This window comes from Balaenoptera ricei, chromosome 9 (assembly GCF_028023285.1).
Source record: "Balaenoptera ricei isolate mBalRic1 chromosome 9, mBalRic1.hap2, whole genome shotgun sequence".
Classification (NCBI taxonomy): domain Eukaryota; kingdom Metazoa; phylum Chordata; class Mammalia; order Artiodactyla; family Balaenopteridae; genus Balaenoptera; species Balaenoptera ricei.
This window is the reverse complement of record NC_082647.1, coordinates 76418455-76479402: the sequence shown is the minus strand read 5'-3', so window position 1 is coordinate 76479402 and position 60948 is coordinate 76418455. Positions and strand designations below refer to the sequence as shown.

Below are 60948 nucleotides of genomic sequence, written 5' to 3'. Positions count from 1 at the left end.
GTGGGGCAGTAACCTGTGATCTTGACTTGCCTGTCCTGGCATGGAATCACTGCCTTTTGAGTGAGCTGGAACAAGGGTAACTGAGGTCCCAGTGTTCTTGGCCTGCCACATCTGGGGTAGAGTCTCTTTGCTATAGATGTGTGCTGAGTGGTGGAATGGAGGCCCCAGCCTCTTGGCTGCACTCTCCAGGAATTTTTCCTCTTGAACTTGGAGTTGGAGGAGATGAGAAATGCTAGAGGCCTGTTCTCCTGGTAAGATATGTTAACCTTTGATTGGGAACTTAGGAAAGAGGAGCCCCATATTCTTGGCCATATCCACTTAGAATGGAGCTTCCGTTAAGCTAATCTGGGAGGTGTAAGGGAGGGAGAGTGTCCTAACTCAAATTCCACGTACTTTCTCTGTTTTTTCTGAGTTTTAGTAGATTTTCTTAAACAAATATTTCTTCACTTGCTGTATGCACTTAGGGCAATTTCCAGAGACTTTAACTGGTTGTTTGTTTAAATACTTTTCACCAGCTATGCTTGTATACTGGGGAGTAGGTCCTCAGAACTCCTCATGCTACCATCCCAGAAGTAGAACCTTCACTTAAGTTTAGATGGCAAAATGCCAACAACATTGCCATCAACTTATAAGTGTTCTGTACTCTCCTATGAAGCCAGTCACTATACTTTTATGATAAAATCACCAGCCAGTCTTTAAATACATTTGCCTTTTCTTATGTCACTGTTTTTTTCTTTTGAAAAAAGGATGGATATCTTGCTTTGCTAAGTTGGGGCTGTTTAGTTAGAATACACTTCAAAGATATAATACTAGGACTAAAAACATTTCAAAAATGTTGAACTTCAATGTAGATATGAAAACAATAAATAATTTCTCTCTAGGGCCTATTTTAGGGGTAAATTATCTTGCTGCCAAAGACATTGCTAAAGTGTTCTTTTCAAACATCAAGACTGATTATCAAAGATTATCTGGTATAAAAACAAAACCAGTCAGAACTCTAGTACCAGGGCAATTGGTTGTGATTAAAAATTAACAAATGAGCCAAGGAGGAAAACAAAAACAAAAACAAAACAAACCAATCTACATACTGCTGCTCTCATTTACAAGGACCCTGTTTACCTGATACCTTCTGGGGTTAAGAGTCTCTAAGCAGCCACCAAACTGATGGCAACCACTAGGATCTAATTCCAGTAATGGTCCCCTGATGCTATCATAAAAAGCCAAAAGCTTACGAAATTCTTCCTCTCTGTTCCTGAAGCCCAAACCCATGTAAATGAGCACTTTGCATGGTTACTGCTTTAGCCTTTCTATGAAATTTTATCAGGTGTAGGCTTTGGTAAAACTAAAACCCAAGTACTCAAAATGTAGACATCTAAACAGGTAAGCGCTGAGTAGCTACTTTAACATAATAAAACATAAACACTAACGTGAAATAATGAGAGCAACATAATTTCTGTGGATTTTTGCAGATTTTTTCTGAGTGAACATACTTCAGAGAGAATAAGCATATTCCTGAAATATTTTGTTATAGTAACTCACTAGAAGTTAGCTAAAATTAGTTGACCAGGAAAGCAACAGGAAAATGTAATGATATACTTTATTTCCCAAAGTAATTTGATTGCTAAAACAAATCTGCTTATGAATTTAAAATATGAAAATTTATCCATTTTTGTAACATTTTACACTTCATATTTTAGAGCTCCTAATTCTGCAATTATATATGTGCTTCTTTGTTAAATAATTTTTATCATAGCAGTCCTACCCTCATTTTGCATACTAAAAGAAAACTAGCCTTTTCAGGGCAATGAAGATAATAGTAAATTTTTTAAAATTAATTAATTAATTAATTTTTGGCTGCGTTGGGTCTTCATTGCTATGTGAAGGCTTTCTCTAGTTGCAGAGAGCAGGGGCTACTCTTCGTTGAAGTGCACGGGCTTCTCATTGTGGTGGCTTCTCTTGTTGCAGAGCACAGGCTCTAGGCACGCAGGCTTCAGTAGTTGTAGCTCGTGAGCTCTAGAGTGCAGGCTCAGTAGTTGTGGCCCACGGGCTTAGTTGCTCCACAGCATGTGGGATCTTCCTGGACCAGGGCTCGAACCTGTGTCCCCTGCATTGGCCAGCGGATTCTTAACCACTACGCTACCAGGGAAGTCCCTCAATAGTAAATGTTAAATAGACTTTATTTGACATTTCTCACTTATGCTTATTAATGGCCTTACATATTTTTCACTGAATTGTACTTCATTTGTGCATATTTTCTAGTCTTTTTTTCCCCCTGTTTCAAATATTCATTTCCATATGTAGCTCATTCAGTCCATACACATATACTAAAGACCTGCTATGTACCAGGCACTCTGCTGTGTACTGGTAATGCAAAGATGAGAAAGACATGGTTATTTGTGCTTGGTGTCCTGGTAGATCTATGGGAGCACAATGAGCGTGGGGTGGGGGATGACTAATTTTGTGGGAAAGAGTGATGTGGTGAGGACTCAACAAAAGAGATGCCGTTTAATTATCCTAAATATAAGAACAGGATTTTGCCAGATAAGTAGGGAAGACGAGGGTAATGGGGAAGGGAATATTAGATAGGGGGAAGTGTTGGAGGAAAGGCTGGGAAGAATTAGTGACCTCAGTGTGTTCAGAGCGGTACAGGCACACAAAGTTAAGGAGTTCCCAGACCACTCACAGGTTCAGTGATTCATTAGAGAGACTTACAGAACTCACTAGAAGCTGTTCAACTCATGGTTATAGTTTATTACAGCAAAAGGATACGGATTAACTTCAGACAGTAGAAGAATTGCATGGGGCAGAGTCCAGGAGAATTCCACGTGTGGAATTTTCAGTTGTCCTCTCCCAGTGGAGTCCTGGATAGCACTGAATTCTCCCAGTGATGATGTGGGACAACACACGTGGAGTATTGCCAACCAGGGAAGCTCACTTTGGCCTTGGTATATGGTGATTTTACTAGGGCTCAGTCCTGTAGATATGTCTGACCACTTGCATGGCTGACTTCTAGTCTCTAGTCCCTCTGGAAGTCAACCTGATAATGCATTGCCTGAAGCTCCCACCAAAAATCACATTGTTAGACTATACAGTGTGGTCCAAGGCCCCCTGGTAAACAAAGACACTCCTATCAGGCAGGGCATTCCAACAGCTTAGAGATCACCTCCCAGGAGCTTAGGGCAAAAACCAGACCTCTCTTTAGGTAAGGTCAATTCTTTACTACCCAAGGCATGAAGATTCCATTCTGGCTGGAGTACAAAGTGATTTAGAGGCTGGAAAGGTGGCTAGTGGCAGAATAGAGAATCACTGATAGGGTGACAGATGAAGAAGGAATAAAAATCATTAACAGAAGACATAGATCAAAGACGTGCATGGAATTAACCAACATATTTAGGGAATGTGGTTTTTATCATTACTTCCCTCTACATACTGCCAGGAGGACCACAGTAGGCTGTGATAAAACCAAAATCATAAGAAAAAGAAGAGCCAAGTTTTGTCTGTGTGCTGGAGCATTGGAGTACGTATTTCACAACAGTACCTCACCAGAATATCTAATCAAGAAAAGCTACTTAAATTGAGCACACAATGGAAGTCACAGCAATAAGGAAACTGTGGTTGTCACGGCTCTTGTTATCTAATAAAGTAAAGAAAACCAAATCCTCCAAAAGAAATTTTTCAAATGGACCTTTCTGCTACCCCATTGTACACTAATAATACCTTATTCATTTCCCCATTTTTCATCATTTAGGCTATTTTAAATTATTAAAGTTTAAAATTTTTTAAGTTTTAAATTATTAAAAACAAAATTACAGACTCAGAAAATTTGGGAGTAAGAAAGATCTTAAAACTCCATTAAGTCCACTTTTTATCTTAATGGTAGCCCTCAAACTGCCTGCATGAGAATTTTCTGGGCAGATTTATCAGCCTCATCAACAGAGATTTTGGTTCAGTAGGTGAGGCATGTGGAGCACAGAAATCTGCATTTTAACAAGCATGTCCATCTGGATCTACCTCATGTCTTTCAGAATGTTTTACACACTCACAATTATTTCCTTATGATGATCTGTTTAGAGTAGCTCCAGGAAAACATTTGTTTCAGTGAAGTGTCTGACACCTAGAAAGCCCTCAATAAATGTTTTTCAAATAGTTTTGGACTTTCCTGTTCCAACGGATCTCCTAGATTCAAGGGTTGAGATGGAAGGGCTGAGGGATTCTGTACTGAAGATACCTGGAGGGACAAAGGTAATGTGCCAATCTCAGCCAGTCACTGACTAGATGTCACTAGGTGATGATACTTTTTTGTCATTTTTAACATGTGTTTCATAATAAAAGTTTATTTTTTAAAATCCAACTGTGTAGAACAAGGAACCCTACTTAATGCACTATGGTGACCTAAATGGGAAGGAAATCCAAAAAAGAGGGGACATATGTATATGCATAGCTGATTCATTTTGCTGTACAGAAGAAACTAACACAACATTGTAAAGCAACTATACTCTAATAAAAATTTGATTTGATTTTGATGATGCTATTGCTACGACTACTATTAATCATCATCATCATCAAAATCAAATAATAACAAAGGCACTGTATGATAGTCTTGTTCACTAACCTTTCCAAATATTGCTATTTATCAAGAGAGTGGGCTGGAGACTGTTAACTAGTATTTAATTTCATCTAATTTAGTGACCATGTTAATATTTTACTTAAGTCTTCTCAGGCAGAAACAAGGTATATGTCTTCATAAATGTATATTTCCGCCCTCTATTAGAGTTTAATTTCCCCATAAATAAATTTCTTCTATTAGGCAGTGAAATTATTAGTCATGTTAAAGAAATTCTCCATAACTAATTTTTATTAAATAACATGTAGAAATGAAACATATTTGATATCCTATGTGAAAAACCAGAATATTTAATGCCATGTAAAATATATATCTACATCTGGGAAAAGGTTAGAAAGAATTATATAAAATAAAGACATGAGATTATATTACATTTTTCCTTTTTGGCAAATTTTCTTTAAAGGTATTATTTAATTCTTTTGAGAAGAAATTAAAGATGGTGACTTATACAAAAGATTTTCTTTTAAGATGTGGATTATTCCCTTTTCCTGTTGAAAGCATGATGAATATGCCCTATTTTACTCTGTAGTCCAGCAATAAGCGCTATGGGATCCCAAAGACAAATTCTTTTAAAGTTTCAATTACTAAGTTTTCTCTAGGATTTTATAGTTTTTACATTTGTATCTTATTGGTCTTACTATATTATCAATATTTATTTTCTTGCTTTTGTTTTATCAGTTTTAATATTATATTTTTAGTATTTTTATAGCTGTCTCCTTCTAGGTCGTAATAAAATTTGTTAGAGTAGAAGAAAATTATATTCCCCTAGTTTTTCTTCCAAGATTTTAAAATAAAAAATTTCAAATATAACAGAAATGTTGATTTGCAGAATTAACAATTGTTAATATTTTGCCATGTTCACTTTATGTATATTATACATCTAAATTATAGTTCTCCTATTTTGAACTCTCTTTTATATTTGTTTTCTCTGTTCTTTTTTCATTAATTTGTTCTTCAACAAATATCTATTATGCATCAGTTAATTCTAGTAATATGTATTTTCTTTTCCCCATTCCATTATTTGTGCGAATAGCTTTTTCATTTAAAAATTTTGTTTTGCAGAATCAACTATTGGTGTTATGAATTTTATTTTTTCTTCTCCTTAGCATATGTTTACTCTTAATTTTGTTATTTCCCTTTCCTTACTTTCTCTTGGCTTGCTAGTTAGTTTTTTCTCAAACTAAAATGGGAACCCAGTTGATGTTGCTTTTTATTTCTTAGTGCTAGAAACCTCTGGAACAATAAAATTTTCTGCCTTTTTTTTTTTTTTGGCTCCTCTATGTATTTTGGTGTTTAAGATGCTCCTTGAAAGCATCAGATTTGTTGGATTTTTTTTTCAATCCAGATATTTATCTTTTTTAAAAGGAGGTTTAGCCAAATCATATTTCTTATTTTTTTTTTCTTTTAATACTAATGCCCTGGCCCCCAGGGACTCTGATTTGGCTGTTTTAGAGTTTGGCCTGAAGATCATGATTTTTTTTTTTTAAATAAATTTATTTATTTATTTATTTATTTATTTTTGGCTGTGTTGGGTCTTTGTTTCTGGGCGAGGGCTTTCTCTAGTTGCGGCGAGCGGGGGCCACTCTTCATCGCGGCGCCCAGGCCTCTCACTATCGCGGTCTCTCTTGTTGCGGAGCACAGCCTCCAGACGCGCAGGCTCAGTAGTTGTGGCTCACGGGCCTAGTTGCTCCATGGCATGTGGGATCCTCCCAGACCAGGGCTCGAACCCGTGTCCCCTGCATTGGCAGGCAGATTCTCAACCACTGCGCCACCAGGGAAGCCCCCATATTTCTTATTTTAATCAATTCCTCTGCATTCACATTATTCCATCCGTATATAAGCTTAAATATTGTTGCTATGTTGTCATACTTTTTCTTTTCCTTGAAAGAAAACTAAACAAATTTTCTTGTGCCTCTTTAGAACCTGTTCTTCCCTCCAGTTGCATTCTTAGGCAATCACTGATCTGCTTTCTGTCGCTAAATATTAGTTTTTCCGTTTTCTAGTATTATATAAATGGGATTATAAAGTAATACTTTTTTTTTTTGCCTGGCATCTTTCATTCAGCATAATTATTTTGAGGTTTATCCATGTTATGGTGTGAATCAATAGTTTGTCCTTTTTGTAGTTAAGATAGCTAAATAGTATTCCAGTGCATGGATATACCACAATGTGTTTATCCATTCACCTGTTGATAAACATTTGGGTTGTTTCCAGTTTCGGGATATTACAAATAAAGCTGATATGAACATCTGTGTACAAATTTTTATGTGGACATATGTTTTCATTTCTCTTGAGTATACGCCTAGGAGTGTGTCAGTCTGTTTGCATTGCTATAACAAAATACTACAGATTGGGTATTTATAAAAAACAGAAATTTATTTCCTTCCATACTGGAGGCTGGAAGTCTGAGGTCAGTGCACTTGCATGGTCAGGTGAGGACCCTCTTCAGGGTCTCAGACTTCCCTTTGTGTCCTCACATGATGGAAGGGGCTGGTCAGCTCTGTGGGCTCTCTTTTATAAGAACATTAATCTCATTCACGAGGGCTCCACCCTCATGACCTAAGAACCTCCCAAAGGCTCCCCCTTCTAACACCATCACAATGGGCATTAAAGTCTCAACATATGAATTGGGGAAGGAGAGGACACAAACATTCAGACCATAGCAGAGTGGTATTGCTGGGTTGTATGGTAACTCTATGTTTAATCTTTTGAGAAATCACCAAACTCTTTTCCATAGTGGCTGCACTATGTGCAGTGGTTTTATACACCCTCCAGTAGTCCATGAGGGTTGCAATTTCTTTACCTCCTTACCAACACTTGTTATTGTCTGTTTTTGTTCTTCCAGCCATTCTAGTATGTGTGAAATGGTATCTTATTATGGTTTTTATTTGCCTTTCCCTAATGACTAATGATATTGAGCATCTTTTTTATGTGCTTATTGACTACTTATATATCTTTGGTCATTGAAGTACAATTTGTCATTTTTTCCTTTTATAATTCACATTTTACTGTTCTTATCTAAGAAATTTTGTTTTACCCCAAGATTACAAAGATTGTCTCCTTTGTGTTCTTATAGAAGCTTTGTAGTTTTAGGTTTTACATTTAGTCTATGATACAGGTTGACTTAATTTTTGTGTATGATTTGAAGAAAGAGCTGGTGTTTAGTTTTCCCCATATAGATATAAATTGTTCCAGCACCATTTGTTGAAAAAAATTTTCTTTTCCCATTGAATTGCCTAGGGACTTAAAAAAAATTAGTTAACCATATATGTATGGATCTCTTTCCAGACTGTATTCTCTTCTATTGGTTTATATTTCTATCTTTTTGCCAATACCATTCTGTCTTGATTACTGTAGCTCAGGGCTTCTCAACCTCAGCACTATTGAAATATTGGCCTCAATAATTCTTTGTTGGATAGGTGAGAGCTATCCTGTGCATTGTAGTATGTTTAGTAGCATTCCTGGCCTTTATCCAGTGGTCTGCATCTACGGTAGACAGTATTTTCTATTAGTTCCCTCTGAATTTTTTTGTTTGTTTATTTTCTTTTGTCTGACTTTAGGTTGCTTAAACATTGCTTCAGAATTCATGTCATTTTTTTTTATTCCATTTTCTTTCAAACTTGTTTATGTCTTTTTGTTTAAAATATGCCTTTTGGGGAATTCCCTGGACGTCCAGTGGTTAGAACTCAGTGCTTTCGCTGCTGAGGGCCCAGGTTCAATCCCTGGCTGGGGAACTAAGATCCCATAAGCCACAAGGCACAGCCAAAAAAATAAATAAAATAAAATAAAATATGCCTTTTGTAGGCAGTATATATTTGGGTCTTGCCTTCTTATCCACTCTGATAATCTTTGCCTTTTAAAAAAAATATTTACTTATTTATTTGGCGGTGTTGGGTCTTGGCTGTGGCATGTGGGATCTTCGTTGTGGCGCACAGGCTCTCTAGTTGTGTCATGCAGGCTCCAGAGCATGGGCTCAGTAGTTGCAGTGTATGGTCTTAGTTGCCCTGCAGCATGTGGGATCTTAGTTCCCCAAACAGGGATTGAACCCGTGTCCCCTGCATTGGAAGGTGGATTCTTAACCACTAGACCACCAGGGAAGTCCCAATCTTTGCCTTTTAAATAATATGTTTAGATCATTAACCTGGTGTAATTATTAATATGGTTAGATGTAGGTCTACCACTTCATTTGTACCTCCTGCTTTTCGTTCTTCTGTTCCCACTTTTTTGCTTTAAAATTTTTTTCTTACTATTTCATTTTAATTTATTTGTTGGTATTTTAGCCACCTCTTTGTGTTATTATTATTTTTAGTGGTTACTCTAGGAATTACAAAATGCATTCCTAATCAGAGTTTGTCTTTTTAATTCAGTATATCAAAAGCTATCCTGGAACCACACCTAGCAGATGTTTATTACCATCTTGTTGGCCAAAACTGGGTCTCATCACTACCTTTATGGCAGTCATTGTCCACAGGTAGTGACTGACTTAGACAAATTGAGATTCATATTCTGGAAATACAGGAGAAATCCATCTATAGTGAAATAGAGGGGCTCTGCTTGCTACCTAAGTAAGTTGGTATTTGTTAGCAGGAAAGAAGGGGTTTGAATATGGGGTAAACAAGAATCAGTGTCTGTCACAGTAATTAATCTTATCTAATATACTTTGCCAAAATTTTAACCTCAGTACATTTTAACATAATTCTTTTTTTTGTTGTTTTGTTTTTTGTCATTCATAATTTATTTTACTAAGGAAAACTATCCCCTTCAAACAATTACATGACTCTAGCTTTTAGTGTTTGTTGCCCTATACCTCTTATTTCCATTTTATTATTTAGTTGGGCTAGGAGTGCCCTTTATAATAAATATTGCAGGTTTGTACAAAATGAGTCTATGGTAGGTAATAATTATATTCTACTAGTAAGTGAATAATTAATGAATGCATAGAAGTTACTATTTTCTGACTAAAAAAATGAAATTTGATAAAAGGAGAGTTCAATTTTATTCTAGCAGAAAAAAATTTCTCCCAATGAGATTATTTTGTCATTAAAGAGGCAATCATAACACAACATTGTAAGTCAACTATACTCCAATACAAATTTTTAAAAAGAGAGACAATCATTAATTAAAGTTAAAAACAAAGCAAAACAGACAAAAAAGCTTAATTTGTGCTATTGGGTTGTTTCCTTTTCCATTTTTAAAAGAAGGTAAGTGTCATAAAAAAATTGTTACTTATAATTTTGTTTTAAAAAGTCAAAGTAGCATTTGAGTATGTCTTAAATATGTTTTAGTAGAATATGGATATTCTTGGGAAATACGCTTAATTAGGGGAAAAATATTGGCATTTGCAAACTTTAATTACATTTAAAATGTTTGGCTTGTGAAAACCAGACCTGTGATTTTGAAAGCACATTTCCTACTTTTTTCTCTAATGGGAGCTAGTAGCTCTCCATTATGATGATTGGATTATAAATTCTCCAGGGCAGAGACTGTATTAGCAGCTTGTGTGTGCAGAGAGACAGGTTGTTTAGCCTCATGATGATTTGCAATCTAATAAATGTATACACAGCATTATCTTATTGAATTTTCTTAACTTTACAAGGAGGTAGTCAAAGTTCCCCCAGCTTATGGATAAGAAAGCTGAGGCTCAACAACAATGAGTGAAAGATCTAAATTCACATGACTTGTACTGTTAGAGTTGAGACTGAGAGCTGCCCCTCAACCTGATGCTCTTTCCTCTGCCCCAGCATCCCCAGGTCTCCCCTCCCTGGCTGCACCACCTCCCTGGAGTTGGCCGTATACAACTTGTGTGGAGACTCTCCTGCCACCTAAATATTTCCCAGGGGGCCAGTGTGGGCAGTTTGGGTAGGAAATCATTTACTGTGCAGGGCTGTCCCATTTAGCATTCCCGGACCTCACCCACTAAGTACGGGTACTGGCCCCCTGTCATTGTGACATCCAGAAAGCCCCATTACCAGATGCCCCTGGGAAGCAGTACTGTTCCAGTGCTGTCCACCAGCCTGCCTCTCTGCGGTCATAAACAGCAGGACTTACAAGCACAACGAATAAAAACAGTCTTGACAAAGCATTTTTGAACGTCTTTGACCAAACACATAAACACTTTCGTATGTAAGGCTGCTCTAGGACACAAGAAGAAATGTTTAGAGGGGATAAAGGAGTATGTGGAACCCCTGAGCAAGGGGAATGCCAAAGCTCAGAAAAGGAGCTACCGGTTGGGGTAGAAGAATCACTTCAAAATTATCATGATGATAACAATGACGATGGTAACACCGAGTTATCGCTCTGCACTAGGCGCTAGGTCAAGCCACCCGCATGTATTGTCCCATTTAATTCTCACCGCAGTGCCATGCAGCTGTTGCTACCATTATCCTCCTGGCGCAGATTAGTGAGCTACCATCATCCCTTGCCGCAGCCATTACTATAACTTCCTTTCTGGTCTTTCTGCTTCCATGGTTACCCCCATATAGTCCATTCTTCTCGAAATCAACCTGAGCCATTTTCATGACATGCAATCAGATCACATCACTCCTCTGCTAAAACTCTCCAGCTACTTCCTGGCACTGAATAAAATCTGAAGTCCCACAGTGGCCACAGGGCACACGTGCCCCGGCCCCACGTACCTCCCTGACCTCACACGGGCATCACTCCAGCCACCCTGGCTCCTTGCTTGCTGCCATCTGCAGTCACTGTTCTCTCCCCCAGATCGGACTCGCTCCCTTACTTCATTTAGTCTCTGATCCAACCTCACGCCCCAGACAGACCTTCCGGATGGCTCTATCTAAAATAACTTCCCTTCCTCCCTCTTCCCTTCACCATGCCTTACTTTTCTGCACAGCACTTAGTGCCACCTGACATTATCAAATGCCTCTTTATCCATCTGTTTATTATTTCTCCTTTGATAATAGTGGGAGCTTAGTGAGTTAGGGCTTTGTCTTCCTCACCCCTTAGGAAATGGCTTGGCACATACTGACTCAATATTTGTTGAATACATGTGGTGTCGAGAAGTTAAGTCATTTGCCTAATGTTCAGAGCTAACAAATGGTAGATTTGTACTTTGAACTCCCAGACTGTCAGAGTAGACTCCGCTTTGGAAAGGAAAAAAAAATACAGATGGCAGAGAACCTTAGGATGGGAGATGGGAATGAGACAGGCCTTTCTTCTCCTTTCTGCCAGGAAATGCTCAGTGGAATTTTTTTTTTTTTTTTTTAATCTATGCAATAACCAAAGAGAATTGTTCAAAAGGCAAAGCTAAGGTACAGACATGTTCAGAGATTTCAAGTCAGGAGTATGCAGGTAAACTGGCTCCAAAGCCCACTTCTCTTCCTGGGCTACTGAGTTATGCCAGATGGTTACATGCTTTCACCTTGCTACTTAATTTTCATATGAAAGGAATTCATACAGCCTTGAACTATGGGACCTTAAAATAGCTCTGTAGGGGTCACTTTGAACAAATTAATTCAGGGTTAGTTCGTTCATTTATAATGGCAGGGAACAAACAATAAATTGGTGTATTTTGTATTTAATGTCATTCCTTAAGATCTTGAGAAAATCACTGTGTCATCTATGGGTACTTCTTAATTAAGAAAGAAATTATCCATTCACACTAGAGACTGCAGAAGGAAATGAACTTCATCTTGCAATTCTAGAACAAACTTCCAAATAAGGGTTAAGTTTTCATGGAGTAGAGAAAAATAAAGGAGAGAGAGAAAATCATTTAGCACAATGTTTCTCAAATTTGGCTACTTTCATGAACATATTCTTGGGGGAGTGGCTGCAAGCTTTCTTTGATCACATTTAAAATTTTATGCTTGACTTTTGTTCATAATCTAGACAAATGAATACACACTTGTTCAGTACTCTCTGGACAACCATCTTCTATAAAGGAGTGCTGCCACAAGAACCATACCGCTGAACCAGAACCGCAGTCTGCCCGCTAATGCTTGCTTTGTTCCTTTGCTTTACAGGCATAATATTCAACTGAGAAATTTTCCTCTTCCAGCTCTTGGTATTGTATCCTTTCGTCCCTTTCTCCTTCTGTACCATAACTCCCAGGGAGCCTAGCTAGCTGTATGTTGAATCCTTAAAATCGTTTTAAAGTAATTATATAAAATTTTTTAATGGTTCATCTTTTTGGCTAGGGGGAAGCAAGGGAAGTCGACAGAATAGATCCTCAGGTGATGTGGACTCAGTTTCTTGCTGGAATTTGCAAAGCCGATTTAAGTACGATCTTAGTTGTCAGAAGATTGTTTATAAAATGTAGAAATTCAAGAAGACAGCCTTTGAGAATGCAAATTTTGAAGAACCTGGAATCTTTTTTCATTTCGAATATAGTATTAACCGCAGAGCTCGGCTAGCTGGATATCACAGTGTGTTCAACATAAGGAAATCACAATAATAAAAACAGCCTCTCTGTCTTGCCGGTGTTTGGTTCTATCTTTGCCCTACACCATATCCTGCGTGTTATTGTTTAGAGAAATAGCAGTGTGCAAAAGATCTCTGCAGGGTGGAAAATTAAATCATGATGATTAGCTAAGTAGTGATCAATGGATTTCAGCAGATGAAATATGACTATATGATAACTTACAATGTGGAAATGATGCTTTCAGAGCTTTTCAGGGTTGTTTGCCTCAATGTTGGGGGCAAAATAAGGCTTATGTGAGAACCAAAAAAATGATAAGAATGCCTGAAATTCACATAGTGATTAAGACAAAAAGGAAGGGAAAGCAGTTCACAGGGAGGGATAAGGATAGAAGAAAGGCCGTTAACTTGAGATGGCCCTCGTGCCTGTGGGATTCAGGGGTCTGGGCTCCCAGAGGAATGACCTGGTGAGTTTCAGCACTTGTTGGTGTTGACTTGCTGGTCCCCGTACCTCTGGAGACGTCTTGGCAAGCTAGCATTTACATGTAAATGCCTCTAATAGAACTACCCTTTCCAGAGCCTGCTACCGGAAAGGGTTGCACATGAACGAAAATGAGGAGGAAAGAATGTTAGACCTTCTGTTCAATTTCACATATTCATCTTTCCACCACACCTAGAAGGCTGTTAGTCACAATGGAAATGAATTATAATTCTAAAGAAATTACTTTATTAAATTCACACCCATGTACAATATACACGTGCATTTTAATCTCTTTATCTAAAATGAAATTGAGAACAAAGTTTTTGAGAATGCAAGTATTTTCACTTAAAAGGGAAGTTTCAAGATTCTAGTCCAAGCTTTTTCTGACATCAGATTAGTATATATGGAATGATTCGTCAGAAAAGGAGTGCATGGGCCACCTGGAAAAGAGGATGTCCCTCAGAGCAGCAGCCTGACGGGGACTGTGGGAGCCAGTGGGAGGGAGGAGGGCGCCTCCACAGGACGGTGGCAGAGGCGAGGCTGCCAGGTGCGCCTCCTTGTGCAGTGTGGCCCTGCACCGCTGCCTAGGCCCAAGTGGAGGGGGGGGAGAGTGTGTGCAAAGGAGGGGTCCCGGATGCAAAGCATTAAAATGATACGTGTGAGGAGAACTGGCATCCTTACAAATTGAATTTTATAATCCAAAAATAGTATAACTCTCCATGTATTAAAATCTTTTATATCCCTAAAAGAACAGAAAACAAAAACAAAAGAGGCCCCTTGCCCAGGCACTCCATCACAGTAACCTGCTTTATTTGGCTGGAGACACTCATCACCATGTGAAATCATCTTGTTTACTTGATTACCTATTCTTTCTCTCTCTTCAAAGATAATGTCAGCAACCTGAGAGCAGGAAGTGGGCTTTCTTGTTCAAGGCTGTATCCCCAGTGCCTGGAATGGTCCTAGATTAGGGTAAGCATTCAATAAAAGTTTGTTGAATGAAAAAAAAAAAAAAAAAAAAGAAAAAGAAACAAATAAAAGGAGTGTATGTACACATAAACAATCTACATGGGATATTTTTGAGAATTTCAGCCTAACACAAATATAGTAGTTTTAATGTCTGCTTTTTTAAAGTCCAAAGTGTTTTTGCCAAAGTGCCCATATAATCCAATTTTAATTTACTGATAATTTAACTTGTGTTCGGTTTATATATAACTTATAGCTTGTAGTCTGTTCTATCTCACTGAATTGGAGGCATATGGCAATTTCATTCCCTGATTTCAGCCCTCAAATGTTGAGAATGAAAAGAGATATAAAGAAACTCATAGAATAATGATATTAACAGGGTAATGTGGGGAGATTTGGGGTGCTTCAGAAAAAACTTACCACTTGAAAAACTCCAACCTCCTTTGACCTGATAGTACTTGAGATCTATAATTAAAAACAAAATTTTAAAAACATTGTTGCCTCCAGGGACCCTCTTAAGCAACGCCACTTCCTTGGGAGGTATAGGGCAGGCATCTGGTCCCGGGGCTCAGAGATGAGGTTGCATGTGTTTACCCCATCCTTTTCTTTGTGGTCTAGACCGTTAACAAGGACCCCGGCAAGGGGCACTGTGATAAGTGGTGAAACTGGGAAGGTTCTCCTGCTGTGGGGAGCCCTAGAATCAGGACCCTTGGCATCAGGGGCAGTGGGAAGGCACAGAGGGAAGTCACCACAAGGGAAAAGGGGGCTGCAAAAAAACCAACGGGACTACCTTACATTTTGTTCTTAGGACCACTAGTCCTGATTTCTGTAGGCTCTAAAATGTGATTTATGTAGAAAGGCTGGAGGAAGGCACTGGGAGATGGGGGAGGGGAAGACTTGCTTAGCCTTTCATGGATTTATGTTCAACACTCTATGAAAGAAAACTAGGGTTTTCCAATACCCACTTTACCATAACTGTTAGATGCAGGCAGGCAGGGAGTCTAAGCACTGGAGGCTAAGAATTGACCTCTTTAGTCAACTGGAGAGCCAGCTGGGGTTGGGATGTTCTGAGCTTGTATCTCTAACTCCATAGGCAAGGCTGATCCTGGGAGGGAAATAAGAAATCAGTTCTGGAGCCCCTCAACCTTGGAGCCCTGGGACTACATTTAGGGAGTGAGAATGTGGTTGGGGGTGTGAACTGGTCCAACAGAATGTGGTGGTATGGGGCAAAGGGGCAGAACTTAGCTTTCCTGAGGGCTCAGCAACAGGGGGTGTGGGCAGTCATGCTATGGACTCCCCAAGCCTTTGCCACCTACTGCAGTTCAGAGGGTAGAGGAAAGAAGGTAGGTGATGGTTTGTAAAGGAAAGAAGGTAGGTGATGGTTTGCTGGGGTCTTCCCCTCCCCCTCATCCCATACGGCAAACTTCACATTCAACCTCCCCACACACTCCAAATTTTATCACTGCTCATCCACAGCATAGTAGTTCCCTGTTTTCTGGTGAAAGAATATTTCTTTTTGGTGTCAGTAACGATAATTTTAAAATATATTCCAGATAAGATAATAAAGAGTAATAAATAAGAGCCATGAAAATGTTACTGTCAACCACCTCTCTCTCTTTTACTGATTAAAACATTAATGGTGGGGTTGAAGGGAACCTTGTTAAAAAGCCATGCTGACAAATAGTTCTTCAAGGTTTCGTCTGAAATCTCCAGTAGCAAAGTACCTAGGTAATGGACTGAAATCTCCAGTAACAAAGTACCTGGGTAATGGACTGGGAACAAGAAAACTACTCCAGTATGCAGACATCTTTTGGGTAGAGAACAGACAATGGCGAAGATTTTGGAAGTACAAAAGCTAACGGTCTTGATTTTTTTTTTTTTTTTAATTTGTTTATGGCTGTGTTGGGTCTTCGTTTCTGTGCGAGGGCTTTCTCTAGTTGTGGCAAGCGGGGGGCCACTCTTCATCGCGGTGCGCGGGCCTCTCACTATCGCGGCCTCTCTCGTTGCGGAGCACAGGCTCCAGACGCGCAGGCTCAGCAATTGTGGCTCACGGGCCCAGTTGCTCCGCGGCATGTGGGATCTTCCCAGACCAGGGCTCGAACCATTGTCCCCTGCATTGGCAGGCAGATTCTCAGCCACTGCGCCACCAGGGAAGCCAACGGTCTTGATTTATATTTTAGTGTCCTCACCACTGGACATAGTGGGTGTTCATTCAATTGAATGAACCTTTTTAGGGCACTGAAATCTCTCCCTTTTAGCTTTCATCCAAATCTGACCTCTAACATCCTAATTCCCTACTCAGTAAACAGCCCAGATGCAAATATTTTCAACTAAATTCCACCAAAAGAATTTCTGTATCTGTGGCTACTCAAAAATATCTCGACTCTCATGATTTTCAAATAAAGCCCACATACTATTGAATAGTTTGCGAACATTAAAAGAATGAGGTAAACCAGACTTTAGTTTGTAAGTGGGCTGAACTTTGTGGAAAGCATTCACCTCTTTGCAGGAAGAACTTCTTTAGAAATCATCAGCTTTTGCCCACTCCCACAACTTTCCTCATTCTGAGGAACAGCTTTTCTGTTTCAATACCCAAAACATGGATTATTGTAGCTGTATCAGAACTGTGTGATCCAGTCCTCTTGTTTAATAGATAAGGGAACTGAGTTCTCTAGGTCTACTTCTAGTCAGAAGTGGTAGAACCAAAGAACACATCGCCAAACTCTCAAGCCAGTGACATTTCCTCCCACAAGGTAACTGCTTCTGCAAAAGACAGAAGGGGGCAAGGGATGGAATCTCATCAGCCCTGTGAAAGCTATCCACTCCGTTACTGGGAACAGACACACATTGAAAAGAATGAATAAGGTAGAACTGTTTATGTATACAAATACGGCAACATTCCAGATACTCATGAATTAAAACAGCAGTTGCCAAATATCAACAGTACCAAGAGTCCATTTATGTGAATCAAAATGAATAGTGTACATTTTCGATGGACAAAGTCTGAAGGATGCATTCCACCCTGATAACAGTGCTTACCTCTGGGGAGGGATCTAGAATTGGGGATAGTGGTCAAGGGAGAGTTTGTCCTTATCTGTATTGTTTGTATTTTTATGAGGAGAATCTACTTATGCATTAATTATTTAAGAATTAGTTTAAAAGAGTAAAACTACCTTTTTATTGTGCTCTGTGTCACTCTGATGGCTTTGTTTCTATCACTATGGATAATGCATGGAGGAGCTCAGCTTGTTACTTTAATCTCAGGGCAATACCTAGATTAATCTCAAAGCTGTAGGGGCTGACAGTCTGGCACAGAGGGAAAGGAGTGAGAATGTGTTTGTGGGTTTAATTTTTATCTCCCCCCAAATTACTCGTTGCCTTTATAACTCAACAGGACCCTATGGGACCTCCTTGGGACAGCCGGACACCACGCCCATCCCACCCCCACCCCCGCCCCTGGCACATGTCCCCTGCCTGCCTCTTGTTTGTAGAAAAACTTTAGCCTCCTAGGCCTTCCCAGAGTTCCAAAGAATATATTTAATTAAAGAAGTGAGAAAGTGCAGAAGCAAAGGAAAACAGTCAAGCAAGACAAAATAATAATTTAACCATTAAACAAAGTCGAGGACATTTAGTTCCTCCTCAAAGGCTATAGATAATATTCTGAGCCAAATCCTTTGAGCTGTTTTGCAGATACTGAAACCCCCACCAGGTGGAAGAAATTAACTGCACGCTGCCCACAAGCACGAAGAGCCAAGACCGGTTGGAACCAGAAGGTTGATGATGTTGACTCCCCATTACCTCACCACCAACCAATCAGAAGAATGTCCATGAGCTGATCACGCACCCTGCAACCCTCTCCCTCTCCCTGTCTTTAAAAACCTTTCCCTGAAAGCCTTCTGGGGGAGTTCGGGCTTTTTGAGCACTTGCTACCTGGACTCCTTGCTTGGCACCCTGCGATAAACACTGCCCTTTCCTTCACCACAACCTGGTGTCAGTAGATTGGCTTTACTGCATGCACGGGCGAGCTGACCCAGGTTTTGGTTCAGTTACACCTTCTCCCTCATGTTGGTCACCATTTCACACTTTCACCTTAAGTCAAACCAAACTCCTTGAGTATAACAATGCTGCTGTTCCTGATAATGATAATAACTGAATATGCAATACTGCCAATCAGAATGACAATAGCTGTGCTTTTTTTTTTTTAAAGATTGATTGATTGATTGATTGATTGATTGATTGCTATGTTGGGTCTTCGTTTCTGTGCTAGGGCTTTCTCTAGCTGCAGCAAGTGGGGGCCACTCTTCATCGCGGCGCGCGGGCCTCTCACTATCACGGCCTCTCTTGTTGCGGAGCACAGGCTCCAGACGCGCAGGCTCAGCAGTTGTGGTTCACGGGCCCAGTTGCTCCACGGCATGTGGGATCCTCCCAGACCAGGGCTCGAACCCGTGTCCCCTGCATTAGCAGGCAGATTCTCAACCACTGCGCCACCAGGGAAGCCCCCTAGCTGTGCTTTTTTGAGCACTAACTTCACCCCAGACCCTCTCCTAAGACCCTTCGTGCGTTGTCATCCTTGTTTCATCTTCCTAACCACTTTGTGAGGTAAGTACTATTGTTATGCCTGTGTTAGAGCTGAGAAACGGAGGCTTGAAGAAATCAGTGACCCTAACTGCAGCCACATTTCTCGTGGGTGGGGCCTGGGTCTGAGCCCAGGCAGTGTGACTCCTGCAGATGTGCTTGCGCACACATGTCAGCATTTCCTGTGCTTGGAAGGACGCTGACTGCCAGAGTCTGTAGGAAGTGTGCTTCGGGTTGGAAAAATACGACTGGTCTAAACTGAATGTGTATGTTTTTGGAGAGACCTTCTGTCTAATCTGGTTCCCCATCGCTTCTTCCTTGAACCCCTTTGAGCCTTTAATTTAAGGCTTCAGTTGCCGCTGGGACACTAAATCAAGTGCATCGTTCTACAGGGAATGTGCGGTGAGGGGGAAAATATTCTCCTTTGGAGATTAAAAGCCCATCTCCCTACGATTCCCACTTTCCCATTCCTCTTACTTAAACTACCACCAACAAGAAGAAACATCTTTTAAAAGAGAGAAAGGCTGCTCCTCTGGGGGTGAGTAAATAATCCCTTTTCTCTTCCAATATTGACTTTGGATATGTCAGTTTTGTTAAAGGTTTGGAAAGCATAAAGTGGTAAATTTTGAAATGACTTTTGTAGTTTATGTAGAGAAAGATACTTTTTAGGAAGCTGGTCGTCTTATGCTAAATATGGAACAGTTTTCTCCCCAGCCTCCCCTTCTCCCCAAACTTTGGGAGTTATTTTATTATTTCTCTGTTGATGACCAAAGTATCTCATTTCATCATGGAAAGTTTGAGGTAGAGCACAGGGATCTTTGATACAAATACACAAACATATACTTATGTATATAGTATGTATGTTTATTTATGTGTATATATACATCTGTAATATAATGTGTGTGTGTGTATGCCACTTGATGAGGTACTGTAAAATTCTCCTTCCATTCCCAAGTACCATCAAGTTTCTTCCTAGAGCGCTAAATTGGCTTTTTTGATTCCTGCCAAATCTTGCTCAGGGAAACCACCTATGGTCTCAAAGTTGTGTTACTATTTCCATATATTTTGTGAATATTTTCCTTTTGAAAAGAACAACTCCTCCTGCTCCTTTTTCATCCATGTGACATCACACATGCATACATGAAAGATGAAGTTGTGACCTGTCCTTTTTATTCTTTGCCCTACAAGCTCAGGACCTGATGCTATTGCCATATTCTTACACTTGTAAATACAGCAAATGGGCTCATTTCTCGAGTGCCCTCTCTGTGCCTGGCCCTGTATCTGGGACCTCAGCGAGGGCGGTGAATATAACGGACGTGAACCCTGCCCTCATGGGGTTTATGTTACCCCTGCCGCCAGCAGGATCTCTTAGCTCTGCCGAGCTCCCCAGTTACCAGGGCAACAGCACTTTCGGATGGGTAAGGAGTTCTGACAAATGTGCGGTATCATACACAGTTCTGCAAACAAAGCCATTTATTTTAGGCTGAAGCATTTGCAGCAAAATTTGAATAATTTATCTGGAATGTGTCAGATTGAATGCTTTATGATATCTTTTTGGTTTTCTTTGGTAGAATATTTATACAGTAAAAGCTTTGTTATCCTAGATTTCTCAACTAACTCTCTGCCAGTCACTGCAAACAAGATGTATGGACTAAACAGGGAGATGGTCACAAGAATCTGAGCCTGTCTGAGAGAAGTATTATAGGTCATTACTGAAGTGAATCAGGAGGATCTGAAGGATTTTTTACTCAGTGCTCTAAGGTAGAGGTCCCCAACCTTTTTGGCACCAGGGACCGGTTTTGTGGAAGACAGGTTTTCCATGGATGGGCGTGGGGGAGTGGGGGATGGTTCAGGCGGTAACACGAGCGATGGGGAGCGATGGGAAGCGGCAGGTGAAGCTTCGCTCGCTGGCCCGCCGCTCACCTCCTGCTGTGCCGCCCGGTTTCTAAAAGGCCGCGAACCAGTACCGGTCCATGGCCCAGGGGTTGGGGAACCCTGCTCTAAGGTCTTGGGACAGAAATAACAAAAAAGAGGTTTTGCTGGGCCACAGCTGCTACTAAATGTTACCCATTCTGAACCAAAGAACTAGAAACATCCCTGATCCCACCCTCCTCAACCCAAGAAAAAGTACTGAGTCCTGAAATTCCCATTAAAATTGGAATCCTTTTGGTTAAGTTGGCATCGCTCTTGGAAAGAGGGTCAGTCAGTCCAGGAGGACCATCCCCAAACTTGGGCTTGCCATTAACCTTTCCTAGGAGTCATGTGTGCAGGGCCCAGCCAGTACGGTTTGCCGAGAGAATGAGACACCACAGGTGAGCATCACTGGTTCAAAGCCTGGAGGGAGGAAGAGAAAGATGCTGGGCAGCTTTGCCTGGAAAGGCCTGGACAGCCCCAGCCCCAAGAGAGCACTTTAAGCGTGGAGGCATCTGGAGACGAGTGGCTGCTCAACTCTGCAGGGGGCTCTTGTTTGCCTCTAAGTGATTTCTGATATATTTCCAAGCACAAAATCAAACTTCCTTCTTTAAGAACCTTAACGAGGGAATTCCTTGGCCGTCCAGTGGTTAGGACTCCGCGCTTCCACTGCAGCGGCACAGGTTCCGTCTCTGGTCGGGGAACTAAGATCCCGTATGCCATGTGGTGTGGCCAAACCCCCCCCCCCACAAAACCAAAATCAAAACAAAACAAAACAAATCAAAACAAAAAAGAATCTTAACGAATGTTCCTGCATGTGTCCTAGGTTTTTCTACGACAGGGACGTTTTGGACATCTCTTGTCCTTGCCCAGGCTGAGGCAGGAGAGGTGAGGTGCAGCACCCTACAGCCCCAGAAGGGCCTCGTCAGAGCACACTGTGCTGGGAGGTCACGGGTGGCAGAAACTGCTGGCCTCTCTTTCCACAGCCCACAGGAAACATTTGCATGTCTAACAGTTTCTGCACAAAGAGGCCCACGGTAGCAATGCCCGGATGTGGTTCCCAAGCTGTTCACGGCACTGCTTTGTGATTCATCTTTCTACACAGTCTCTGGGAGTCCAGTGGGGGGATCCAAACCTTCCTGTTGTCTATGTTCAGTAAGCAGAATGTTAAAATTTTAGAAATTCCTTGCTTTCACTCCTTTTAGAGGTAAAATAGTCATTAGCAGAAGCAAGCATTTGTTTCTTGGGGATATGTTTGTGAAAACATAACAAAGCTTTTATTTATGACTTGCATTAGTTATTTCAAGCTTAAGAAATGTGCCCTTTTGAAAAAGTTGGAAAAATAACATGTTAAAGAGGGAGAAATTACTTACACCATTGTTCCTGGGTTGAATGGTGACACAGATAATTTAGTCAAAACATATCTTTAACCATTTTTTGGGTGTGATAAGTTTGTGAGTCTCTGATTAGAGCTGGCTGAATGTTTCCCCCAGAATAATGGGTTTTGAGCATTAATAATAAACCTCTAACTTTCACAAGCAATTGCTATGACTTTATTCATACGCAATAAGGCCCTTCTAACAGATTACACAATTAACTTTCTGCAGTTAAAATAAATGAAATATTAATGGTTTTTGAGGAATCCAATGGAATTAAGTTAAAACACATTGACTTCTACCATTTTATGACCAGTTTAAATATATTTTTCATTATTTGAAATCTTTTTCTCCCAACATGTAGTAATGGTGGGAGAACTAAATGACACTGAAAATTCTGGAAATGAGGAGAAAGAGACTAGAACCGCAAGCACCAGATGAAGCAGATGAAGAGAGAGAAGAGTCTTTTAGGTAAGTCTCCAGTTACACATTATTCTAGTAAGCTCTACTTGAGAAAGGGGGCACATTGCCCCTGCGGAGGCAATACTGCCGCATTGACATCAGCAATATGAAGCTGTCAAGTTCCTCTGAGCATAATGGTTTGTTTTTTTTTTTTTTGTACAGCAGGTTCTTATTAGTTATCCATTTTATACATATTAGGGTATATATGTCAATCCCAATCTCCCAATTCATCACACCACCGCCCCGCCCTGCCACTTTCCCCCATTGGTGTTTACACGTTTGTTCTCTACATCTGTGTCTCTATTTCTGCCCTGCAAACTGGTTCATCTGTACCATTTTTCTAGGTTCCATATATATGTGTTAGTATACGATATTTGTTTTTCTCTTTCTGGCTTACTTCACTCTGTATGACAGTCTCTAGATCCACCAACGTCCCTACAAATGACCCAATTTCATTCCTTTTTATGGCTGAGTAATATTCCATTGTATATATGTACCACATCTTCTTTATCCATGTGTCTGTCGATCGGCATTTAGGTTGCTTCCATGGCCTGGCTATTGTAAATAGTGCTGCAATGAACATTGGGGTGCATGTGTGTATTTGAATTATGGTTTTCTCTGGGAAAACCAAAAATAATAATTTTCTCACAATTAGCTTTGTTTACCCATCTCTCTGCCCAGTAGTAGGATTGCTGGGTCATATGGTAATTCTATTTTTACTTTTTTAAGGAACCTCCATACTGTTCTCCATAGTGGCTGTATCAATTTACATTCCAACCAACAGTGCAAGAGGGTTCCCTTTTCTCCACACCCTCTCCAGCATTTGTTGTTTGTAGATTTTCTGATGACGCCCATTCTAACTGGTGTGAGGTGATACCTCATTGTAGTTTTGATTTGCATTTCTCTAATAATTAGTGTTGGTGAGCAGCTTTTTCATGTGCTTCTTGGCCAACTGTTTGTATTCTTTGGAGAAATGTCTATTTAGATCTTCTGCCCATTTTTTGATTGGGTTGTTTATTTTTTTAATATTGAGCTGCATGAGCTGTTTATATATTTTGGAGATTAATCCTTTGTCCGTTGATTCATTTGCAAATATTTTCTCCCATTCTGAGGGTTGTCTTTTCGTCTTGTTTATGGTTTCCTTTGCTGCGCAAAAGCTTTGAAGTATCATTAGGTCCCATTTGTTTATTTTTATTTTTATTTCCATTACTCTAGGAGGTGGATCAAAAAAGATCTTGCTGTGATTTATGTCAAAGAGTGTTCTTCCTATGTTTTCCTCTAAGAGTTTTATAGTGTCCGGTCTTACATTTAGGTCTCTAATCCATTTTGAGTTTATTTTTGTGTGTGGTGTTAGGGAGTGTTCTAATTTCATTCTTTTACATGTAGCTGTCCAGTTCTCCCAGCACCACTTACTGAAGAGACTGTCTTTTCTCCATTGTATATCCTTGCCTCCTTTGTCATAGATTAGTTGACCATAGGTGTGTGAGTTTATCTCTGGGCTTGCTATCCTGTTCCATTGATCTGTGTTTCTGTTTTGGTGCCAGTACCATATTGTCTTGATTACTGTAGCTTTGTAGTATAGTCTGAAGTCAAGGAGTCTGATTCCTCCAGCTGCATTTTTTCCCCTCAAGACTGCTTTGGCTATTCGGGGTCTTTTGTGTCTCCATACAAATTTTAAGTTTTTTTGTTCTAGTTCTGTAAAAAATGCCATTGGTAATTTGATAGGGATTGCATTGAATCTGTAGATTGCTTTGGGTAGTATAGTCATTTTCACAATACTGAGTCTTCCAATCCAAGAACATGGTGTATCTCTCCATCTGTTTGTATCATCTTTAATTTCTTTCAGCAGTGTCTTATAGTTTTTGGCATACAGTTCTTTTGTCTCCCTAGGTAGGTTTATTCCTAGGTATTTTATTCTTTTTCTTGCAATGGTAAATGGGAGTGTTTCCTTAATTTCTCTTTCAGATTTTTCATCATTAGTGTATAGGAATGCAAGAGATTTCTATGCATTAATTTTGTATCCTGCAACTTTACCAAATTCATTGATTAGCTCTAGTAGTTTTCTGGTGGTGTCTTTCTCCATGTATAGTATCATGTCATCTGCAAACAGTGACAGTTTTACTTCTTCTTTTCCAATTTGTATTCTTTTTATTTCTTTTTCTTCTCTGATTGCCATGGCTAGGACTTCCAAAACTATGTTGAATAATAGTGGCGAGAGTGGACATCCTTGTCTTGTTCCTGATCTTAGAGGAAATGCTCTCAGTTTTTCACCATTGAGAATGATGTTTGCTGTGGGTTTGTCATATATGGCCTGTATTATGTTGAGGTAGGTTCCCTCTATGCCCACTTTCTGGAGAGTTTTTATCAGAAATGGGTGTTGAATTTTGTCAAAAGCTTTTTCAGCATCTATTGAGATGATCATATGGTTTTTCTTCTTCAATTTAATAGGGTGTATCACATTGATTGATTTGCATATATTGAAGAATCCTTGCATTCCTGGGATAAATCCCACTTGATCATGGTGTATGATCCTTTTAATGTGTTGTTGGATTCTGTTTGCTAGTATTTTTGAGGATTTTTGCATCTATATTCATTAGTGATATTGGTCTGTAATTTTCTTTTTTTGTAGTATCTTTGTCTGGTTTTGGTATCAGGGTGATGGTGGCCTCATAGAATGAGTCTGGGAGTGTTCCTTCCTCTGCAATCTTTTGGAAGAATATGAGAAGGATGGGTATTAGGTGGTCTCTAAATGTTTGATAGAATTCACCTGTGAAGCCATCTGGTCCTGGACTTTTGTTTGTTGGAAGATTTTTAATCACAGTTTCAATTTCATTACTTGTGATTGGTCTGTTCATATTTTCTATTTCTTCCTGGTTCAGTCTTGGAAGGTTATACCTTGCTAAGAATTTGTCCATTTCTTCCAGGCTGTCCGATTTATTGGCATAGAGTTGCTTGTAGTAGTCTCTCAGGATGGTTTGTATTCTGCTAATTTTATTGATTTGAGTACTCTCCCTCTTTTTCTTAATGAGTCTGGTTAATGGTTTATCAATTTTGTTTATCTTCTCAAAGAACCAGCTTTTAGTTTTATTGATCTTTGGTATTGTTTTCTTTGTTTCTATTTCATTTATTTCTGCTCTGATCTTTGTGATTTCTTTCCTTCTGCTAACTTTGGGTTTTGTTTGTTCTTCTTTCTCTAGTTCCTTTAGGTGTAAGGTTAGATTGTTTATTTGAGATTTTTCTTGTTTCTTGAGGTAGGCTTGTGTTGCTATAAACTTCCCTCTTAGAACTGCTTTTGCTGCCTCCCATAGGTTTTAGATCATCGTGTTTTCATTGTCATTTGTCTCTAGGTAGTTTTTGATTTCCTCTTTGATTTCTTCAGTGATCTCTTGGTTATTTAGTAACGTATTGTTTAGCCTCCATGTGTTTGTGTTTTTTACGTTTTTTTCCCTGTAATTCATTTCTAATCTCATAGCATTGTGGTCAGAAAAGATGCTTGATATGATTTCAATTTTCTTAAATTTACTGAAGTTTGATTTGTGACCCAAGTTGTGATCTATCCTGGAGAATGTTCCCTGCGCACTTGAGAAGAAAGTGTAATCTGCTCTTTTTGGATGGAATGTCCTATAAATATCAATTAAATCTCGCTGGTCTATTGTGTCATTTAAAGCTTCTGTTTCCTTATTAATTTTCTGTTTGGATGATCTGTCCATTGGTGTAAGTGAGGTGTTAAGGTCCCCCACTATTATTGTGTTACTGTCGATTTCCTCTCTTACAGCTGTTAGCAGTTGGCTTATGTATTGAGGTGCTCCTACGTTGGGTGCATATATGTTTATAATTGTTATATCTTCTTTTTGGATTGATCCCTTGATCATTATGTAGCGTCCTTCCTTGTCTCTTGTAACATTCTTTATTTTAAAGTCTATTTTATCTGATATGAGTATTGCCACTCCAGCTTTCTTTTTGACTTCCATTTGCATGGAAATCTTTTTCCATCCCCTCACTTTCAGTCTGTATGTGTCCCTAGGTCTGAAGTGGGTGTCTTGTAGACAGCATATATATGGGTCTTGTTTTTGTATCCATTCAGCTAGCCTGTATCTTTTGGTTGGAGCATTTAATCCATTCACGTTTAAGGTAATTATTGATATGTATGTTCCTATTACCATTTTCTTAAGTGTTATGGGCTTGTTTTTGTAGGTCCTTTTCTTCTCTTGTGTTTCCCACTTAGAGAAGTTCCTTTAGCATTTGTTGTAGAGCTGGTTTGGTGGTGCTGAATTCTCTTAGATTTTGCTTGTCTGTAAAGCTTTTGATTTCTCTGTCGAATCTGAATGAGATCCTTGCCGGGTAGAGTAATCTTGGTTGTAGGTCCTTCCCTTTCATCACTTGAAATATATCATGCCACTCCCTTCTGGCTTGTAGAGTTTCTGTTGAGAAATCAGGTGTTAACCTTTTGGGAGTTCCCTTGTATGTTATTCATCATTTTTCCCTTGTTGCTTTCAATAATTTTTCTTTGTCTTTAATTTTTGTCAATTTGATTACTATGTGTCTCAGCGTGTTTCTCCTTGGGTTTATCCTGCCTGGGACTCTCTGTGCTTCCTGGACTTGGGTGGCTACTTCCTTTCCCATGTTAGGGATGTTTTAGACTATAATCTCTTCAAATATTTTCTCTGGTCCTTTCTCTCTCTCTTCTCCTTCTGGGACCCGTATAATGCGAATGTTGTTGCGCTTCATGTTGTCCCAGAGGTCTCTTAGGCTGTCTTCATTTCTTTTCATTCTTTTTTCTTTATTCTGTTCCATGGCAGTGAATTCCACCATACTGTCTTCCAGGTCACTTATCCGTTCTTCTCCCTCAGTTACTGTGCTCTTGATTCCTTCTATTGTATTTTTCATTTCAGTTATTGTATTGTTTATCTCTGTTTGTTTGTTCTTTAATTCTTCTAAGTCTTTGTTAAACATTTCTTGCATCTTCTCGATCTTTGCCTCCATTCTTTTTCTGAGGTCCTGGATCATCTTCACTATCATTATTCTGAATTCTTTTTCTGGAAGGTTCCTTCTCTCTGCTTCATTTAGTTGTTTTTCTGGGGTTTTATCTTTTTCCTTTATCTGGTACATAGCCCTCTGCCTCTTCATTTTGTTTATCTTTCTGTGAATGTGGTTTTTGTTCCACAGGCTGCAGGATTGTAGTTCTTCTTGCTTCTGCTGTCTGCCCTCTGGTGGATGAGGCTATCTAACAGGCTTGTGCAAGTTTCCTGATGGGAGGGACTGGTGGTGAGTAGAGCTGACTGTTGCTCTGGTGGGCAGAGCTCAGTAAAACTTTAATCTGCTTGTCTGCTGATGGGTGGGGCTGCGTTCCCTCCCTACTGGTTGTTTGGCCTGAGGCGACCCAACACTGGAGCCTACCTGGGCCCTTTGGTGGGGCTAATGACAGACTCTGGGAGGGCTCACAGCAAGAAGTACTTCCCAGAACTTTTGCTGCCAGTGTCCTTTTCCTCATGGTGAGCCACACCCACCCCCCACCTCTGCAGGGGACCCTCCAGCACTAGCAGGTAGGTCTATTTCAGTGTCCTATGGGGTCACTGCTCCTTCCCCTGGGTCCCAATGCACACACTACTTTGTGTGTGCCCTCCAAGAGTGGAGTCTCTCTTTCCCCCAGTCCTGTCAAAGTCCTGCAATCAAATCCTGCTAGACTTCAAAGTCTGATTCTCTAGGAATTCCTCCTCCCATTGCCGGACCCCCAGGTTGGGAAGCCTGACGTGGGGCTCAGTACCTTCACTCTAGTGGGTGGACTTCTGTGGTATAAGTGTTTCCAGTTTGTGAATCACCCACCCAACAGTTATGGGATTTGATTTTATTGTGATTGCGCCCCTCCTACTGTCTCACTGTGGTGTCTCCTTTGTCTTTGGATGTGGGGTATCTTATTTGGTGAGTTCCAGTGTCTTCCTGTTGATGATTGTTCAGCTGTTAGTTGTGATTCTGGTACTCTCGCAAGAGGGAGTGAGTGCACATACTTCTAATCTGCCATCTTGAACCAATCTCCCATAATGGTTTTAATTAAGTAAAATGGGAGGTTAAAAAAAATAAACAAAGATAATCAAGCAACATTTGTCCTTTATGCAACAATGTTCTACAAAAACCTCTGTTGATTTCATTAATTTACATGTCACAAAACAATTAGCTTTGTTTACCCATCTCTCTCAGAGTGTGGGTGCATCTGAATTTTTTCCTAATTATGTTTATAAGGAGTGTCAACTATAAAGGGTTTTGAGTAGTTCAAATACACAATTAGTATTGTAATTACTACAACTGGGGGTCAAAAATGCCATCCCCTGTTCATTTTGTCCCACTGTTACATGTAAATTATGGAGTGGGATGTGGAGGGTCATTTGGGGAGGGGGAATAAAGTTAGGTCCCCAAATCAGAGCAGCCTGCCTCACAGACAGCTTGACTCCACACTCCATGTCCATAGTCCTTTGCCTCAAAGTCTGATTGAGAAGAACATTAGGAACCAGGAACCCAAGCCCAAATAAGTTTCCAAATGGGAATTCTTAAAACGCTTTTGAGGGATGTATGGCTGAGGTGATTTGTTACAGCCTTAATTCCAAAGCTTTATTCAAGTCTTGCCAGGTTCTCCTGAGCTCAGAAGCCATCATGGGCTGAAGAATGAAACTCTGTTGTGGCAGGAGGAGGGGGTGATGAATCTTTCTTTTTTCTTTTTTTAAATTTATTTTTTATATATATATTTTAAATTAATCTTTTTTAAAAAATAATTTATTTATTTTTGGCTGGGTTGGGTCTTCGTTGCTGCACGTGGGCTTTCTCTAGTTGAGACGAGTGGGGGCTGTGCTTTGTTGCGGTGCGTGGTCTTCTCATTGTCTCTTGTTGCGGAGCACAGACTCTAGGTGCACAGGCTTCAGTAGTTGTGGCACACAGGCTCAGTAGTTGTGGCACAGGGGCTTAGTTGCTCTGTGGCATGTGTTATCTTCCTGGACCAGGGCTTGAACATGTGTCCCCTGCATTGGCAGGCGGATTCTTAACCATTGCGCCACCAGGGAAGTCCCGAATCTTTCTTTTTGATTCAAAGAAGAAGAAAAAGTAAAACAAAACTCCAAGTCCCATTTGTACCATTTAAATGGAAGTTTTCGCCAACTACAAAAAGATATTTGGGGGATAATAAAGGAAACTGAATATGGACTAGCTCTCAGATACTATCAGAGAATTAGTAATATTTTTAGGAGAGAATGGCATTGTAGTCATGAAGGGAAATGTGCTTACTTTTAGGAGATAGGTGCTGAAGGGGTAAGTTATGATACTGACAACTTAATTTCAACATATATTGAAAATACACATACAGAGATAAAGCAAATATGGTAAATATTAGCAATAGTGAAATTTTTTTGTTTTAATTTATTTATTATTTATTTATTATTTTTGGCTGTGTTGGGTCTTTGTTTCTTTGCAAGGGCTTTCTCTAGTTGTGGCAAGCGGGGGCCACTCTTCATTGCGATGCGCGGGCCTCTCACTATCGCGGCCTCTCTTGTTGCGGAGCACACGCTCCAGACACGCAGGCTCAGTAGTTGTGGCTCACGGGCCTAGTTGCTCCGCGGCATGTGGGATCTTCCCAGACCATGGCTCGAACCCATGTCCCCTGCATTGGCAGGCAGACTCTCAACCACTGCGCCACCAGGGAAGCCCAATAGTGAAATTTTGATACTGGGTATATGGGCAATCATTGAACCAGTCATTAAAGGTCTGTGTATCAGTTGGAAATGTTTCTGGCTGCAAGCAAAAGAAAACTCAACTGGCAAGGTCTGAATCTCAAAGAACCTTCATTACTTACTAAACAAGAAGTGCACAAGTTATCCAGTCAGGGTCGTTTCAGCAATTCAGTGATGCCTTCAAGGCCCCAGCTGTTCTTCCCATCTGCCTTGTCGCCCTCAGCCCACTGGCTTCTGACAGTGTCAGTTTATGACTGCGAGGCCGCTGCTGCAGCTCTAGGCATCACAGCCACGTTCAAAGGCAAAGCGGTGGGTGGGGAAGAGCAAAAGCAAGCTCTCCTCTTGCACTTGCTTCTTTTATCAGAAAGCAAAATCTTGGGGTTGGGGGGAGGGATAAATTTGGAATTTGAGATAAACAGATACACACTACTAAATAGAAGGTAGATAAACAGCAAGGACCTACTGAATAGCACAGGGAACTATATTCAGTGTCTTATAATAAGCTATAATGGAAAAGAATCTGAAAAAGAATATATATATATACATATACATACATATATGTGTATGTAGCTGAATCACTTTGCTGTATACCTGAAATATTGTAAATCAACTATATTTCAAAAAAAAAAACCCACAATGAGATATCATCTCACACCTGTTAATATGTGTATAATTAAAAATAATAATAATAATAGATGTTGGCAAAAAAAGAAAAAGAAAGCAAAATCTTTCCCAGAAGCCCCCAGGAGACTTCTCCTTCCACCTCAGTGGCTAAAACAGTCAGAGGCCAATCCTAGCTACAGGGGGTCTGGGAAATGCCATCACAATAAGTGACTTAACATCAGCTGTGATTCATCCCCTAGGGCTAGGGATGCACTGTCTCCCAGAGCAAGATTGACTTTCTGTTAACAAGAAAAAGGGAAAATGGCAGCTACTTTCCATTTGTTAAACATATACTCTTTTTCTCTAGAGAGGATATGGTTCTGCTTTACTAGGTAACAGAAATGATTTTAAATGAAAGTAGAACTAAAATTCATTCTTCACTGTATCCTGTTGCTGTTTAACAGGAAAGTAAATGGTGCCCAAAAGAGACTTTAGGTTTGTTGTCTTCCTGGACAGGGTCTCTTTAGTCCAGTGAAATAGAAACTCTAACCATCCTTGAAATCTATCTTTTGTTTCACTTTCAAGTTTTATAATACATTTCAATATACAGTTTACTCTTTTTTTTTTTAACATCTTTATTGGAGTATAATTGCTTTACAATGGTGTGTTAGTTTCTGCTTTATAACAAAGTAAATCAGTTATACATATACATATGTTCCCATATCTCTTCCCTCTTGCATCTCCCTCCCTCCCACCCTCCCTATCCCACCCCTCTAGGTGGTCACAAAGCACAGAGCTGATCTCCCTGTGCTATGCGGCTGCTTCCCACTAGCTATCTATTTTACGTTTGGTTGTGTGTATATGTCCTTGCCACTCTCTCACTTTGTCACAGCTTACCCTTCTCCCTCCCCATATCCTCAAGTCCATTCTCTAGTAGGTCTGTGTCTTTATTCCCCTCTTGCCACTAGGTTCTTCATGACCTTTTTTTTTTCCCTTAGATTCCATATATATGTGTTAGCATACTGTATTTGTTTTTCTCTTTCTGACTTACTTCACTCTGTATGACAGACTCTAACTCCATCCACCTCACTACAAATAACTCAATTTCGTTTCTTTTTATGGCTGAGTAATATTCCATTGTATATATGTGCCACATCTTCTTTATCCATTCCTCTGTTGATGGACACTTAGGTTGCTTCCATGTCCTGGCTATTGTAAATAGAGCTGCAATGAACATTTTGGTACATGACTCTTTTTGAATTATGGTTTTCTCAGGGTATATGCCCAGTAGTGGGATTGCTGGATCGTATGGTAGTTCTATTTTTAGTTTTTTAAGGAACCTCCATACTGTTCTCCATAGTGGCTGTATCAATTTACATTCCCACCAACAGTGCAAGAGTGTTCCCTTTTCTCCACACCCTCCACAGCATTTATTGTTTCTAGATTTTTTGTTGATGGCCATTCTGACCGGTGTGAGATGATATCTCATTGTAGTTTTGGTTTGCATTTCTCTAATGATTAATGATGTTGAGCATTCTTTCATGTGTTTGTTGGCAATCTATACAGTTTACTTTTAAAGATTGTTCTCATTGTGATGGACATTAGGCAGCAGGAGAGAATATATACTACCGCTCATCCTATTTTTAGCCACAGTTGATCTAGTGTCCTCTCTTTGCAAGGCTTTATGATAGGTGAGTTACATGTTCTCTCATTTGTGTAAGAAGGATGTGCTTGCCTATTGCAAAAAGCCCCAATTCAGTCTGAGTCATCAGACTTAATAAAGAGAAAACCAGAAGCTTTCAGCAATTGTTCTAACTTCTACTTTCTCCCCAACCTGTGTGAGACCAATATAAGATAATCTCGACATCTGGGCTGTTTAAATGGAAGTCCTGATCATAGCAAGTAATAGTCCTAACTAGAGTTCCCTCCTGTCCCCTTCCCTAGCCCTTGGCCCCAAAGTAGGCTTTCTTTTAGAAAGAATGCTGCACACTCATTGTAGATGGATTAAAATGAATTCCCAGACCAATAATAGCCACCTAATCATCACTGGGAACTGTAGTCATGTGTCCTTGGGAGGCAGACATAGCCTTGCCTGGCCTGGGCCAGAAGGTCTTTGCGTGTCCGGATGTCCCTCAAGACCACAATGGCACATTTGTCTGATGGTTTAGCACTTGGTGTTGATGGCTGGCATTGTGCTCAGGTATATCATGGCTGGCTGTTCCCTGTTTCTGGGTACCTTCTGGATGTGGCTGACTGTGACACTGACTGCTACACCAGGGCTCTGTGGCAGGGCTGGCTTGGAGCAGGCCCAAGAGCCCCCTTTTCTCTACTATGTCAACCAGCACCAACCCCATACCCCCACCCAGGGTCCCTGACTCAAGTATCTTATTGGGGCTGCACTGTAGCCTATGGCTTGCCTGTCTCCTTGCGGTGACCCCTGGGAGACGTCCCATTGCTGATAGAAGTCACGTGACTATTCTACCTCCAAACTTAGATTTAATGCTTAGGATAAATATTTTGAGTGATTCTCCCCAGTGTTTTATATGAAACATTTCTTTTTTTTTTTTTGCGTTCTTATTTATTTATTTTTGGCTGCACTGGGTCTTCGTTGCTGTGCGCGGGCTTTCTCTAGTTGCGGCGAGCAGGGGCTACTCTTGGTTGTGGTGCGTGGGCTTCTCACTTCGGTGGCTTCTCTTGTTGTGGAGCTCTAAGTGCACAGGCTTCAGTAGTTGCAGCATGTGGGCTCAGTAGTTGTGGCTCACGGGCTGCAGAGAGCAGGCTTAGTAGTTGTGGCGCACGGGCTTAGCTGCTCCGCGGCATGTGGGATCTTCCCGGACCGGGGATTGAACCCATGTCCCCTAAATTGGCAGGCAGATTCTTAACCACTGTGCCGCCGGGGAAGTCTGAAACATTTCTTTTTGATTTAACTAAAATATAGTAAGGACACATCACTTAAAAAAAAAAAAAAAGGATCAGTGTCTTGGAGGATGGGAGAGAGAGGTGCGGTGAGGAGCGGCTTTGCTGGGCACCCGTAGAAACAGGAGGTAAAGTTGGAGCCACAGGTGTGGGCAGGTGGGAAGGTGTAATGGTGGGAAGCGAAGGAAGTCCTCTTCCACTGCTTTTGTATCTTTAGTGGCTTAGCAAACAGGCTCTCAGCTCAGAGTGAGGGTGGGAAATGTTCCAAGAGAGAAGAGAAATCAGTAAAGTAGGAAAGTAAATGGACGAGAAAAACACAGTGTGAGGGTGGGCAGCCTAAGGCCCCGCTTATGGTTAGTGATACCCATTTGAAGTGAGATCAGCCAATGGCTAGTAATGTACCCCTGGCCAGAACCTCTCCTCTCGCTGGGCCAGATGGAAGATCGAATAACAATCCAGAGAATTCCTGATGTGAGGGGCCAGCTCCCAACAAGTTCTTGCTAGTAGCTGGGGGCCAGTAGGGCCGGCCTAGAGCAGACTGTGCTACCAGCCAAAGACCCTGCTCTTCAGTGCAGTAACCGTCACTGGAAGATTTGTCCATTGCTGGGCTGTAATGTGGATAGCAAAGTGCTGATGCCTCAGGCATTGCTGAGTTGGTGAAGAGTGGAGGTGCACCTGGGGAAAGGCCGCAGGGTTGGTGATATCTACACATGTGAAGGACCCAAGGCACTAGTCTTCCAGCACTGAGCTGGGTGGCTGGGTGGTGCTCCTGTGTCAGGGGATGTTATGTCCAACTTTGACAGCCTTCCTCAGTGCCTTCTGTTGCCCTTTGGGTTCCAGAAAGCCTCCTAAGTGACCTGCCATAGTTCCTCCATGACTGGCTTGTGGAGTGACTGGGTGATACCCATCCCCGTCTAACAGGAAACTCATCACACTAGGTTATAAGTCATTGTCTGTTGTTTGTTATCCCTGGATAACAGAAGAGTGAGAACCCTAACTTTTTTTTACCACTTTATCCCTAGTGCCTGGCAGAATACCTGAAAGATAGTAGATGCTCATTAAGTTTTGAATGCATGAATACATAAAAGAGGGCTGGCAGGAAGGAGGGGTGGAACGGAGGGAGGGAGGAAGAGAAGGAAGGAAGGAAGGAATTCTTGTTACTATATCAGGGCTATTCTGGAGGAGGGTTGTTTAAATTGGTGGTAGCCTGTATAGAAGATATAGCAATGCAGGTAGGTGGAGGGTGGTGGGAGCTGATGAAAAGGGCTTTAACAGGGCTCTCTAAAATGAGGAAGACACACTGGATGTTGCAGCGAGAGACCAGGAAGACTGGGACGTCAGTGGCTGGCACAGATGGGGACCAGGTGCTATTTTGGTGAGGGTGTCAGAAAGATGAGAATAAAGAATGATGGTCAAGATGGGCAGGAGGGAAGCAGGAGAGGGTTCCTGGGTGAAGAGCTGAGACAGACCCACAGCTCAGCAGGTGTAGTGGGTGTGTTTGAAAGGCCCCTGCAGAGATGAGGCCCCTGCATCTGGGCATCCACAGAGGAGCCCAGTGGCTTTAATGATCCGCCTCTCTTTCCTGTTCTTTCTGGAAAGAAGGGACCTCCCCTGGACTTGCTTCATCCTCCCCACTTCCTACTCTCTCTGACTTGGTACTTTACACGCCAGCCTCTGGATTTTCTTGTTTGCAGTTGGCTTTCTCTTTTCTCCAGACCTTCGAACCCATGGTTCTCCTGACCTAGAAAGCTAGCTCCACCCTCAAACCTCCTTCCTAGTGACTCCCTCTTGGCCCTCAGATTTTGCTGAGGGGTAACGTTCCCTTGAAGTCCCTGTTCTGCCTTCCCAGGTTGAGTGGCTGCCATTTCTATGTTCTTCATCACACTCTGGGCTACTTCCTTTAAGGCACACTTCCTTTAAGTGCAATGGCTTGCTTACTTCTCTGACTCCATCTCTAGACGCGAGAAAAGGGGTATGGTTAAATATTTCCCTAGTGGTCACTCAGTGGCAAATAAATCAAAGGAAAACAAAGCAGAAGCCCTGAGAATCCTCTCACTTGTTGAACAAAACCATGTGCTTTTCTGTTGCCTGTGTTTTTATTTCGCACCAGGCTAGTGTCTGAAAGCAAACTCATGCCAAACAGGATTTCACTTTCTCTGAGTTAATGGGCAAAATTTGCTTTAAAGAAATATATATATAATATTTTTTTTTTTTTTACTATTTCATAATATTTATCATTTGGAAATATGTGTTTTAGGAGCAACTTTGACCTACCTCATCAGTCCAAGGTTTTTGATTTATGTAAGCTGTGCCTTATCGATATGGGTAAGATGAATCAAAATGAAATTAATATATTTTGAATGGTTAAGAGAACTGTAATAGACAATTAGAATGTCTCGAAATAACTGATGCAAAATGTGTGTATATTTTTGTTAAAAAATGTTTTGAATTACAAACTCTAGCACAGAGGAAAGTGCATAATGTATATATATCCATATATATATGGAACAATTATAACAAATACTTATAAAGTGAATACATGAAACCACCACTCAAGTCAAAAGCTAGGATGTAGCCAGCACCCAAGAAGTCCCTCATAGGCTCCTTCTCAATTATACTCCTTCCTCACAAATGGAAGTAACCAGGAGCCCCACTTTTCTGGCCTTCACTTCCTTGCTTTTCTTTATAGTTTCACCACTGGTGTAGGCATCCCTAAATGATATAGTTGAGTTGATTTCAAGTTTAGTTTGAACTTTCCATAAATGAAGTTCTACCGTATATATTCTATTTTATCTTGCTTCTTTTGCTCAACATCATGTATGTAATCCCATGTTTTTGCAAACAGCCCTGAGTCGCTACTTTTTATTGCTGTGTAGTATTTCATTGCGTAATAAACCACAGTTTATTTTATTAGTTTTTGCAAAGAGCCAGATTTTGGCTTTATTAAGCTTTTCTATTGTATGTTCATTTTCCTAGTTCATTGATTTCTTCTCTTACCTTTATTATTGCTTTTCTTCTATTTTCTTCGGGTTTAATTTGCTGTTCCTTTTCTAACTTTTTAATATAGATACTTAGCTCATTAAACTCAGCCTTTCTTTTCTAATAAATGCATTTCAAACTATAAATTTCTCTTTGAACAGTATATCAGTAGCATCTGACAAGTTGATATACTCTGTTTGAAATATTTTATAATGTCCTTTCTGATTGCCAGCTTGACCTATGGATTATTTAGAAATGAATTCCTTAATTTACAAACATATGAGGAATTTCTGATTTTCTTTCTTATCGATTTTAGCTTAATTGCCTTGAGGTCAGAGAACATTCTCTGTATGGTTCAGTATTTTGAAAATAAGATTTGCTCTAAGATCCATTATCTGGTCATTTTGTTGATTTGTACAAATGTTTCATGTGCTTAAAAAGCATGTGTATTCTGAAGTTGCCAAGTACACTGTTTTTATGTAAACTTTATGTAGAACACACACACATATATAATATATAAGATATATATAAGTGTATATTCTTACTATATATTTATATTTTTTGTTTATTCTATCAATTACCAGGAGGGAGATGGTGAGTTAAAATCTCCCACAATGATTGTCTATTTCTTCTTTTAACTCTACAGATTTTTTTTTTTTTTTTTTTTTTTTTTTTTTTTAAACATCTTTATTGAAGTATAATTGCCTTACAATGGTGTGTTAGCTTCTGCTTTATAACAATCAGTTATACATATACAATATGTTCCCATATCTCTTCCCTCTTGCATCTCCCTCCCTCCCACCCTCCCCATCCCACCCCTCTAGGTGGTCACAAAGCACCGAGCTGATCTCCCTGTGCTATGCGGCTGCTTCCCACTAGCTACCTATTTTACATTTGGTAGTGTATATATGTCCATGACACTCTCTCACCCTGTCACATCTCACCCCACCCCCTCCCCATATCCTCAAGTCCATTCTCTAGTAGGTCTGTGTCTTTATTCCCGTCTTGCCACGAGGTTCTTCATGGCTTTTTTTCCCCTTAGATTCCGTATATATGTGTTAGCATACTGTATTTGTTTTTCTCTTTCTGACTTACTTCACTCTGTATGACAGACTCTAACTCCATCCACCTCATTACAAATACCTCCATTTCATTTCTTTTTATGGCTGAGTAATATTCCATTGTATATATGTGCCACATCTTCTTTATCCATTCATCTGTCGATGGACATTTAGGTTGCTTCCATGTCCTGGCTATTGTAAATAGAGCTGCAATGAACATTTTGGTACAAGAGTCTTTTTGACCTATGGTTTTCTCAGGGTATATGCCCAGTAGTGGGATTGCTGGATCGTATGGTAGTTCTATTTGTAGTTTTTTAAAGAACCTCCATACTGTTCTCCATAGTGGCTGTATCAATTTACATTCCCACCAACAGTGCAAGAGCTACAGATTTTTGAGTCATATATTTTGAGCCCTTGTTATTAGGTACATAGAAAATTGGAATTTTTATAGCTTCCTGATTAATTAAGCTTTTATCATTATGAAATGATTCTCTTTATTTCCGGTAATCTTTTTTTGCCTTAAATCCTACTTTGGTATCAATTCAGTGACATGGATTCTTTTTGGTTAGTGTTTGCATAGTATATCATTACCTGTCCTTTTCTTCAATCTTTCTTATTCTTTTGTTTTAATGTGTCTCTTGTAAATAGCATCTAGCTGTATTTTTGAATCCAATTTGTCACTCTTTATCCTCTAATTTGAACATTTAGTTTATTTATACTTATTGGTAGCTTATGATATATTTACGCTAAATCTACCATGTTATTTTGTGTTTTCTATTTGTCTGGCCTCTTATATGTTTCTTCTTCTCCTTTTTCATTTTTGTTCCTACCATGTTTCCCTCAGTTTGTCTTTCTGTATTTTATTGTGGGTTTTTCTTCATACATATCTACAGTTAACTAATTTTTCTTTAATTATAACATCCTATTGAACCTATCAATTGAATTTTAAATTTTAATTTCTATTGCTATATTTTTCAGTCCTAGAATTTCTCTTTAGTTCTTTTTTAAACTGACTACATCATTTTTTACAGTTTCCAATTCCCTGCTCAGATTGTCAGAATTGGCATTTATTTCTTTAAATAGAGTAAGCATTATTATTTTACAGCCTGTGTCTGATAATTTAAATATCTGAAGTCTCAATAGGTCTGTTTTTATTGTATGTTATTTATTGTAGATTTTGCTCATAGTGTTTCATTTCCTTATATGACTGGTTATCTTTGACTGTGTGCTGGGCATTGTGTTTTAAAATTATTATAATAAATATTAAACATACCAAAAAATAAATAAATAAAAATAAAATTATTGTAGAAGTATTTTGAAGCCTAAGATGGTAGTATCTTCTTTTAGAGAGGATTTTAATGCTTCTCCCAGATGCATAGTGGACACTAGCCATTTGGAACCAGTTTAATCCAAGCTCAAGACTTGAGGTTTTCTGGGCCATCAGATGAGGTAAAGCTGGACTACAAGTCCAGGCAATGGTTAGTTTACTTGTAGTTTACTCTAACTTACCCTAGGGGTGGAGTTATAGCTCAGCTTAAAGTAAGAACTATTTTTATCTTTGTCTTTGATGAGCATAGACTTCCATCATCTAACTTTCTGAGGCTGCTAAAACTGCAGTTCTGTTTCACAGTTGTTTCTTCTGAATCAGCAGATACCTCAGGGTAACCTAGGCTTAATTCTTGGGCTTCTCATGTTCCCCAGGTGTTCATCTGACATTCTCTCCTGGGCTTCTTGACTTTTTGGTGTTTTAAGATTTTAAAATAATATTCTGTTCAGTTTTTAAAAGTATAACTGTATTGCATTAAAAATGTTATACTTGTATACATAAAAGTGTAACTTTGGACGTTCTGGTTTGAAATCCTGCATATTACATGTCATTTGAGAGAAATGCATCTTTCTGGATTTTAACTTTGTTCCATCTTTTAGGTCAATGATTAAAACATGCTTTGCTTCTACTGCCTTGCAGGGAGACTGAATGTGGCACTTTGCCATATCTGTGGTTCTGATAAAATTATATGGATATAATCTTCTACTAACAGCAGTGTTTGGCTTAGTGGTGGCTGGATCTGTATTAATATTTAGGGTATTAATTGGTGATTGGATCAATAGGAAACCAAGAAAAAAAGGTAATACATATATAATGATATGGTAAATTATGACCTCAATAGCTTTTTTGGTTTACTTAGTGAAATAAAATACAGATATGAACTTAATAACGACAGGGCATAAGTTTTAAAAACTAGAAAAAGCGGTATCCAGCTTTCTGCCATTCTCTGGTACTATATTTAAAATATTTTATTGTAATTTTTAGATATTTATCCATCACAGATTTTTAATATTAAATTCCTAAAAACATGTTTCATTTTAATACTCTGGTATTACCTATGTATAATATACTCATGTAATTTCTATTAAAGACAATTTCTATGTGTAAAAGATAAACTTTTTTTTTTTAAATTTATTTATTTATTTATTTTTGGCTGTGTTGGGTCTTCTCTTCCATGCAAGGGCTCTCTCTAGTTGCGGTGAGCGGGGGCCACTCTTCATCGCGGTGCGTGGGCCTCTCACTATCGCGGCCTCTTTTGTTGCGGAGCACAAGCTCCAGACGCTCAGGCTCAGTAATTGTGGCTCACGGGCCCAGCCGCCCCGCGGCATGTGGGATCCTCCCAGACCAGGGCTCGAACCCGTGTCCCCTGCATTGGCAGGCAGATTCTCAACCACTGTGCCACCAGGGAAGCCCCAAAAGATAAACTTTTATACCAAGTAATCTGTCTAAACTGGGAATTACTATCTGGAGACTTATTTGTTCAAATGTCAATCTATTTTTTGCTTTTCCCTCTAATATCTCTTTAACCTTCCTTTACCCAAGAAGAATATAGGATTTCCTAAGTTTTTCCAATTCTTTTGATTACCAGTCAGCCTGATGGTTTTCATTTCACCTAGGAGGTTTGGCAAGGCATTCTCTGAAAGCACAGCACTGAAAAGGCTAACTTATTTAAAATCTGGACTGTTGGTCCTTAGGCCATATTGATAACTTCAGTCACAAATTAAAGAAGAGTGTGATATATCAGTAGAAAAATGTAAGTGCTTTGATTTATCTAATATCCTGCTTTTCATATCGTCTTACTCTCAAAGCATGTTTTCATTTGCTTGCAAAACCGTTTTTTTTCCTTCTTCTTTTGGTTGTAAAGGCTTTGCCTTTAGTGAGTGCACAAGCCCGCTCTTTGCTTCCTACTCAGCCTGTGATTGCTGATGGGAATGATAACCCTGGTTGGCACAGGGGTTTGGTCAACTGCAGTGACTCTGCATTAAACAATTTTGTAACAGTAACCTGTCTCTTAAAACCAAGAGTAAATACTGTTTCCCTTTGCAGTTGGTCATGTCTTGCTCTTCACTCAGAATGCCTCTATCACCACCTGCTGTGCGGTCCTGATGCTTGTGTTCTCATACAGAAGGGAGCTGGAGCAAGTATGGCAAGGCTGGTTCACTGTGAGTATCTGCCATCTCCCCCCTGTGCTGTGAGAGTGAATGTCACAGGCAAGACCAGAATGCCCTTCAGTGAGTCATCTCTGGATGGCCCTGCTCACTGATTTGGGATTGGGCTAATCTTTAACCAGTGTTCTCCTCACCCCTAATTTGTTAATCAGAGTCTAAATCTTACAGTCATGAAGGCAATAGAACAGCAGAGTCTCTGTCTGCAAGGTACAAATTAGCACCGGATCTGGTGCTTCTGGGGTGGGAAGAAGAAAACGCTGAGAATAAATACAACAACATTTGGCTTCAAACCTGCATTGAACCTCTTTCTCTCAAAAGTCTTTGGGTTCATTTAGATGTTCTTCAAGCTGTCAGATAAGTAACTGTATGTATTACAATGGGCTGAGAAAGTCTATCCCTGGGTTCCAAACTCCGTTTACCCTCCTTCCGTAGGTGGTCTGCTTCACAGCTGTGATCACCTTGGCAGCCTTGGCAAACCTGGCCAGCACAGCACTGACCATCAGCATTCAGAAGGACTGGATTGTAAGCCTCACAGGTGACAACAGAGGCCAGCTGGCTGGTGAGCTGTGGATATAACAGGGCATCACATGTTCTCTAATCTGCTGAGAAGTAGGACTGGTTTAGTGAACAGAGTTGATGAGACAGTTGGCGCTCCGAGAAAGGCAGGAAAGTAGCCTTTAATGGAAGGTATTTGGAGTCAAAGAGACCTGCATTTGAATGCAGCTAAAACCAGCTATGGCTCTTACCAGCTGCAAGTTACTTAACTTCTCTAGACTTTACTTTCCTCATCTGTAGAATGAGAGAAATTATGACAACCCCCCACCTTGCCGCCAGCTCACTTTTGGGAAGGATTCTGTGAGATACAGGATTTGTAAAGCACTTAGCACTATGTCTGGACATGGGAAGCACGTAAGAAATGGATGAGATCGTTATTATCAAAAGGATATATAGACCATACTTTCGGGAGAGAAACCCCTCTGAATATATTACAGAGGTTCTTTGGTCATTTTAGATTTGAAAAATTAGTGAATTAAAAGATTTCTTAATTTTCGTCCATGGTAAGCTTCTACTTTCCCCAGAAAATTCATCCCCAAGTGTGACTTGATTATCACCTAATCACTAATAGTGAGAAGTAGAATCATTTTTTTTCAATAATGGAGCTAAATGGAAGAATCTGGCATCTTTTTATTTTTTCTTCCATTTATAAAACTTGGATCATTTTCATTGTGAGATATTCAAATTGCCAACCTAAAGCAGGAGATCTTGTCTTACCCTATATTTGTGCAGTTGGTACTCTTGGCTAGAAAACGTTCATGAGAGTTGATAGCCAAGATAAAGGAAGCTATTACAGAGGAGTCTATTAAAATATACTCCATACAAAGTGTAGAAGCCCCTTATAATCATGTTTTCTTCTAAACTACACTTATTTGGATATACTGTGGCTTAAATAACAACACCCAAAATAAAACAGCTATGTGGGTACAAGCCGGGTGACATGGTGTTGAAAGTGTCCTGTCTCTGGGTAAAAGAAAATCTTCCTACTTGCTGTTAATTAATTTTAAAGAAATCTAAAATAAAGCACAAATTCAGATTTGAGGTTTATTCTAATTTTAAAAATCATCTTGTAAATATGTTCTTTAATGATGGTGGAATAGTTAAGAGAATAAGCTTTAGGGTCAGACTGCCAGGGTTTGAATATCAGCTCCACCATTTACCTTCTCTGTGACCTTAAATAATTTCACTTCTTTATGTCTCAGTTTCTTAACTTGTAAAAGGGAGATATTACGGACCCCTTACAGTTGTTGCGAGGATTGAGTGAGATGAATATGTGTAGAAGGCTTAGAACTATGCGTGTGGCAAAGAGTATTCAACGATTTCTATCCTTCGTTCTGTTTTTTCCCTCTCTTCCCTGTCAACGTGTTAGTCATAATAATGGCTATTAATACTGTTGTTGTTCGGACAGTGGGATGTGATAGAAAGAGTGCTGAGACAGGAGTTGGAATAACTCCAAGTTACCTAATCTCTCTAGCCCTCAGTTTACTCATTGGTTAATTGTTCAAGTTCCAACAGAACTGATCTCAAAGGTCTTTTCCAGGTTGAAAATCCTATGATTAATCTATAGTCAGACTAAAAGGGATCTTTCCTGTTTTCACTGCCATTCACCCAGTGTGAGCTCGCAAATCTAGCAAATACACGACATTAAATTCACCAGGAGGAGAGACTCATGCACTGAGTTGTAGTGTTTCCGTCCTCTCACTTACAGGGATGAATGCAGCTGTCTGGCGGCTGGACCAGATCATCAGTATATCTGCTCTCCTGTTCATGGGCCAGGTGATGACATGGGCATCTCATGTGATCGGTTATGGTTTCATTCTTCGATGGAGCTTGGTTTCACTTCTTGTTGAGTCTCTATTTCTATCCAGGATTTTTCAACTAGTTCCCCAGTTGGCTGTAAAACCCCAGCAACAAACGGGGGCACTTCCTAGAAAGGCGACAGGAGGCTGTGAACATTCAAGGTGATGCAAACTCAGAGACAGCTCTTGCTTTTTTTTTTTCCCCTCCTTTATGTCAATGCTTCTTTTCAGAGCTTGTGTCTAACTATAATCTTAATATTCTGTCTGCAAATGTGCCTCAAACAGTGAGAAATGAGAAGTCTTTAATAGTGCCATTTGTTATTCAGTTCATATGGTTGGTGTCATTGGTGGGAGCAGGTGGGTCTGCCATGTACAGTTACACAGGTTGTACACTACACAACTCCAGGGGCTCCATTAAGAGAGTTTCCACTGTGAGTAGCACTCCCTGGGGACCGTGCAGTTTACAGCCTGCAAAACCTATTCCATGGTCCTTAGGGCAAACTCCTTCCTATTTTATCATAAGCCTCTTTCCTAAATATGCTAAGCTAGAGAGACAACTATGTCAGGGAATATGGGCTGTTTTGGTCAAGACAATAGATAAATTGGCCATCCCTGCTATCAGCAGTGTTTTTTAAATCAGAAATTGCTTATCATCAGGATAAGGATGACAGGAAGGTAAACCTGCCAATAAATATGACCCCATTCTCTCAAGATAAGAGCTATACCTGCCTATTGACAATGTTGCCCATCTGCTTGGGCAACACAGCCCAGGCATTGCTTCTGACCTCAGTTTCTCTTTCTGGAGTTCTTTTTTTTTTTTTTTGGATTGGTATATCTCTGAAAATGGATGATCACTTTATTTATGGTTATTTTTACCTATTACTTTATTTTAAGCATGAGAATTTTGACATGAGAATTTTAAAGAGAAATGTAATACAGTACCAAATGGGAGAACAATCATGGAAAAAATACAGCCAATCGACTAATAATTTTCAAAAATTGTATCTTAATCTAAGCAATTTTGCTTTATTGTTGATTATGTGAAACTAAGTTGCAAATCACAGACATTTCAGGTAAGCACAGAAGTTGAGTTGGTAAAGTCAGTTTCAAACAAAAGCTAAGTTTAAGACAAATGAAAATGAAATCATATTTTTATCTCAATCAATGAACTCAAGGATCTTAAAAACAGATAGAGATGAGGGTCTTGCAGTTGTGATGTCTAATACTGAACTGAAAGCTAGGGTTGATTTTCCCAATTTGGCCAGTTTAGATAGCTTCCCATTATTCCCACATTCTTGATCCATGGTCCTCAAATTGTGCTCTTAAGTGACAAGAAAAATCCTCCTTCTTGATGGTCTCCTGTCAGGCGTGATTGAGTAAGCCTGGTATTGACACCTGACTTAAACTGGACAAGTGAGATTATCATTTTGGATAGTTGGAATTAAGATGAGGAAATTCGAATTCAGTTTGGTATAGTTTCTTGAGGAAGGATGGGTAGGCTTCTTTTACCGACTGTCCAGACTCCGGAACGCCACACTCCGAGGCCCCCCTCAGGCTGTGCTGCCTTTCGCCCTGCTGTGCAGGTCCTGGACTTCTTATAATTATATTTTCTCTCAAGTTGTTTTGCAATTAAAGCTCACCAGATCTCCTTGTATGGATAAAATATAAGTATTTATAGAGATAGGTAAATAGATAGATATACATATTTAAATGATGGATGGATGGATAGATAGGTAAATAGATAGATAGATAGGGTGAGCTATATCTTCCCATCTATCACTTTTAGTTGTGTGACCATGTGTGGCTAATTTATTCAAACTCACTGTGTCTCACTATCTGTAAAGTAAGGATAAAAATAACAGAACTGATGGCAGGGAAGTGATTAGATAAGATAGTCTACATAAAGCTCTAGGGAAGCGATTAGATAAGACAGTCTACATAAAGCCCTATTTCCTTCTGCATAGAGTAGAACTTAAGTCAATGTTGGCTGTTTTTTTCATTGTTATTGTTATCTTTACAAAAAAACCCTGCTATGGCAATCAATTCTTTTCTATAACCAAATTCACCCTTCCCACAGTTCTTGGGCTAGAGTGGATTTAGCCCACCTGACCCTCTCTCCTTCCTTCATAGCCTTATTTGGCTCTTCTAGTCCTTTTTGGAGTTTGTCTTAATTTGTGCTAAATACTTCTTACAAATTGTTATGTACTTAAAAAATCTGTTTGCAATCATTGCCTATTCTGTCCTGGAAGATGGAAAGGTATTTGTCATTTCCTATTCATGAATATCTGCTTCTTCAGAAAAATAACCAGAGGAAATATCCACCACTCTTTCCAAGAGTTCATTACCACATCTCAAGCATGTGCAGTTTTGTCTTTTACTCTCTCCCGTGTCTTCCCTCTCCTGTCAACGTCCACCTTCCTGAATTTACTGTTTGTCTTAGTCTGGGTTCTTTCAAGAGCAATTCTGGGACTTCCCTTACATCTCCATCACCTTACTCTTCTCAGGTGTGATCCTGGCAGGAATTGTGAGCAGTGGGTCATGTGTGGCATAGGATTCTGCAGCCTGTGATGTTGCTAAGTAATCGTAGAAGCATTTCATGGTCTCATCACTGTGTCATTGTCAGTCTTCATCATTCATTCACTAAGAACCCATTATGTGACAAGAACTGTCCTAGACACTGGGGATACATGAGTGGTTTAATCAGACAAGGTCTTAGCCCCACTGAGTGTACAGTTTGGATGGGAGACCAAACAGTGAGTAAATAGCAATGGCCAACAACACAGAGTGACAGGAGCTATGTTAGAGAAGGACAGAGGATTGGAGACACATAGGAGGGACACCAAATCTGGTCTTGGGAGCTGGGGAAGCCTTTCCAGTGGGAGCCACAATTAAGAGATCCCTGAAGGGCAAGCTCGGCAGGTGACATGAAGAGGGAAGAGTGCTCTAGGCGGGGTGGGAAGTTGTGCAAAAGCCGAAATGTGGAGATGCGGAGATTTGGGGAAGTGAAAATAGTTATTTCCAGGAGTCAAGCATGTAAATGCTACAAATGGCATCCACATTGAAGGAATATTTTGACCTGGGTCCTTTCCTTGTGGAGTGGGATGGGGAGAGGGGAAAGAAGACAGCTTGGTGGGGCCAGAGCTTTCCTTAGCTGCCTGGGGAAGGGGAGGGAAATCCTTTCCCAGAGACAGGGTGCCTGACTCTGAATATCTGCAAGCTTGTCTCCCCTGAGAACTTGGTCTTGGAACTCTGCCACCAACCAAATGTCATTCATACATGGCAGTGAGGACATATATGATTTGGTTAGGGTGTTTAAAAAATTGTTTTGGTCATTTTATGCCTGATGAATTCAGCAGCGACGTATTGGGTACCAACACTGATGGGGATTAACATTATATTGGCCCCGAGTGATTCGACCTGCAGATGCCCAGTCTGGGAAGAGTCTGGACCTTGCTCTTAGACATGGACTCCCTGTGATCCGGTTTCCACCCAGGAGCATCATTTCTTTGCCCAAGCCCTGCTCCCTCCCCTCAGTCCAACCTCGAGGCCACAGCTCAGAGCCAGGAGATCCCCCATCCCCAGAGCAAAAATGAGGGAGCGGAGAGTGTCGTGGTGGGTGGTGGAAGGAGAGTATCAAAGGCTGAACCGACTGTGTCTTCCTCCTTCATTCAGCGTCTCTCTGCCTGCCTCTGCTGTGAACCTCAGCCCCGACTCCAGGCGCTGGGCTCCTGCAAGGTCCCTGCCCTCCTGGGGCTCAGAGCTTCCCCTTCTCACCCCTGGGCCCACAGCGGGGTTGGGGGCATGGGGTTTGGGGATACCTTTCTGCTTTCTATCAAGGAGACCCAGAACCCCTTGGTCCACAGAATCTTGGGAATATTGGGAGAGGGGAAATGAGAGTTTTGTCAGTCCAATTCCAGAGGTTATAAAACCACGGGCTAGCTTGGGAACCTCTTTCCTCTGATGTAATGTGCATGTATGAGAAATTAACTGTTCGTAATTCCTAATAGCTGATTTAGAAACCTGTTCTTTCATCTGGAGATGACCCAACCTCTAAAATATTTTAAGTGAAGGACCTGACAGGTGAATTATCTTTTATTAGGCTATTTGGCTTGTACTCCCCAGCCTTTAATTGCATGAACGACTGAGAGCAGGTTGGCCATTTAAGATTTACACAATTCACAGAGTATTATGATAATAAACTAGTTCTAAAGGAAAAAAAAAAAAAAAAGTCCAACTGGCTCTTCCTGACACAAAGGAAACATCACATTTAGAGAACGTGAAATCTCACTGGCAATGCCTACAGTCTGGAGAAGCATTCAGTATGAGAGAAACTTCGGGCTTTTCTCTATGGCAATAGCAGCTCTTTTTGCTGACCCTTGATAAGGATGGCAGACACACCACAACACCTTTGACACTCACAAGGGAGACAGCTCAGGATGTGGATCCAGGCTGCCCATGATGTTGGCATGTTACCTAAGCTCCCTGTGTCCCTGTTTCCTTGTCTGTAAGACGGGATAGTGATGATAGTACCTACCCATCAGGGAGAGTGTCGTGGCGGGTGGTGGAAGGAGAGGACCAAAGGCACAGGTATTGGAGCTATTTGTTAAAAATGAATATTAAGTCTCATCTTCAGTTGTCATCATCATTTTTATATTTTGGCTGTGATTGTGGTGCTTTCACGAGCGTTGTTGCGTGAGCATGGAGTGTGGGGTGGATGGTGAGATGGAGAACCACGATGCTGAGTGACACGGATGCTGAGTGAATCCCGCACACCTACTGCCAGCAAATGCCATTTGCATTTATTCCCAGCAGAATTACAAATCACTCCAGCGGTGGTGGTGTGGTCAAAACTGCACGTGTTAAAAGCACCAGTGCCCCCAAAGGATATAGTATTGTCCCTGTGTTAGCGTGGTTAGTGTGGTCGGGCCTGGTGGCCGTGATGACGTGTCTCACCAGGACCAGTGGCCTGTGGCCGCCTTGCTATCTACCGTGGATCCCTAGGCACAGAGCTCACCCGAGACATTGGCTCAGTATATACTTGTTTCCGTTCTTAGTGGAAAGGAAGTTATAGAACTCTGGCTACAGCAGGATTTGGCATATTACCCCAAAGTCACTTTGCTTTTTAAAATCTAAGAACTGTGACTCTGTATGCCCTCAATTTATAAATAATTCTGTCAGTGCAGAATCAGCCCTCGCTTCCAGAGCTTCACATTGTGCAGCTGCAGCGTTTCATAAATACCTCTGACCTGTCCGCACTGCTTGTTAGGGGCCAGGTGTGTGGGTTTTATAGGTGAGCTCCAGCTCAGAGTCTTTTGGCAGACCAAACCCTGAGGCTTCGAGGCCATGCCAGGTGGTTGGGACAGCCCAGAAGGGTGTGGACCCTGGGCCAGGGTCCCAGGTGCGGGCTACCGCAGGGTGACAAGGGCAGCCTAGGAGGACAGAAGGCCTGGCCAATGCTCTGCGAAGGCAGACACTGGAGGGCACGGCATATTCAACCCAAATAATTCTTGAGTTTAGAGCTGAGTCCAGAGATCAGGACAGAGGCGAACAAGAGGCCTCTGCAGGGCCAGCGCTGGGTCTCAGGGAGAATCCAGAAGGAAACCAACTATAGGCAGAAGCTGGGAGCAGGCACAAGAGCCCCCGGGACTGGCTCTCAAGGACAGCACTGCCACCTGGTTTCTGACTTATTTGGTGCCTGTATGGCAGGTCCTGAGGCTGCTTCTGAAGTGTAATCAAATGTAGCCTCTTAATGTGGTTAAAGGTGGGGGAGGGGAGAGGAAGCTCATTCCTTCTCTGCCAGATCAGGAGGGAAGAGGAAACATGCGGAAATGGAGCTGGATGTGAAGCTCAAGACTTTGCTCTCTGTCCGAACCATTTTTGGAATGGAATGGAGACATAAATAGATACATCTAAAATGAAGTTATATCGCTGCCTAGTGATAATGGTGGCGATGGTGATTCAAAAATACAATTTATACTACCACAAATTATTGACCGTAACTACCATGCCAGGCATGATGCTGCTCACTTCACAGCACCGTCTCATGTAATCCTCCAGCGAGATGGGGTCTAAAGATTCCCATTTCACAGCTGAGAAACTGAACCACTGAAAGCTTCATTTACCCAGTGTGACCGTGCCAGTCAGTGCCAGAGCCAGAATTCTCACCGAGGTCTCTGACATCTCTTTCCATGTCTTCACCCCCAGCACTGCTGCCCTGTAGGTCTTTGGTCCTTTGACCTCACTGTGAGCCAGTTTCTTCAGGAGAACATTCTGGAAACAGAGCGAGGGGCTGTGAACGGTGTGCAGTGTTCCCTGAACTACCTCATGGGCCTCATCCACTTCGTCCTGGTCATGCTGGCCCCGCAGCGTGTTTGGCATGCTGGTCTTCATCTCCATCCTGTTTGTAACCATGGGCCAAGTGCTATATTTTTTTAATGCAAGGAAGGGTAAGATTACAAATGCCCATGCTCAGAAGACAGCGAAGAAGTGCACTTCAACCTGAGAGGTAGGCAGCACCTCTGACCACTCAGAGCCCTACTAACACTGGCCCCATGTCACTGTTTCCGGTGATTTCCCCGAGTTGCTACTGGGTGCTTACCTTGTTCCACTGCTACATTTGAGAGCAATTATGTCACCATCACCTTTGGCAATAGCATCAACTGCTTTAAATGCATCTTTGGGGTGATGGCTACAAGCCAGAGTTTGAAAGGATTCTGACTCGTGGCACGCCCATTAACAACTCAGATTCCACTCCAGACATCTTGAAGGGGCTTGTTTTAATTTTGCCAACACAATTCAACGTTTTCAGGTTTTTATTGTTCTTTGGGTTCTAAAATTAGGCAGGATCTTCTGGTCAGTATTAAAATTAGAGTTAGATCACAGTCAGTGATGTTTGGTCTCAGTTCCTTGGGTTTTTGTTCTACAGCTGGTTTGTGACTGTCCTTTTGACGGGCTGTGTGCCCCTCACAAGGACTGAAGCTATCTGTTGAATTAGATCATGGTAACAACCTTTGGGTGGTTTCTGGGGTCTAGGGTCAGGCCAGGGATCTGACGATCCCTCAGCTGACTTGGGCAAGCTTCGTCTCAGCAATCACGCTAAGACATCCAGTTTGACCACCACTGATTAAGAAAACCACTAGTTTGTGATGAGCAAAATTTGAGTTTCTGGCTGCTTAGAAGCATAAAACTACCTTCTGGGGAGCCTAGAAGAAAACCCATATAGCTCTTTGCTTTAAATCATGAATTGCTTCTTTGTAAATGCTGTGGAATAGAAATTCACTTAGCAATGAGAACAATGAGGCTAGCAATGAAGGCTCCTCAGGCCTCAAAGTACAGAGAACCTTTCTGGGGGTCGGGGGGGAGTCACATTTGGGGAATGGGCTGTAGCACACTCAGTACCACCTTAGCAGGTTGGTGCTGTTGGGAATGACATTTTCTAAGACAGGGTTTCTCAACCTCTGCACTGTTGACATTTTGGATCAGATACTCCTTTGGTGTGGAGGCGGTCCTGTGCATTGTAGGACACTCTGCAGCATCTCTGGTCTCTACCCACTAGATGGAGGGAGAAGCCCACACCCACACACTTGTGAGAATCATAGGTGTCTTCAGACATTACCCAGTGTCCCCAGGGAGGGTAAAATACTCCTCCCCCCATACCCCCGCTTAAGAACCACTGCTTAAAGGAAATGTGAAACCTAAAGGAAAAATCCACCTATTGTTAAAAGACAAAAATGACCAGAAGTCATTCACAGTAAGGAAATTACAAAAGGGAATTTTGCACAGACCTGCTTCTTAGAGCTGAGTTGAGTGAAAACAAGGGAAGGAGAGAATTTTGGGAACATTTTGCTTAACATAAGGTACTTTGAAAAAAATTGTACTGTATATAAGTTCTGGTACTACTTATGGTGCCACCTCCCCCAATCTTTCCTTTTCCAAGAAAAAACCTGAAAGGCTACGTTACTACACACACACACACACACACACACCCAACTAGGTCAGGAAACCAGAACTGTTCCTCGCATGGATTCTTCACTAAGGAGGCTGTATTTTGAGGAGGTAGCACATCACGTCTCCTGGCCCTTGATTAACCCAATGAACACGCAAGGACTTGCACAGGCGAGTCTCGGGACAAGTGTTTAATAAATCCATCCTGAAGTCTTTTATTTAAAACCTCCAGAAGTGCTAGCAGCTTGAGTGTAGAATTTATGTCAAGTCTTCTAAGTACCACTGGCTCTCTACACCTGCACCTCCTGCCCTTGAAAAATTAGCTGCTTACCTGTAAATTCTGCATTTTAAGTGCTAATTTTACTCTTGCTTTTCCTCCAGGCCTTGTAGAGTAGGACAGCAACATCTTTCTTTTGGATCGTGGAACGACTATCTCCATGTTTCCATGAATATTTCATGTTTTAGACCAGTACTGCCCAACAGAAATATAATGCAAATCACATTTATATGATTTTAATAATATATTTCTAAAATATTATCATTTAACTTATAATCAATATAAAACTGAGATTTTACATTCTTTTTTATTGAAGTATAGTTGATTTATAGTATTGTGTTAGGTCCAGGTATATAGCATAGTGACTCGGTATTTTTGCAGATTTTATTCCACTCTAGGTTACTATAAGATAATGGGTATAATTTCCTGTGCTATACAGTATATCTTTGTTGCTTATCTATTTTACGTATAGCAACTTGTATCTGTTAATCCCATACCCCTAATTTGTCCCTTCCCACTTCCTTCTCCCCTTTGGTAACCACAAGTTTTGTTTTCTATATCTGTGGAATCTAAAAAATAATACAAATGATTGTAGATGCATTTTTAAAAAATATTAATTCTTCCAAAGCTGATGTTTCTTACACCTCAGCATGTCAATTTGCACTAGACACATTTCAAGTGCTCAATAGCCACATGTGGCTAGTGGCTACTGTACTGGAGTACAGTTTGGACTCTGTGATGATTCCCAAAGTTCCACGTATTTCTCCACTATAGGAAGCCTATAAATGATACAATGGGCTCTATTCTGCCGGGTAGTGGGGGTAACATGCCGGAGCATTTGTCCAACTGGAAAATCATTCCATCAACTACAACATTCTTATCCGTTTTCCAGAAACAATTCATGGTGACATACATCAACCTGAACTGACTGGATTTTGTCTGTTTATCTCTGAAACAGATTGATGTGCAGCTGTTCTGGAAATGCAGATGGCAACTGGGGAGGGTACCTCAAGATAATTGGCCCTTGCTGTACAGACAAACTCAAGCAGGGGGCTTTCTAGCCGTGGTTGCATAGTCCCAGATAAGTCACAATTTTATAACAAAATATCAGAATCCGAAATCACAATTTTATAACAAAATATGAGAATCAGAACTTTTCAGTTTATGAACACAAGGTAAATTTTGGAAAGGCAATCCTTATGAGTACAAAATTAAAATAAGCCTTTCATACACATCTCTGGCTGTTTATTTGTTCTCAACATGGCTTTCCTCTTGAGGTGTTATCCCTGACCTTGGCTCACAGGGGTCACTGGTTGACTGACCTTACTACCCTGGTCAAATGCCTCAGTCTTTACTATCTCCAGATCCCCCTGTTTAGTTATCTGGACACCTTCTCTGTTCTACTTCTTCCTTCAAGGTACTTCAGATCATGAGGGAGAAAAAGCATCTTCTCACTTGGGTTCCAGGGAGCCTAGAATGTAAATGACCCTGCCCCCTCCACCTCGTCCATTTAAAATTTATATTCAAGTGCCAAATGACCAACTTGCCAACCGGATTTCCTCTGGCTCCTAGGAAGCTCAGAGCCAAATTGGCGGGAGCCTAAAGCATGAGGTCTAATGGTTTGGTTTTATACCCTGCTCTCTTCTTGCTGAGCTTTTATTCCCTCCTCTAATTATTGTATTGTTTGCTATTTGTTTATAAGCCACCCCAAATCATTCTGGGAATGTGGTGGGGGTATAAATAGATATAATAGTCTCTTTATAGTTTGTCCTAACAATTGAATCTTTCAGATATTGACTCAGATACTGAGTGAAGTTATTCCTTAAAAGAGAGGTTGAGGGAGGCACATTCTAACCAGCTTCATCTTACAAAGTGTCACAGATAAACCACACTGTGTAAGTTCCATAAAGGCAGGAATCATCCATCACAGGACTTAACACACAAGAGAAACACAGTAAATATTTACCAAATTATATAAATACTTGTTTGTGGAACCGCAAATAAAAATACATACCTTAGTTTGGAATATTCACTTGAACTACAAAGACCTGTTTTGTTTTGTTTTTTTTAAATATTTATTTATTTAATTGCACAGGGTCTTAGTTGTGGCATGTGAACTCTTGGTTGCAGCATGCATGTGGGATCTAGTTCCCTGACCAGGGATCCAACCCGGGCCCCCTGCATTGGGAGTGCGGAGTCTTATCCAGTGCGCCACCAGGGAAGTCCCAAGACCTGCTTGCTTTTAAGAAACAAAAACTACTTGTTTTTAAAAATGGAATATGCGCATTCCAGAATCTAATTCTGTGACTCAGTCTACCTGAACTGACATAGTGATGGCACTACTACCAATACCAGACAAGTGACATCTGGGGAGGTTAGTGACTGGAGTTCTTACGTAAGATTTGACATTTTCAGTGAAACCATAACCAGTGAATAGAATTGTATTCCAATCACATTTTCTTTTATAGTCGTAAAGATTCTCTTCATGACCATAACTCCTCCCTTGGAACTAATAAATCCTCTGAAAACATTTCATTCAGCTCCAGATTTGCTTCACTTCTCCTCAGGGCACTTGAGCACAAAAGAATGGCCTGGTAATTTTAATAGTCATGCTGGCCATCTTTTCACTCTTGCTTTAGCTCTTCTCAACATGTAGGTATGTGCTATGCCAAGGAGGGCAAGTTGACTGCAGCCCTGGGACTGGCTGCAACTCACTTTGGTGATCCTAGGCTGTACTTAATCAAGGTGCTAGATAACTCTTGTATTGCCACGGTACAGGGAAGGGAGTTGGGGGGAGATGGAGCAGGTTATGTACCACACCTGGAAGCACAAGGAGGCATCTGCAGGCACTGCTTCATCCTACAGGCAAGATGGCCCAACACAGCTGCCAGTGCCCACGGTCATGGTGGGTAGGGCTCAACAGGCTCCGTGGCTAGACCTGTTACCCACAGGAAAGAACAGTGACTCACAGCCAATACTTGGCCCATCCCTTTTTTTTTTTTTTTTTTTTAAGGAAATAACATCTTATTTAACTGTTTATTGCTTGAAATTTTTTTTTGGCCACACTGCACAGTATGTGGAACTTCCCCAACCAGGGATCGAACCAGTGCCCCCTGCAGTGGAAGCTCAGAGCCTCAACCATTGGACCACCAGGGAAGTCCCCATCCCTCTTTTCAAAAACACCCTTGAATATCCCCAGAGAAAAAGTAATCCATGTGACTTATGCATCAAGCTTTGAGATTAACCCAAACCCAATTACTCAGCACCCAGAACCTCACTTACTCCCTAATTCTCTCACTTAATTCCCTGTTTTAGCCAGTTATTGGCCAAAGCCATTCTAAATTTTGTTGGGTAACAATTTTCACACTTCATTTTCTGCTACCATGTCGCCACTAGTGTACATTGTCAAGAGATGCAGAGAAAAGTGCCAGGCCACTCACACCCTGCCAAATGGGATTGAAAATGCAGCTGTTAAGACGATGAGTGTGTGCTGTTGCCTGAACCACCCATAAAGAGAACCTGTACACCCTTGATGGGTGAGCATATACACTGATGGTTTCTTGAGTATTTATTTGTGCACGAGTCACTTACATGACCCCACGGTAATTTTGATGTTTTTGCCCCTCTAATCTCAGTAAATCATTCAATTACTGACCTAAGACTGTCTTCCCACAGATTGCATTGGAAATGTCATTAAGATATGCCGGAAAGGGTAAGTTTTTAAAGCCATGTTTATTGAAGTTGAATTTACATTCAGTAAAACTCACTCCAAAATGTGATCAAGGCAATCAGCACCATAATCAAAGTGTAGAGCAGTTCTTCAACACCCCCCTCCCCCCTGCCCCAAACCCTATGCAGCAAACTCCTCCCTGCTCCTTAGGAATCCACTGATCCGTTGTCTGTCAAAGGGGTCAGATTTAATCATCAGAATAATCTATTATAGGAAAAACTGTAAACACAAAAAAACAAGTTTTTAAAAGGATACTTTGAAACATACAATGTTTAGAATAGTCAAAAGTATGGGATTTAGAACTAACCTTTGTAAATTCAAGCAGCTGACAGTTTTCTTAAGATAGCTGTATTGATAGAATAGCTAGTCTAGTTACTATGTTGAGCTTCAGGCTGGGGCTGGTTGGCAGAAAAATGATTTTAAATAGTTTAAATGGAATTGAATTCTACAGAAATTCTCTATGGGGCAGATATATGTTCTTGCAGATATTTGGCACCTTTTCAAAAGTCCTCCCCTGCTACCACCATGAAAGGGACAGTAAGCAAACACCTCTACTCTGTATATATCACTCGTCACATGTTCAAATACACCTTATCTCCTCGAAAAGCTTTCAAGCACCAGCCCTGTAAGAAAAGTATCACAGTAGGTAATTAGAGCAGCAATTACTAAATAAGATGCTATTAAGAAAATACAGTGTCTAGGCCGTGTTCACAAAAGCAGTGCAGGTAAGGAAAATGAATTCCCCAATGTACTACACATTGTCAACACAGGCATAGTAATGTTCTGACATAAAAATGAAAAAAAAAATGTTTTCAACTCAAAATCCTATTTTCCTAATGCTAGCAATTCACCCTCAGCCTCTGGAAGAGTCTAACTCAAAATGGCCACCATCACCAAAGATAAACATCTTGAAAGATTAGATGCCAATCACTTAAAAATCCTTTTTTCCCCCCCTACAACAACCTTTTTCTGGACATAATAAAGTATTACCTATTTACTAGAGCCCCCTCACCACCACCATTTTATTTAAAACATACTTTTTAGAGGTGGGGAGGGGTGTGATTGCACTTAATAAATTCCTACCTATCAAGTTGGCCTCAGGTAAATCCTTTAACCCATCAGAGCAGGATATCCAATCAGATTAGAGTTCTCATCCTTGGCCAAGAATTCTATTCGTATTTATTAACTCAAGCCAAATTCTTTCCATTTGGTCCATACCTGTTTGCCAGCATCTTGAACTGGACTGAGCCTGGTAGGAAATTGAGAAAAACAATGTTAAGAATATCATATGCTAACTTTTTATGGTTTTGTGTGTGTGTATGTGTGTGTTTGGTAAAGAGTCTTTTATTGGGCTACCTACCAGCTACCTTTGATGAATAAAAAGCTACCTTTAAGTAGAGTTACTGTAAAACAGCTACATTCTCCAAACTTCCTGACACTGGGAATCTCCTGTAATTTCCAGCCAGGAGTAAAATAAGTAGTGAACTAAGTGCCAATACTCTGGGAATCCATTTTACAGAAAGTCAGCAGTCATCAACTTTCCAACTTTCCAATCTCCCTGTTACAGTTGCATGGAACATTATCAATTTGGAAAAAAATAAACATGACTGGCAACAGTATTTACCTAGGAAAGAGGGAAACAAACTTTTAACATTTAAAAAAACCAAAGGAAGCCTGAGACTTGCTTACCCAGAGGCGCAGGCAGAGCCCAGGGAGTGGGCAACAGTCCTCAGCACTTGCTCAGTTTCCACAGTCCTTAAACAGACACTGGCTCAGGCTCCTGCTTCCTTGACCTGCTGCCTGGCTCTCTCAGCCCATGTCCCTCTCCCAGAGGGAACCATTTGGCTCAACAGGAATCCCCAATATCTAAACCAATTGTAAAACAAAGCCTGACCACTGCATTTCTCTCTGTGGTAGTGCCATTCACCAGAGATCCAGGTAGTCGGGGCAGGGAAAACTGTGTGTTCCCACCCCATATATATGGCTGGAAAGGGGGTGCCTAGGACAGTTTGCAACGCTGCACCTTGTTTCCTCTTTAAAAGCATGATAAAATTGATGTCCCATTCGGTTTCCTAATTAGTAAAATTAGTTATTTTCTGATCAGTAAAAGGGTCTTTCACCACTGAGGCAAATATGTAAAACACCCCACAATCCTCCCATTTCAAGAGAAGATTACTAAGCGGTACCCATGATAGCTATAACGATTCCTTCATTTCATTCCCTCAACTCTAAATTTAGATCTTTACAAATTTTATTGAATTTGGAGAGTAAACCTTTCTATAGGAATGTATAGCAGTAAAACACAGTAAAAATGCCCACTGATGCTGAAGAGAGCCACACCGAAACTTAGAAACTCTTCCTTCAGACAAACTTTCTCTAGGGCAACCTTTCCTCTTTATCTTGGCGGACACAAGTCAGAACCCCAACGGTGCCGACTTTTTCCCAGGACAGACAAACATAACGAGCCTCACAGCCTAAAAATGTTGGAAGAGGGTCCCATGCTGCATAACGCGGTGACACTCCTGAAAAGTTGGGGGAGAAAATTGCTCCCTCATTAAGGCTCACAGTAGTTAACCGCTCCCGCAAGACTCAACGCCAGACCTTTTAAAGAGCCCAACCGCCGGGCGAAGTGGCAACTGGAAGGCACTTGTGGCGGGGAAGTGTCTGTGTGGGCGAAATTACCTCCGTTTCTTGCCAACACCGGAATTAACACTGCTCCACAATGAAGCTTAAAAGTGTTTCAGGCCCGCGATCTTAACCCGCTTCCTAAACTGGCCGTTCCGGGATCGTCAGAGCCACCGGACGGGCGGGGGCCCCGCGTGCGCCTAGAACACGGACACCGTCCCGGGCTCTGCGCCTCCGTCCTGGGTCAGTTTCATTCTCGAAGTTTTGTTTGTTGTTGTTTTCTTTTTTCATTGCAAAAGGAGCTTGAAGCTCCCTGTGGCCCGGATCCCTTGGGCGTCGGGGTCACAGGTACATAAGGTGCCAGGCGCCTCGGCCCCTGGGAGGAAAAGGGGGCCCTTAGGCGCCAGGAGGGTCATTCCCGGGGAGGAAGCGTACCGGCACACTGAGGACGTCCCCGCCCCAGAGGGGCTCTCACAGCAGCTCCCCTGGGGGCTGGGAGGCCTCTCTCGAGGGGGTGCCGAGCTGGGGCCGAACCCGAGTCCCAGCCGCCCAGACGGAGCGGGCCCGGGGATAGGAGGGGCGCGCGCGCCCGGTAAGCGCCACTGGAAAGACCCCCAGGCCACGTGGCGGGCTCTGACGTCGAGCTGGTTGGAAACCACTTACCGAGTCGTGCACCGAGGCCGAAAGGGGAGGGGAAGGGAGAGACCCAGTTTAAGAGGGGCCCGGGCGGTCAGCACCCAGCGGCAGCCAACCAAAAAGTTGCCCCAGCGCCCCGCCCGGCCCGGCCCCGGCCCAGCATCAGGCCGAGCACCCGCCCCGCCAGTGGCGCCCGGAGGCCCTCGCGCGCCCCCTGCCGGCGGCCTGGGGCAAGCGGGGCAGGCGGCGGCCGCCCGGGTCTCCCCCAGCTCGGGCCACGGGCCGACCGACCGAACTTCCGCCTCAGAGCCCTTCCGAAGCGTGGTGTCCATTTACCTCGCGGCAGGTTCGACGGAGCTCCTGGCACCCTAATAATGTTAGATATTTATGTCCGTTTCCACTTTCCCCACCTCAAGTATCCCATGCTCTCCCCCAGGGGGGTCTGCAAGCCACCAGAAGTCCCCAGCCTTGCTTTTTTTAAAAAACTATTTTTAAAAAATGAACTTATTTATTCATTTTTGGCTGCGTTGGGTCTTCGTTGTTGCACGTGGGGTGGGCTTTCTCTAGTTGCGGCGAGCGGGGGCTACTCTTTGTTGCCTTGCGCGGGCTTCTCATTGTGGTGGCTTCTCTTGTTGCAGAGCACAGGCTCTAGGCACGCAGGCTTAAGTAGTTGTGACTCGCGGGCTCTAGAGCGCAGGCTCAGTAGTTGTGGTGCACAGGCTTAGTTGCTCCGCGGCATGTGGGATCTTCCCAGACCAGGGGTCGAACCTGTGCCCCCTGCATTGGCAGGCGGATTCCTAACCACTGTGCCACCCCAAGCCTTGCTTTTATATTTGGTTTTATCCTTAATCTGTCCCTGGAATTTTGAGATTTGAGGCTTCCTAGGTACTGGAGCACTTGAGATCATTTTGGTTGGAGGGACTGTAGAGGGCAACAGATATTTACTGAGTGCCCACTCAGTGGTAGGCACCGTGATCCGTGCTGTGAAGTTGAATGAGAAACTGCCCTTGCCCTCAAGAAACATAAAGTGGTACAAGCCTATGCAATGTGCCAAGGGCCTAGCACAAAGCCACCAAGCCCAGCCTGCTAAGGGGATCAGGGAAGGCTTCCTGGAGGAGGGGTGTACCTAGGCTGAGTCTAGCATTACTAGCAGGAAGCTGGCTTCACGATATAGGAGAAGCCAAGAGAGTTAAAGAAGAATCATAGAGTAGAGGGACTTTTAGATCATACAGAGCTTCTGGTGGAGTAGAGCCCACCTTAGGGTGTTCTCCAAAAGCAGACTTGTCTTGATGATGGAATGTAAGCTCCATGAGAACTTGCTTTCCCACTCTACTGGCTCCTCTGAATTCAGCATAGTGCCTGGAACATATTCAGGTAAGTGGGAAATGACTCCAGGGAAAGAGATTCGCCATTGATCCCCTGCAGTAGTTGAATATTCATACTATAAAACTCTTCAAGGCTCATAGTGATGGTAGTGGTGGGGTCTTATCCCAGAATGTAGCTTTTTTGGGTCACCTTGAGTATGAATTTATCCCTGCATTCCCGGTACATGACCTAGAGCTTGGTGCACTGTCAATGCTTGATGAAACCTGCTGTATTTCCTTTCTTGGTGTGTCTTTGGCCTGCCTTTCACACATGTGATGAACTACTTGTAGAACAAGGCATCCCGAGCCCCCGGGAGGTGTTGGGCACTTCTCTGGCTAGTTTTGCTGCTGCTAACTCACCCCCGACCCCGGCTCCCCATGCCATGTCTCTTTGTGGAGGAACTTCTGTGGGATAATGCCCTGAGCTTCTGTCCACCCTTTCCTCATTCCCTTACAGCAGAGGAAGGCATTTCAATAAAATCCTGTT

General features: G+C 41.4%; 1 protein-coding gene, 1 long non-coding RNA gene and 1 other non-coding gene across 6 annotated transcripts; 1 reads left to right on the top strand and 2 right to left on the bottom strand.

The window, feature by feature from the left end:
- Positions 1-19261: 19261 nt before the first annotated feature.
- Positions 19262-44186, top strand: LOC132371561 (solute carrier family 40 member 1-like). Of its 2 annotated transcripts, none has more exons than XM_059932854.1 (5): positions 19262-19554; positions 22668-22774; positions 41436-41525; positions 41964-42090; positions 43795-44186. In XM_059932854.1, exons 3-5 carry the CDS (start codon positions 41469-41471, stop codon positions 44049-44051), a joined length of 441 nt encoding a protein of 146 aa, XP_059788837.1. In that variant the 5' UTR covers positions 19262-19554; positions 22668-22774; positions 41436-41468; the 3' UTR covers positions 44052-44186. The 2 variants fall into 2 exon arrangements, with proteins under 2 accessions (XP_059788837.1, XP_059788836.1); XM_059932853.1 differs by having other exon boundaries at positions 41410-41525.
- An 11651-nt stretch (positions 44187-55837) lies between these two features.
- LOC132371560 (uncharacterized) lies at positions 55838-59233 on the bottom strand. 3 transcript variants are annotated; one of them, XR_009504876.1, is made up of 5 exons: positions 59125-59233; positions 58519-58837; positions 57055-57085; positions 56144-56459; positions 55838-56055 (listed from the first exon to the last, which is right to left on the bottom strand). It is a non-coding gene; the product is annotated as an uncharacterized LOC132371560 (long non-coding RNA). The 3 variants fall into 3 exon arrangements; XR_009504877.1 differs by lacking the exon at positions 58519-58837; XR_009504878.1 differs by lacking the exons at positions 57055-57085; positions 58519-58837; positions 59125-59233 and adding an exon at positions 56920-57048.
- LOC132372260 (small nucleolar RNA SNORD93) lies at positions 56929-56999 on the bottom strand. The gene has a single exon (XR_009505131.1). It is a non-coding gene; the product is annotated as a small nucleolar RNA SNORD93 (small nucleolar RNA).
- Positions 59234-60948: the final 1715 nt, after the last annotated feature.

Coding starts and splice junctions, on each gene's coding strand:
- LOC132371561 (XM_059932853.1), top strand. CDS start 22,741: ATGAAGCAGATGAAGAGAGAGAAGAGTCTTTTAG. Junction 22,775..41,409: donor GAGAGAGAAGAGTCTTTTAG/GTAAGTCTCCAG, acceptor TTCCCTTTGCAG/TTGGTCATGTCTTGCTCTTC. Junction 42,091..43,794: donor CAACAGAGGCCAGCTGGCTG/GTGAGCTGTGGA, acceptor TCTCACTTACAG/GGATGAATGCAGCTGTCTGG.